The sequence below is a fragment of the Coturnix japonica genome, unplaced genomic scaffold (assembly GCF_054131305.1).
Source record: "Coturnix japonica strain WE unplaced genomic scaffold, WE-NBRP24 Scf040, whole genome shotgun sequence".
NCBI classification, from domain to species: domain Eukaryota; kingdom Metazoa; phylum Chordata; class Aves; order Galliformes; family Phasianidae; genus Coturnix; species Coturnix japonica.
In genome coordinates this window covers 766,198-838,286 of record NW_028188943.1, presented here as the reverse complement: position 1 = coordinate 838,286, position 72,089 = coordinate 766,198, and positions in this window count along the sequence as shown.

Below are 72,089 nucleotides of genomic sequence, written 5' to 3'. Positions count from 1 at the left end.
CAATGCTTAGCATCCTCAATGCTTAGCATCCTCAATACTTAGCATCCTCAATGCTTAGAATCCTCCATGCTTAGCTTAGAAACCTCAATGCTTAGAATCCTCAATGCTTAGAATCCTCAATGCTTAGAATCCTCAATGCTTAGAATCCTCAATGCTTAGCATCCTCAATGCTTAGCTTAGAAAACTCTATGATAACAATCCTCAATGCTTAACATCCTCAATGTTTAGAATCCTCAATGCTTAGCTTAGAATCCTCAATGCTTAGAATCCTCAATGCTTAGCATCCTCTATCCCTAGTATGCTCTATGCTTAGCTTAGAATCCTCAATGCTTAGAATCCTCAATGCTTACAAACCTCAATGCTGAGAAATTTTATTGTTTGAAACCTCATTGCTTAGCATCCCAAATGCTTACAAACCTCAATGCATAGAGGCCTTAATGCTTAGAAACCTCAAAGATTAGAAAACTCAATGCTTGGCTTAGAATCCTCTATGCTTAGAATCCTCAATGCTTAGAATCCTCCATGCTTAGCATCCTCACTGCTTAGCATCCTCAATGCTTAGCATCCTCAATGCTTAGAAACCTGAATGCTTTGCTTAGAAATCTCAATGCTTAGAATCCTCAATGCCTAGCTTAGAATCCTCAATACTTAGAATCCTCAATGCTTAGAATCCTCAATGCTTAGCATCCTCAATGCTTAGCATCCTCAATGCTTAGCATCCTCAATGCTTAGCTTCCTCAATGCTTAGCATCCTCAATACTTAGAATCCTCCATGCTCAGCTTAGAAACCTCAATGCTTAGAATCCTCAAGGCTTAGAATCCTGAATGCTTAGAATCCTCAATGCCTAGATTAGAATCCTAAATGCTTAGAATCCTCATTGCTTAGAATCTTCAATGCTTAGAATCCTCAATGCTTAGCATCCTCAATGCTTAGCTTAGAAATCTCAATGCTTAGAATCCTCAATGCTTAACATCCTCAATGTTTAGAATCCTCAATGCATAGCTTAGAATCCTCAATGCTTAGAATCCTCAATGCTTACAAACCTCAATGCTGAGAAATTTTATTGTTTGAAACCTCATTGCTTAGCATCCCAAATGCTTAGAAACCTCAATGCATAGAGGCCTTAATGCTTAGAAACCTCAAAGATTAGAAAATTCAATGCTTGGCTTAGAATCCTCATAGCTTAGAATCTTCAATGCTTAGAATCCTCCATGCTTAGAATCCTCCATGCTTAGCATCCTCAATGCTTAGCATCCTCAATGCTTAGAATCCTCCATGCTTAGCTTAGAAACCTCAATGCTTAGAATCCTCAATGCTTAGAATACTCAATGCCTAGCTTAGAATCCTCAATGCTTAGAATCCTCAATGCTTAGAATCCTCAATGCTTAGAATCCTCAATGCTTAGCATCCTCAATGCTTAGCATCCTCAATGCTTAGCATCCTCAATACTTAGCATCCTCAATGCTTAGAATCCTCCATGCTTAGCTTAGAAACCTCAATGCTTAGAATCCTCAATGCTTAGAATCCTCAATGCTTAGAATGCTCAGTGCTTAGAATCCTCAATGCCTAGATTAGAATCCTCAATGCTTAGAATCCTCAATGCTTAGAATCCTCAATGCTTAGAATCCTCAATGCTTAGAATCCTCAATGCATAGAAACCTCAATGCTGAGAAATTTTATTGTTTGAAACCTCATTGCTTAGCATCCCAAATGCTTGCAAACCTCAATGCATAGAGGCCTTAATGCTTAGAAACCTCAAAGATTAGAAAACTCAATGCTTGGCTTAGAATCCTCAATGCTTAGAATCCTCAATGCTTAGAATCCTCCATGCATAGCTTAGAATCCTCAATGCTTAGAATCCTCAATGCTTAGCATCCTCAATGCTTAGCATCCTCATTGCTTAGCATCCTCATTGCTTAGCATCCTCATTGCTTAGCTTATAATCCTCAAAGCTCAGAATCCTCACTGCTTAGGAACCTCAATGCTTAGCATCCTCCATGCATTGCTTAGAAACCCCAATGCGCAGAATCCTCATTGCTTAGAAATTTTATTGCTCTGAAACCACAATGCTTAGCATCCCTAATGCTTACAAACCTCATTGCATAGAGGTCTTAATGTTTAGAAACAACAAAGATTAGAAAACTCAATGCTTGGCTTACAATCCTCAATGCTTAGCATCCTCAATGCTTAGCATCCTCAATGCTTAGCATCTTCAATGCCTAGAATCCTCAATGCTTAGAATCCTCAATGCTTAGCATCCTCAATGCTTAGCATCCTCAATGCTTAGAAACCTCAATGCTTTGCTTAGAAACCTCAATGCTTAGAATCCTCAATTCTTAGAATCCTCAATACTTAGAATCCTCAATTCTAAGCATCCTCAATGCTTAGCATCCTCAATGCTTTGCATCCTCAATACTTAGCATCCTCAATGCTTAGCATCCTCAATGCTTAGCTTAGAAACCTCAATGCTTAGAATCCTCAATGCTTAACATCCTCAATGTTTAGAATCCTCAATGCATAGCTTAGAATCCTCAATGCTTAGAATCCTCAATGCTTAGCATCCTCAATCCCTAGTATGCTCTATGCTTAGCTTAGAATCCTCAATGCTTAGAATCCTCAATGCTTACAAACCTCAATGCTGAGAAATTTTATTGTTTGAAACCTCATTGCTTAGCATCCCAAATGCTTACAAACCTCAATACATAGAGGCCTTAATGCTTAGAAACCTCAAAGATTAGAAAACTCAATACTTGGCTTAGAATCCTCTATGCTTAGAATCCTCAATGCTTAGAATCTTACATGCATAGCTTAGAATCCTCAATGCTTAGCATCCTCCATGCATTGCTTAGAATCCTCAATAGTTAGAATCCTCAATGCCTCGCATCCTCAATGCTTAGCTTAGAAACCTCAATGCTTAGAATCCTCAATGCTTAGCATCCTCAATGCTTAGCATCCTCATTGCTTAGCATCCTCAATGCTTAGCATCCTCAATGCTTAGCATCCTCAATGCTTAGCATCCTCAATGCTTAGAAACCTGAATGCTTTGCTTAGAAACCTCAATGCTTAGAATCCTCAATGCCTAGCTTAGAATCCTCAATACTTAGAATCCTCAATGCTTAGAATCCTCAATGCTTAGAATCCTCAATGCTTAGCATCCTCAATGCTTAGCATCCTCAATGCTTAGCATCCTCAATACTTAGAATCCTCCATGCTCAGCTTAGAAACCTCAATGCTTAGAATCCTCAAGGCTTAGAATCCTAAACGCTTAGAATCCTCAATGCTTAGAATCCTCAATGCTTAGAATCCTCAATGCTTAGAATCCTCAATGCTTAGCATCCTCAATGCTTAGCTTAGAAAACTCAATGCTTAGAATCCTCAATGCTTAACATCCTCAATGTTTAGAATCATCAATGCATAGCTTAGAATCCTCAATGCTTAGAATCCTCAATGCTTTGCATCCTTAATCCTTAGTATGCTCTATGCTTAGCTTAGAATCCTCAATGCTTAGAATCCTCAATGCTTAGAATCCTCCATGCATAGCTTAGAATCCTCAATGCTTAGAATCCTTAATGCTTAGAATCTTCAATGCTTAGAATCCTCCTTGCATTGCTTAGAATCCTCAATAGTTAGAATCCTCAATGCTTAGAATCCTCCTTGCATTGCTTAGAATCCTCAATAGTTAGAATCCTCAATGCTTAGCATCCTCAATGCTTAGAATCCTCAATGCTTAGCATCCTCAAGTCTTAGAATCCTCAATGCTTAGCATCCTCAATGCTTAGCATCCTCAATGCTTAGCATCCTCAATGCTTAGTATGCTCTATGCTTAGAATCCTCAATGCTTACCATCCTCAATGCTTAGCATCCTCAATGCTTAGCATCCTCAATGCTTAGCATCCTCAATGCTTAGAATCCTCAATGCTTAGAATCCTCAATGCTTAGAATCCTCCATGCATTGCTTAGAATCCTCAATAGTTAGAATCCTCAATGCTTACCATCCTCAATGCTTAGCATAGAAACCTCAATACTTAGAATCCTCAATGCTTAGCATCCTCATTACACAGCTTAGAATCCTCAATGCTTAGAATCCTCAATGCTTAGCATCCTCAATGCTTAGCATCCTCAATGCTTAACATCCTCAAAGCTTAGAATACTCAATGCCTACCATCCTCAATGCTTAGCATCCTCAATGCTTAGCATCCTCAATGCTTAGAATCCTCAATGCTTAGCATCCTCAATGCTTAGCATCCTCAATGCTTAGCATCCTCAATGCTTAGAAACCTCAATGCTTTGCTTAGAAACCTCAATGCTTAGAATCCTCAATGCTTAGAATCCTCAATGCCTAGCTTAGAATCCTCAATGCTTAGAATCCTCAATGCTTAGAATCCTCAATGCTTAGCATCCTCAATGCTTAGCATCCTCAGTGCTTAGAATCCTCAATACTTAGCATCCTCAATGCTTAGAATCCTCCATGCTTAGCTTAGAAACCTCAATGCTTAGAATCCTCAATGCTCAGAATCCTCAATGCTTAGAATCCTCAGTGCTTAGAATCCTCAATGCCTAGATTAGAATCCTCAATGCTTAGAATCCTCAATGCTTAGAATCCTCAATGCTTAGAATCCTCAATGCATAGCTTAGAATCCTCAATGCTTAGAATCCGCAATGCTTAGCATCCTCAATCCTTAGTATGCTCTATGCTTAGCTTAGAATCCTCAATGCTTAGAATCCTCAATGCTTACAAACCTCAATGCTGAGAAATTTTATTGTTTGAAACCTCATTGCTTAGCATCCCAAATGCTTACAAACCTCAATGCATAGAGGCCTTAATGCTTAGAAACCTCAAAGATTAGAAAACTCAATGCTTGGCTTAGAATCCTCAATGCTTAGAATCCTCAATGCTTAGAATCCTCCATGCATAGCTTAGAATCCTCAATGCTTAGAATCCTCAATGCTTAGCATCCTCAATGCTTAGAATCCTCAATGCTTAGAATCCTCCATGCATAGCTTAGAATCCTCAATGCTTAGCATCCTCAATGCTTAGCATCCTCAATACTTAGCATCCTCAATGCTTAGAATCCTCCATGCTTAGCTTAGAAACCTCAATGCTTAGAATCCTCAATGCTTAGAATCCTCAATGCTTAGAATCCTCAGTGCTTAGAATCCTCAATGCCTAGATTAGAATCCTCAATGCTTAGAATCCTCAATGCTTAGAATCCTCAATGCTTAGAATCCTCAATGCCTAGATTAGAATCCTCAATGCTTAGAATCCTAAATGCATAGAATCCGCAATGCTTAGCATCCTCAATCCTTAGTATGCTCTTTGCTTAGCTTAGAATCCTCAATGCTTAGAATCCTCAATGCTTACAAACCTCAATGCTGAGAAATTTTATTGTTTGAAACCTCATTGCTTAGCATCCCAAATGCTTGCAAACCTCAATGCATAGAGGCCTTAATGCTTAGAAACCTCAAAGATTAGAAAACTCAATGCTAGGCTTAGAATCCTCAATGCTTAGAATCCTCAATGCTTAGAATCCTCCATGCATAGCTTAGAATCCTCAATGCTTAGAATCCTCAATGCTTAGAATCCTCCATGCATTGCTTAGAATCCTCAATATTTAGAATCCTCAATGCTTCGCATCCTCAATGCTTAGCTTAGAAACCTCAATGCTTAGAATCCTCAATGCTTAGCATCCTCAATGCTTAGCATCCTCATTGCTTAGCTTAGAATCCTCAAAGCTCAGAATCCTCACTGCTTAGGAACCTCAATGCTTAGCATCCTCCATGCATTGCTTAGAAACCTCAATGCGCAGAATCCTCATTGCTTAGAAATTTTATTGCTCTGAAACCTCAATGCTTAGCAACCCTAATGCTTACAAACCTCATTGCATAGAGGCCTTAATGTTTAGAAACAGCAAAGATTAGAAAACTCAATGCTTGGCTTAGAATCCTCCATGCATAGCTTAGAATCCTCAATGCTTAGAATCCTCAATGCCTAGCATCCTCCATGCATTGCTTAGAATCCTCAATAGTTAGAATCCTCAATGCTTAGAATCCTCAATGCTTAGCTTAGAAACCTCAATGCTTAGAATCCTCAATGCTTAGCATCCTCAATGCTTAGCATCCTCATTGCTTAGCATCCTCATTGCTTAGCATCCTCATTGCTTAGCTTAGAATCCTCAAAGCTCAGAATCCACACTGCTTAGGAACCTCAATGCTTAGCATCCTCCATGCATTGCTTAGAAACCTCAATGCGCAGAATCCTCATTGCTTAGAAATTTTATTGCTCTGAAACCTCAATGCTTAGCAACCCTAATGCTTACAGACCTCATTGCATAGAGGCCTTAATGTTTAGAAACAACAAAGATTAGAAAACTCAATGCTTGGCTTAGAATCCTCAATGCTTAGCATCCTCAATGCTTAGCATCCTCAATGCTTAGCATCTTCAATGCCTAGAATCCTCAATGCTTAGAATCCTCAATGCTTAGCATCCTCAATGCTTAGCATCCTCAATGCTTAGCATCCTCAATGCTTAGAAACCTCAATGCTTTGCTTAGAAACCTCAATGCTTAGAATCCCCAATGCTTAGAATCCTCAATGCTTAGAATCCTCAATGCTTAGCATCCTCAATGCTTAGCATCCTCAATACTTAGCATCCTCAATGCTTAGAATCCTCCATGCTTAGCTTAGAAACCTCAATGCTTAGAATCCTCAATGCTTAGAATCCTCAATGCTTAGAATCCTCAATGCTTAGAATCCTCAATGCCTAGATTAGAATCCTCAATGCTTAGAATCCTCAATGCTTAGAATCCTCAATGCTTAGAATCCTCAATGCTTAGCATCCTCAATGCTTAGCTTAGAAAACTCAATGCTTAGAATCCTCAATGCTTAACATCCTCAATGTTTAGAATCCTCAATGCATAGCTTAGAATCCTCAATGCTTAGAATCCTCAATGCTTAGAATCCTCAATGCTTAGCATCCTCATTTCTTAGCATCTTCAATGCTTAGCATCCTCAATGCTTAGCATCCTCAATGCTTAGCATCCTCAATGCTTAGAAACCTCAATGCTTAGAATCCTCAATGCCTAGCTTAGAATCGTCAATACTTAGAATCCTCAATGCTTAGAATCCTCAATGCTTAGCATCCTCAATGCTTAGCATCCTCAATGCTTAGCTTCCTCAATGCTTAGCATCCTCAATACTTAGAATCCTCCATGCTCAGCTTAGAAACCTCAATGCTTAGAATCCTCAAGGCTTAGAATCCTCAATTCTTAGAATCCTCAATGCCTAGATTAGAATCCTAAATGCTTAGAATCCTCAATGCTTAGAATCCTCAATGCTTAGCAACCTCATTTGTTAGCATCTTCAATGCTTAGCATCCTCAATGCTTAGCATCCTCAATGCTTAGCATCCTCAATGCTTAGAAACCTGAATGCTTTGCTTAGAAACCTCAATGCTTAGAATCCTCAATGCCTAGCTTAGAATCCTCAATACTTAGAATCCTCAATGCTTAGAATCCTCAATGCTTAGCATCCTCAATGCTTAGCATCCTCAATGCTTAGCTTCCTCAATGCTTAGCATCCTCAATACTTAGAATCCTCCATGCTCAGCTTAGAAACCTCAATGCTTAGAATCCTCAAGGCTTAGAATCCTCAATGCTTAGAATCCTCAATGCCTAGACTAGAATCCTAAATGCTTAGAATCCTCAATGCTTAGAATCCTCAATGCTTAAAATCCCCAATGCTTAGAATCCTCAATGCTTAGCATCCTCAATGCTTAGCTTAGAAAACTCAATGCTTAGAATCCTCAATGCTTAACATCCTCAATGTTTAGAATCCTCAATGCATAGCTTAGAGTCCTCAATGCTTAGAATCCTCAATGCTTAGCATCCTCAATGCTTAGTATGCTCTATGCTTAGCTTAGAATCCTCAATGCTTAGAATCCTCAATGCTTACAAACCTCAATGCTGAGAAATTTTATTGTTTGAAACCTCATTGCTTAGCATCCCAAATGCTTAGAAACCTCAATGCATAGAGGCCTTAATGCTTAGAAACCTCAAAGATTAGAAAATTCAATTCTTTGCTTAGAATCCTCATAGCTTAGAATCCTCAATGCTTAGAATCCTCAATGCTTAGCATCCTCAATGCTTAGCTTAGAAAACTCAATGCTTAGAATCCTCAATGCTTAGCATCCTCAATGCTTAGCATCCTCAATGCTTAGCATCCTCAATGCTTAGAAACCTGAATGCTTTGCTTAGAAACCTCAATGCTTAGAATCCTCAATGCCTAGCTTAGAATCCTCAATACTTAGAATCCTCAATGCTTAGAATCCTCAATGCTTAGCATCCTCAATGCTTAGCATCCTCAATGCTTAGCTTCCTCAATGCTTAGCATCCTCAATACTTAGAATCCTCCATGCTCAGCTTAGAAACCTCAATGCTTAGAATCCTCAAGGCTTAGAATCCTCAATGCTTAGAATCCTCAATGCCTAGACTAGAATCCTAAATGCTTAGAATCCTCAATGCTTAGAATCCTCAATGCTTAAAATCCCCAATGCTTAGAATCCTCAATGCTTAGCATCCTCAATGCTTAGCTTAGAAAACTCAATGCTTAGAATCCTCAATGCTTAACATCCTCAATGTTTAGAATCCTCAATGCATAGCTTAGAGTCCTCAATGCTTAGAATCCTCAATGCTTAGCATCCTCAATCCTTAGTATGCTCTATGCTTAGCTTAGAATCCTCAATGCTTAGAATCCTCAATGCTTAGAATCCTCAATGCTTAGCATCCTCAATGCTTAGAATCCTCAATGCTTAGCATCCTCAAATCTTAGAATCCTCAATGCTTAGCATCCTCAATGCTTACCATCCTCAATGCTTAGCATCCACAATGCTTAGCATCCTCAATGCTTAGTATGCTCTATGCTTAGAATCCTCAATGCTTAGCATCCTAAATGCTTACCATCCTCAATGCTTAGCATCCTCAATGCTTAGAATCCTCAATGCTTAGAATCCTCAATGCTTAGAATCCTCCATGCATTGCTTAGAATCCTCAATAGTTAGAATCCTCAATGCTTCGCATCCTCAATGCTTAGCATAGAAACCTCAATACTTAGAATCCTCAATGTTTAGCATCCTCATTACATAGCTTAGAATCCTCAATGCTTAGAATCCTCAATGCTTAGCATCCTGAATGCTTAGCATCCTCAAAGCTTAGAATCCTCAATGCTTACCATCCTCAAAGCTTAGCATCCTCAATGCTTAGCATCCTCAATGCTTAGAATCCTCAATGTTTAGCATCCTCAGTGCTTAGCATCCTCAATGCTTAGCATCCTCAATGCTTAGCATCCTCAATGCTTTGCTTAGAAACCTCAATGCTTAGAATCCACAATGCTTAGAATCCTCAATGCCTAGCTTAGAATCCTCAATGCTTAGAATCCTCAATGCTTAGAATCCTCAATGCTTAGCATCCTCAATGCTTAGCATCCTCAATGCTTAGCATCCTCAATACTTAGCATCCTCAATGCTTAGAATCCTCCATGCTTAGCTTAGAAACCACAATGCTTAGAATCCTCAATGCTTAGAATCCTCAATGCTTAGAATCCTCAATGCCTAGATTAGAATCCTCAATGCTTAGAATCCTCAATGCTTAGAATCCTCAATGCCTAGCTTAGAATCCTCAATGCTTAGAATCCTCAATGCTTAGAATCCTCAATGCTTAGCATCCTCAATGCTTAGCATCCTCAATGCTTAGCATCCTCAATACTTAGCATCCTCAATGCTTAGAATCCTCCATGCTTAGCTTAGAAACCACAATGCTTAGAATCCTCAATGCTTAGAATCCTCAATGCTTAGAATCCTCAATGCTTAGCATCCTCAATGCTTAGCATCCTCAATGCTTAGCTTAGAAAACTCAATGCTTAGAATCCTCAATGCTTAACATCCTCAATGTTTAGAATCATCAATGCATAGCTTTGAATCCTCAATGCTTAGAATCCTCAATTCTTAGCATCCTTAATCCTTAGTATGCTCTTTGCTTAGCTTAGAATCCTCAATGCTTAGAATCCTCAATGCTTACAGACCTCAATGCTGAGAAATTTTATTGTTTGAAACCTCATTGCTTAGCATCCCAAATGCTTACAAACCTCAATGCATAGAGGCCTTAATGCTTAGAAACCTCAAAGATTAGAAAACTCAATGCTTGGCTTAGAATCCTCAATGCTTAGAATCCTCAATGCTTAGAATCCTCCATGCATAGCTTAGAATCCTCAATGCTTAGAATCCTCAATGCTTAGAATCCTCAATACTTAGAATCCTCAATGCTTAGAATCCTCAATGCTTAGCATCCTCAATGCTTAGCATCCTCAATGATTAGCATCCACAATGCTTACCATCCTCAATGCTTAGAATCCTCAATGCTTACCATCCTCAATGCTTAGCATCCTAAATGCTTAGCATCCTCAGTGCTTTGCTTAAAAACCTCAATGCTTAGAATCCTCAATGCTTAGAATCCTCAATGCCTAGCTTAGAATCCTCAATACTTAGAATCCTCAATGCTTAGAATCCTCAATGCTTAGCATCCTCAATGCTTAGCATCCTCAATGCTTAGAATAATCCATGCTTAGCTTAGAAACCTCAATGCTTAGAATCCTCAATGCTTAGAATCCTCAATGCTTAGAATCCTCAATGCTTAGAATCCTCAATGCCTAGATTAGAATCCTCAATGCTTAGAATCCTCAATGCTTAGAATCCTCAGTGCCTAGAATCCTCAATGCTTAGAATCCTCAATGCTTAGCATCCTCAATGCATAGCATCCTCAATGCATAGCATCTTCAATGCATAGCTTAGAAAACTCAATGCTTAGAATCCTCAATGCTTAACATCCTCAATGTTTAGAATCCTCAATGCATAGCTTAGAATCCTCAATGCTTAGAATCCTCAATGCTTAGCATCCTCAATGCTTACAAACCTCAATGCTGAGAAATTTTATTGTTTGAAACCTCATTGTTTAGCATCCCAAATGCTTACAAACCTCAATGCATAAAGTCCTTAATGCTTAGAAACCTCAAAGATTAGAAAACTCAATGCTTGGCTTAGAATCCTCAATGCTTAGAATCCTCAATGCTTAGAATCCTCCATGCATAGCTTAGAATCCTCAATGCTTAGAATCCTCAATGCTTAGCATCCTCCATGCATTGCTTAGAATCCTCAATAGTTAGAATCCTCAATGCTTCGCATCCTCAGTGCTTAGATTAGAAACCTCAATGCTTAGAATCCTCAATGCTTAGCATCCTCAATGCTTAGCATCCTCATTGCTTAGCATCCTCATTGCTTAGCTTAGAATCCTCAAAGCTCAGAATCCTCACTGCTTAGGAACCTCAGTGCTTAGCATCCTCCATGCATTGCTTAGAAACCTCAATGCGCAGAATCCTCATTGCTTAGAAATTTTATTGCTCTGAAAACTCAATGCTTAGCAACCCTAATGCTTACAAATCACATTGCATAGAAGGCTTAATGTTTAGAAACAACAAAGATTAGAAAACTCAATGCTTGGCTTAGAATCCTCAATGCTTAGCATCCTCAATGCTTAGCATCCTCAATGCTTACCATCCTCAATGCTTAGCATCCTCAATGCGTAGAATCCTCAATGCTTAGAATCCTCAATGCTTTGCTTAGAAACCTCAATGCTTAAAATCCTCAATGCTTAGAATCCTCAATGCCTAGATTAGAATCCTCAATGCTTAGATTCCTCAATGCTTAGAATCCTCAATGCTTAGCATCCCCAATGCTTAGAATCCTCAATGCTTAGAATCCTCAATGCTTAGCATCCTCAATGCTTAGAATCCTCAATGCTTAGCATCCTCAATGCTTAGCTTAGAAAACTCAATACTTAGAATCCTCAATGCTTAACAGCCTCAGTGCTTAGCATCCTCAATGCATATCTTAGAATCCTCAAAGCTCAGGATTCTCAATGCTTAGAAACCTCAATGCACAGAGTCCTTAATGCTTAGAAACCTCAATACTTAGCATCCTCAGTGCTTTGCTTAGAATCCTCACTGCATAGAAACCTGAATGCTTAGAATCCTCAATGCTTAGAATCCTCAATGCTTAGCTTAGAAACCTCAATGCTTAGAATCCTCAATGCTTAGAATCCTCAATGCTTAGAATCATCAATGCTTAGCATCCTCAATGATTAGCATCCTCAATCCTTGGCATCCTCAATGCTTAGAATCCTCAATGCTTAGAATCCTCAATGCTTAGAATCCTCAATGCTTAGCATCCTCAATGCTTAGCTTAGAAACCTCAATGCACAGAGTCCTTAATGCTTAGAAACCTCAATGCACAGAGTCCTTAATGCTTAGAAACCTCAATACTTAGCATCCTCAGTGCTTAGCTTAGAATCCTCACTGCTTAGAAACCTGAATGCTTAGAATCCTCAATGCTTAGAATCCTCAATGCTTAGAATCCTCAGTGCATAGCATCCTCAATGCATAGCTTAGATTCCTCAAAGCTCAGGATCCTCAATGCTTAGAAACCTCAATGCACAGAGTCCTTAATGCTTAGAAACCTCAATACTTAGCATCCTCAGTGCTTAGCTTAGAATCCTTTGCTCAGAAACCTCAATGCTTAGAATCCTCAGTGCTTAGCATCCTCAACGCGTAGAATCCCCAATGCTCAGAAACCTCAATGCTTAGCATCCTCAATCCTTAGTATGCTCTATGCTTAGCTTAGAATCCTCAATGCTTAGAATCCTCAATGCATACAAACCTCAATGCTGAGAAATTTTATTATTTGAAACCTCATTGCTTAGCATTCCAAATGCTTACAAACCTAAATGCATAGATGTCTTAATGCTTAGAAACCTCAAAGATTAGAAAAATCAATGCTTGGCTTAGAATCCTCAATGCTTAGAATCCCCAATGCTTAGAATCCTCAATGCTTAGCATCCTCCATGCATTGCTTGGAATCCTCAATAGTTAGAATCCTCAATGCTTAGCATCCTCATTACATAGCTTAGAATCCTCAATGCTTAGCATCCTCAATGCTTAGAATCCTCAATTCTTAGAAACCTCAATGCTTAGAATCCTCTATGCTTAGAATCCTCAATGCTTAGAATCTTAAATGCTTAGAATCCTCAATGCTTAGAATCCTCAATGCTTAGCATCCTCAATGCTTAGAAACCTCAATGCTTAGAATCCACAATGCCTAGCTTAGAATCCTCAATGCTGAGAATCCTCAATGCTGAGAATCCTCAATGCTTAGAATCCTCAATGCTTAGAAACCTCAATGCACAGAGTCCTTAATGCTTAGAAACCTCAATACTTAGCAACCTCAGTGCTTAGCGTAGAATCCTCACTGCTTAGAAACCTGAATGCTTAGAATCCTCAATGCTTAGATTCCTCGATGCTTAGAATCCTCAATGCTTAGCTTAGAAACCTCAATGCTTAGAATCCTCAATGCTTAACATCCTCAATGCTTAGAATCCTCACTGCTTAGAATCCTCAATGCTTAGAATCCTCAATGCTTAGCATCCTCAATGCATAGCTTAGAATCTCCAAAACTCAGGATCCTCAATGCTTAGAAACCTCAATGCACAGAGTCCTTAATGCTTAGAAACCTCAATACTTAGCATGCTCAGTGCTTAGCTTAGAATCCTCAATGCTTAACATCCTCAATGTTTAGAATCCTCAATGCATAGCTTAGAATCCTCAATGCTTAGAATCCTCAATGCTTAGCATTCTCAATGCTTAGCATCCTCATTGCTTAGCAACCTCAATGCATATCTTAGAATCCTCAAAGTTCAGTATCCTCAATGCTTAGAAACCTCAATGCACAGAGTTCTTAATGCTTAGAAACCTCAATACTTAGCATCCTCATTGCTTAGCTTAGAATCCTCACTGCTTAGAAACCTCAATGCTTAGAATCCTCAGTGCTTAGCATCCTCAACGCGTAGAATCCTCAATGCTTAGCATCCTCCATGCATAGCTTAGAATCCTCAATGCTTAGAATCCTCAATGCTTAGCATCCTCAATGCTTAGAATCCTCAATGCTTAGCATCCTCCATGCATAGCTTAGAATCCTCAATGCTTAGAGTCCTCATTGCTTAGCATCCTCATTGCTTAGCATCCTCATTGCTGAGCTTCGAATCCTCAAAGCTCAGAATCCTCACTGCTTAGGAACCTCAATGCTTAGCATCCTCCATGCATTGTTTAGAAACCTCAATGCGTAGAATCCTCATTGCATAGAAATTTTATTGCTCTGAAACCTCAATTCTTAGCAACCGTAATGCTTACAAACCTCAGTGCATAGAGGCCTTAATGTTTAGAAACCTCAAAGATTAGAAAACTCAATGCTTGGCGTAGAATCCTCAATGCTTAGAATCCTCAATGCTTAGAATCCTCAATGCTTAACAGCCTCAATGCTTAGCATCCTCAATGCATATCTTAGAATCCTCAAAGCTCAGGATCCTCAATGCTTAGAAACCTCAATGCACAGAGTCCTTAATGCTTAGAAAACTCAATACTTAGCATCCTCAGTGCTTAGCTGAGAATCCTCACTGCTTAGAAACCTCAATGCTTAGAATCCTCAGTGCTTAGCATCCTCAATGCGTAGAATCCCCAATACTTAGAAACCTCAATCCTTAGTGTGCTCTATGCTTAGCTTAAAATCCTCAATGCTTAGAATCCTCAATGCTTAGCATCCTTAATGCTTAGCATCCTCAATGCTTAGCATCCTCAATGCTTAGCATCCTCAATGCTTAGAATCCTCAGTGCTTAGAATACTCAATGCCTAGATTAGAATCCTCAATGCTTAGAATCCTCAATGCTTAGAATCCTCAATGCTTAGAATCCTCAATGCATAGCTTAGAATCCTCACTGCTTAGAAACCTCAATGCTTAGCATCCTCAATCCTTAGTATGCTCTATGCTTAGCTTAGAATCCCCAATGCTTAGAATCCTCAATGCTTACAAACCTCAATGCTGAGAAATCTTATTGTTTGAAACCTCATTGCTTAGCATCCCAAATGCTTGAAAACCTCAATGCATAGAGGCCTTAATGCTTAGAAACCTCAAAGATTAGAAAACTCAATGCTTGGCTTAGAATCCTCAATGCTTAGAATCCTCAATGCTTAGAATCCTCAATGCTTAGAATCCTCCATGCATAGCTTAGAATCCTCAGTGCTTAGAATCCTCAATGCTTAGCATCCTCCACGCATTGCTTAGAATCCTCAATAGTTAGAATCCTCAATGCTTCGCATCCTCAATGCTTAGCTTAGAAACCTCAATGCTTAGAATCCTCAATGCTTAGCATCCTCAATGCTTAGCATCCTCATTGCTTAGCATCCTCATTGCTTAGCATCCTCATTGCTTAGCTTAGAATCCTCAAAGCTCAGAATCCTCAATGCTTAGGAACCTCAATGCTTAGCATCCTCCATGCATTGCTTAGAAACCTCAATGCGCAGAATCCTCATTGCTTAGAAATTTTATTGCTCTGAAACCTCAATGCTTAGCAACCCTAATGCTTACAAACCTCATTGCATAGAGGCCTTAATGTTTAGAAACAACAAAGATTAGAAAACTCAATGCTTGGCTTGGAATCCTCAATGCTTAGCATCCTCAATGCTTAGCATCTTCAATGCCTAGAATCCTCAATGCTTAGAATCCTCAATGCTTAGCATCCTCAATGCTTAGCATCCTCAATGCTTAGAAACCTTAATGCTTTGCTTAGAAACCTCAATGCTTAGAATCCTCAGTGCTTAGAATCCTCAATGCTTAGAATCCTCAATGCTTAGCATCCTCAATGCTTAGCATCCTCAATTCTTAGCATCCTCAATACTTAGCATCCTCAATGCTTAGAATCCTCCATGCTTAGCTTAGAAACCTCAATGCTTAGAATCCTCAATGCTTAGAATCCTCAATGCTTAGAATCCTCAATGCCTAGATTAGAATCCTCAATGCTTAGAATCCTCAATGCTTAGAATCCTCAATGCTTAGAATCCTCAATGCTTAGCATCCTCAATGCTTAGCTTAGAAAACTCAATGCTTAGAATCCTCAATGCTTAACATCCTCAATGTTTAGAATCCTCAATGCATAGCTTAGAAACCTCAATGCTTAGAATCCTCAATGCTTAGAATCCTCAATGCTTAGAATCCTCAGTGCCTAGATTAGAATCCTCAATGCTTAGAATCCTCAATGCTTAGAATCCTCAATGCTTAGAATCCTCAATGCTTAGCATCCTCAATGCTTAGCTTAGAAAACTCAATGCTTAGAATCCTCAATGCTTAACATACTCAATGTTTAGAATCCTCAATGCATAGTTTAGAATCCTCATTGCTTAGAATCCTCAATGCTTAGCATCCTCAATGCTTAGCTTAGAAAATTCAATGCTTAGAATCCTCAATGCTTAACATCCTCAATGTTTAGAATCCTCAATGCATAGCTTAGAATCCTCAATGCTTAGAATCCTCAATGCTTAGCATCCTCAATCCCTAGTATGCTCTATGCTTAGCTTAGAATCCTCAATGCTTAGAATCCTCAATGCTTACAAACCTCAATGCTGAGAAATTTTATTGTTTGAAACCTCATTGCTTAGCATCCCAAATGCTTACAAACCTCAATGCATAGAGGCCTTAATGCTTAGAAACCTCAAAGATTAGAAAACTCAATGCTTGGCTTAGAATCCTCTATGCTTAGAATCCTCAATGCTTAGAATCCTCCATGCATAGCTTAGAATCCTCAATGCTTAGAATCCTCAATGCTTAGCATCCTCAATGCTTAGCATCCTCATTGCTTAGCATCCTCAATGCTTAGCATCCTCAATGCTTAGCATCCTCAATGCTTAGCATCCTCAATGCTTAGAAACCTGAATGCTTTGCTTAGAAACCTCAATGCTTAGAATCCTCAATGCCTAGCTTAGAATCCTCAATACTTAGAATCCTCAATGCTTAGAATCCTCAATGCTTAGCATCCTCAATGCTTAGCATCCTCAATGCTTAGCATCCTCAATACTTAGAATCCTCCATGCTCAGCTTAGAAACCTCAATGCTTAGAATCCTCAAGGCTTAGAATCCTCAATGCTTAGAATCCTCAATGCCTAGATTAGAATCCTAAATGCTTAGAATCCTCAATGCTTAGAATCCTCAATGCTTCGAATCCTCAATGCTTAGCATCCTCTACGCTTAGCTTAGAAAACTCAATGCTTAGAATCCTCAATGCTTAACATCCTCAATGTTTAGAATCCTCAATGCATAGCTTAGAATCCTCAATGCTTAGAATCCTCAATGCTTAGCATCCTCAATCCTTAGTATGCTCTATGCTTAGCTTAGAATCCTCAATGCTTAGAATCCTCAATGCTTACAAACCTCAATGCTGAGAAATTTTATTGTTTGAAACCTCATTGCTTAGCATCGCAAATGCTTAGAAACCTCAATGCATAGAGGCCTTAATGCTTAGAAACCTCAAAGATTAGAAAACTCAATGCTTGGCTTAGAATCCTCATAGCTTAGAATCCTCAATGCTAAGAATCCTCCATGCTTAGAATCCTCAATGCTTAGCATCCTCAATGCTTAGCTTAGAAAACTCAATGCTTAGAATCCTCAATGCTTAGAAACCTCAATGCACAGAATCCTTAATGCTTAGAAACCTCAATACATAGCATCCTAAGTGCTTAGCTTAGAATCCTCACTGCTTAGAAACCTGAATGCTTAGAATCCTAAATGCTTAGAATCCTCAATGCTCAGCTTAGAAACCTCAATGCTTAGAATTCTCAATGCTTAACATCCTCAATGTTTAGAATCCTCAATGCATAGCTTAGAATCCTCAATGCTTAGAATCCTCAATGTTTAGAATCCTCAATGCTTAGCATCCTCAATGCTTAGAATCCTCAATGCTTAGCGTCCTCAAATCTTAGAATCCTCAATGCTTAGAATCCTCAATGCTTAGCATCCTCAATGCTTAGTATGCTCTATGCTTAGAATCCTCAATGCTTAGCATCCTCAATGCTTACCATCCTCAATGCTTAGCATCCTCAATGCTTAGCATCCTCAATGCTTAGAATCCTCAATGCTTAGAATCCTCCATGCATTGCTTAGAATCCTCAATAGTTAGAATCCTCAATGCTTCGCATCCTCAATGCTTAGCATAGAAACCTCAATACTTAGAATCCTCAATGCTTAGCATCCTCATTACATAGCTTAGAATCCTCAATGCTTAGATTCCTCAATGCTTAGCATCATCAATGCTTAGCATCCTCAATGCTTAGCATCCTGAATGCTTAGCATCCTCAATGCTTAGAATCCTCAATGCTTAGCATCCTCAATGCTTAGCATCCTCAATGCTTAGCATCCTCAATGCTTTGCTTAGAAACCTCAATGCTTAGAATCCACAATGCTTAGAATCCTCAATGCTTAGAATCCTCAATGCTTAGAATCCTCAATGCTTAGAATCCTCAATGCTTAGCATCCTCAATGCTTAGCATCCTCAATGCTTAGCATCCTCAATGCGTAGCATCCTCAATGCTTAGAATCCTCAATGCTTAGCATCCTCAATGCTTAGCATCCTCAATGCTTAGAAACCTCAATGCTTTGCTTAGAAACCTCAATGCTTAGAATCCTCAGTGCTTAGAATCCTCAATGCTTAGAATCCTCAATGCTTAGCATCCTCAATGCTTAGCATCCTCAATGCTTAGCATCCTCAATTCTTAGCATCCTCAATACTTAGCATCCTCAATGCTTAGAATCCTCCATGCTTAGCTTAGAAACCTCAATGCTTAGAATCCTCAATGCTTAGAATCCTCAATGCTTAGAATCCTCAATGCCTAGATTAGAATCCTCAATGCTTAGAATCCTCAATGCTTAGAATCCTCAATGCTTAGAATCCTCAATGCTTAGCATCCTCAATGCTTAGCTTAGAAAACTCAATGCTTAGAATCCTCAATGCTTAACATCCTCAATGTTTAGAATCCTCAATGCATAGCTTAGAAACCTCAATGCTTAGAATCCTCAATGCTTAGAATCCTCAATGCTTAGAATCCTCAATGCCTAGATTAGAATCCTCAATGCTTAGAATCCTCAATGCTTAGAATCCTCAATGCTTAGAATCCTCAATGCTTAGCATCCTCAATGCTTAGCTTAGAAAACTCAATGCTTAGAATCCTCAATGCTTAACATACTCAATGTTTAGAATCCTCAATGCATAGATTAGAATCCTCAATGCTTAGAATCCTCAATGCTTAGCATCCTCAATGCTTAGCTTAGAAAACTCAATGCTTAGAATCCTCAATGCTTAACATCCTCAATGTTTAGAATCCTCAATGCATAGCTTAGAATCCTCAATGCTTAGAATCCTCAATGCTTAGCATCCTCAATCCCTAGTATGCTCTATGCTTAGCTTAGAATCCTCAATGCTTAGAATCCTCAATGCTTACAAACCTCAATGCTGAGAAATTTTATTGTTTGAAACCTCATTGCTTAGCATCCCAAATGCTTACAAACCTCAATGCATAGAGGCCTTAATGCTTAGAAACCTCAAAGATTAGAAAACTCAATGTTTGGCTTAGAATCCTCTATGCTTAGAATCCTCAATGCTTAGAATCCTCCATGCATAGCTTAGAATCCTCAATGCTTAGCATCCTCAAAGCTTAGCATCCTCATTGCTTAGCATCCTCAATGCTTAGCATCCTCAATGCTTAGCATCCTCAATGCTTAGAAACCGGAATGCTTTGCTTAGAAACCTCAATGCTTAGAATCCTCAATGCCTAGCTTAGAATCCTCAATACTTAGAATCCTCAATGCTTAGCATCCTCAATGCTTAGCATCCTCAATGCTTAGCATCCTCAATGCTTAGCTTCCTCAATGCTTAGCATCCTCAATACTTAGAATCCTCCATGCTCAGCTTAGAAACCTCAATGCTTAGAATCCTCAATGCTTAGAATCCTCAATGCTTAGAATCCTCAATGCTTCGAATCCTCAATGCTTAGCATCCTCTACGCTTAGCTTAGAAAAATCAATGCTTAGAATCCTCAATGCTTAACATCCTCAATGTTTAGAATCCTCAATGCATAGCTTAGAATCCTCAATGCTTAGAATCCTCAATAGTTAGCATCCTCAATCCTTAGTATGCTCTATGCTTAGCTTAGAATCCTCAATGCTTAGAATCCTCAATGCTTACAAACATCAATGCTGAGAAATTTTATTGTTTGAAACCTCATTGCATAGCATCCCAAATGCTTAGAAACCTCAATGCATAGAGGCCTTAATGCTTAGAAACCTCAAAGATTAGAAAATTCAATGCTTGGCTTAGAATCCTCAATGCTTAGAATCCTCAATGCTTAGAATCCTCCATGCTTAGAATCCTCAATGCTTAGCATCCTCAATGCTTAGCTTAGAAAACTCAATGCTTAGAATCCTCAGTGCTTAGAAACCTCAATGCACAGAGTCCGTAATGCTTAGAAACCTCAATACATAGCATCCTAAGTGCTTAGCTTAGAATCCTCACTGCTTAGAAACCTGAATGCTTAGAATCCTCAATGCTTAGAATCCTCAATGCTTAGCTTAGAAACCTCAATGCTTAGAATTCTCAATGCTTAACATCCTCAATGTTTAGAATCCTCAATGCATAGCTTAGAATCCTCAATGCTTAGAATCCTCAATGTTTAGAATCCTCAATGCTTAGCATCCTCAATGCTTAGAATCCTCAATGCTTAGCGTCCTCAAATCTTAGAATCCTCAATGCTTAGCATCCTCAATGCTTAGCATCCTCAATGCTTAGCATCCTCAATGCTTAGTATGCTCTATGCTTAGAATCCTCAATGCTTAGCATCCTCAATGCTTACCATCCTCAATGCTTAGCATCCTCAATGCTTAGCATCCTCAATGCTTAGAATCCTCAATGCTTAGAATCCTCCATGCATTGCTTAGAATCCTCAATAGTTAGAATCCTCAATGCTTAGCATCCTCATTACATAGCTTAGAATCCTCAATGCTTAGATTCCTCAATGCTTAGCATCCTCAATGCTTAGCATCCTCAATGCTTAGCATCCTGAATGCTTAGACTCCTCAAAGCCTAGAATCCTCAATGCTTAGCATCCTCAATGCTTACCATCCTCAATGCTTAGAATCCTCAATGCTTAGCATCCTCAATGCTTAGCATCCTCAATGCTTAGCATCCTCAATGCTTTGCTTAGAAACCTCAATGCTTAGAATCCACAATGCTTAGAATCCTCAATGCCTAGCTTAGAATCCTCAATGCTTAGAATCCTCAATGCTTAGAATCCTCAATGCTTAGAATCCTCAATGCTTAGCATCCTCAATGCTTAGCATCCTCAATGCGTAGCATCCTCAATGCTTAGCATCCTCAATGCTTAGAATCCTCCATGCTTAGCTTAGAAACCACAATGCTTAGAATCCTCAATGCTTAGAATCCTCAATGCTTAGAATCCTCAATGCCTAGATTAGAATCCTCAATGCTTAGAATCCTCAATGCTTAGAATCCTCAATGCTTAGCATCCTCAATGCTTAGCTTAGAAAACTCAATGCTTAGAATCCTCAATGCTTAACATCCTCAATGTTTAGAATCCTCAATGCATAGCTTAGAATCCTCAATGCTTAGAATCCTCAATGCTTAGCATCCTCAATCCTTCGTATGCTCTATGCTTAGCTTAGAATCCTCAATGCTTAGAATCCTCAATGCTTACAAACCTCAATGCTGAGAAATTTTATTGTTTGAACCTGAATGCTTAGCATCCCAAATGCTTAGAAACCTCAATGCATAGAGGCCTTAATGCTTAGAAACCTCAAAGATTAGAAAATTCAATGCTTGGCTTAGAATCCTCATAGCTTAGAATCCTCAATGCTTAGAATCCTCCATGCTTAGAATCCTCAATGCTTAGCATCCTCAATGCTTAGCTTAGAAAACTCGATGCTTAGAATCCTCAATGCTTAGAAACCTCAATGCACAGAATCCTTAATGCTTAGAAACCTCAATACTTAGCATCCTAAGTGCTTAGCTTAGAATCCTCACTGCTTAGAAACCTGAATGCTTAGAATCCTCAATGCTTAGAATCCTCAATGCTTAGCATCCTCAATGCGTAGCATCCTCAATGCTTAGCATCCTCAATGCTTAGAATCCTCCATGCTTAGCTTAGAAACCACAATGCTTAGAATCCTCAATGCTTAGAATCCTCAATGCCTAGATTAGAATCCTCAATGCTTAGAATCCTCAATGCTTAGAATCCTCAATGCTTAGAATCCTCAAAGCTTAGCATCCTCAATGCTTAGCTTAGAAAACTCAATGCTTAGAATCCTCAATGCTTAACATCCTCAATGTTTAGAATCCTCAATGCATAGCTTAGAATCCTCAATGCTTAGAATCCTCAATGCTTAGCATCCTCAATCCTTAGTATGCTCTATGCTTAGCTTAGAATCCTCAATGCTTAGAATCCTCAATGCTTACAAACCTCAATGCTGAGAAATTTTATTGTTTGAAACCTGAATGCTTAGCATCCCAAATGGTTAGAAACCTCAATGCATAGAGGCCTTAATGCTTAGAAACCTCAAAGATTAGAAAATTCAATGCTTGGCTTAGAATCCTCAATGCTTAGAATCCTCAATGCTTAGCATCCTCAATGCTTAGCATCCTGAATGCTTAGCATCCTCAAAGCTTAGAATCCTCAATGCTTACCATCCTCAATGCTTAGCATCCTCAATGCTTAGCATCCTCAATGCTTAGAATCCTCAATGTTTAGCATCCTCAATGCTTAGCATACTCAATGCTTTGCTTAGAAACCTCAATGCTTAGAATCCACAATGCTTAGAATCCTCAATGCCTAGCTTAGAATCCTCAATGCTTAGAATCCTCAATGCTTAGAATCCTCAATGCTTAGAATCCTCAATGCTTACCATCCTCAATACTTAGCATCCTCAATACTTAGCATCCTCAATGCTTAGAATCCTCCATGCTTAGCTTAGAAACCACAATGCTTAGAATCCTCAATGCTTAGAATCCTCAATGCTTAGAATCCTCAATGCCTAGATTAGAATCCTCAATGCTTAGAATCCTCAATGCTTAGAATACTCAATGCTTAGAATCCTCAATGCTTAGCATCCTCAATGCTTAGCTTAGAAAACTCAATCCTTAGAATCCTCAATGCTTAACATCCTCAATGCTTAGCATCCTCTATGCTTAGCTTAGAATCCTCAATGCTTAGAATCCTCAATGCTTACAAACCTCAATGCTGAGAAATTTTATTGTTTGAAACGTCATTGCTTAGCATCCCAAATGCTTACAAACCTCAATACATAGAGGCCTTAATGCTTAGAAACCTCAAAGATTAAAAAACTCAATGCTTGGCTTAGAATCCTCTATGCATAGAATCCTCAATGCTTAGAATCTTCCATGCATAGCTTAGAATCCTCAATGCTTAGAATCCTCAATGCTTAGCATCCTCCATGCATTGCTTAGAATCCTCAATAGTTAGAATCCTCAATGCCTCGCATCCTCAATGCTTAGCTTAGAAACCTCAATGCTTAGAATCCTCAATGCTTAGCTTAGAAAACTCAATGCTTAGCATCCTCATTGCATAGTATCCTCAATGCTTAGAATCCTCAATGCTTAGCATCCTCAATGCTTAGCATCCTCAATGCTTAGAAACCTGAATGCTTTGCTTAGAAACCTCAATGCTTAGAATCCTCAATGCCTAGCTTAGAATCCTCAATACTTAGAATCCTCAATGCTTAGAATCCTCAATGCTTAGCATCCTCAATGCTTAGAATCCTCAATGCCTAGATTAGAATCCTAAATGCTTAGAATCCTCAATGCTTAGAATCCTCAATGCTTAGAATCCTCAATGCTTAGCATCCTTAATGCTTAGCATTCTCAATGCTTAGCTTAGAAAACTCAATGCTTAGAATCCTCAGTGCTTAACATCCTCAATGTTTAGAATCATCAATGCATAGCTTAGAATCCTCAATGCTTAGAATCCTCAATGCTTAGCATCCTTAATCCTTAGTATGCTCTTTGCTTAGCTTAGAATCCTCAATGCTTAGAATCCTCAATGCTTACAGACCTCAATGCTGAGAAATTTTATTGTTTGAAACCTCATTGCTTAGCATCCCAAATGCTTACAAACCTCAATTCATAGAGGCCTTAATGCTCAGAAACCTCAAAGATTAGAAAACTCAGTGCTTGGCTTAGAATACTCATGCTTAGAATCCTCAATGCTTAGAATCCTCCATGCATAGCTTAGAATCCTCAATGCTTAGAATTCTCAATGCTTAGAATCCTCAATGCTTTGCATCCTCCTTGCATTGCTTAGAATTTTCCATAGTTAGAATCCTCAATGCTTCGCATCCTCAATGCTTAGCATAGAAACCTCAATACTTAGAATCCTCAATGCTTAGCATCCTCAATGCTTAGAATCCTCAATGCTTAGCATCCTCAATGCTTAGCATCCTCAAATATTAGAATACTCAATGCTTAGCATCCTCAATGCTTACCATCCTCAATGCTTAGTATGCTCTATGCTTAGAATCCTCAATGCTTACCATCCTCAATGCTTAGCATCCTCAATGCTTACCATCCTCAATGCTTAGAATCCTCAATGCTTAGAATCCTCAATGCTTAGAATCCTCCATGCATTGCTTAGAATCCTCAATGCGTAGAATCCTCAATGCTTAGAATCCTCAATGCTTAGAATCCTCCATGCATTGCTTAGAATCCTCAATAGTTAGAATCCCCAATGCTTACCATCCTCAATGCTTAGCATAGAATCCTCAATTCTTAGCATCCTCAATGCTTAGCATCCTCAAAGCTTAGAATACTCAATGCTTACCATCCTCAATGCTTAGCATCCTCAATGCTTAGCATCCTCAATGCTTAGCATCCTCAATGCTTAGCATCCTCAATGCTTAGAAACCTCAATGCTTTGCTTAGAAACCTCAATGCTAAGAATCCTCAATGCTTAGAATCCTCAATGCCTAGCTTAGAATCCTCAATGCTTAGAATCCTCAATGCTTAGAATCCTCAATGCTTAGAATCCTCAATGCTTAGCATCCTCAATGCTTAGCATCCTCAATGCTTAGCATCCTCACTGCTTAGAATCCTCAATACTTAGCATCCTCAATGCTTAGAATCCTCCATGCTTAGCTTAGAAACCTCAATGCTTAGAATCCTCAATGCTTAGAATCCTCAATGCTTAGAATCCTCAGTGCTTAGAATCCTCAATGCCTAGATTAGTATCCTCAATGCTTAGAATCCTCAATGCTTAGCATCCTCAATGCTTAGAATCCTCAATGCTTAGAATCCTCAATGCTTAGAATCCTCAATGCCTAGCTTAGAATCCTCAATGCCTAGCTTAGAATCCTCAATGCTTAGAATCCTCAATGCTTAGAATCCTCAATGCTTAGAAACCTCAATGCATAGAGTCCTTAATGCTTAGAAACCTCAATACTTAGCATCCTCAGTGCTTAGCGTAGAATCCTCACTGCTTAGAAACCTGAATGCTTAGAATCCTCAATGCTTAGCTTAGAAACCTCAATGCTTAGAATCCTCAATGCTTAACATCCTCAATGCTTAGAATCCTCAATGCTTAGCATCCTCAATGCATATCTTAGAATCCTCAAAGCTCAGTATCCTCAATGCATAGAAACCTCAATGCACAGAGTTCTTAATCCTTAGAAACCTCAATACTTAGCATCCTCATTGCTTAGCTTAGAATCCTCACTGCTTAGAAACCTCAATGCATAGAATCCTCAGTGCTTAGCATCCTCAACGCGTAGAATCCTCAATGCTTAGCATCCTCCATGCATAGCTTAGAATCCTCAATGCTTAGAATCCTCAATGCTTAGCATCCTCAATGCTTAGAATCCTCAATGCTTAGCATCCTCCATGCATAGCTTAGAATCCTCAATGCTTAGAATCCTCAATGCTTAGCATCCTCAATGCTTAGCATCCTCAATGCTTAGAATCCTCAATGCTTACAATCCTCAATGCTTAGAATCCTCAATGCTTAGAATCCTCAATGCTTAGAATCCTCAATGCCTAGCTTAGAATCCTCAATGCCTAGCTTAGAATCCTCAATGCTTCGAATCCTCAATGCTTAGAATCCTCAATGCTTAGAAACCTCAATGCACAGAGTCCTTAATGCTTAGAAACCCCAATTCTTAGCATCCTCAGTGCTTAGCGTAGAATCCTCACTGCTTAGAAACCTGAATGCTTAGAATCCTCAATGCTTAGAATCCTCAATGCTTAACATCCTGAATGCTTAACATCCTCAATGCTTAGAATCCTCAATGCTTAGCATCCTCAATGCTTAGAATCCTCAATGCATAGCTTAGAATCCTCAAAGCTCAGGATCCTCAATGCTTAGAAACGTCAATGCACAGAGTCCTTAATGCTTAGAAACCTCAATACTTAGCATCCTCAGTGCTTAGCTTAGAATCCTCACTGCTTAGAAACCTGAATGCTTAGAATCCTCAATGCTTAGAATCCTCAATGCTTATCTTAGAAACCTGAATGCTTAGAATCCTCAATGCTTAGAATCCTCAATGCTTAGAATCCTCAATGCTTAGAATCCTCAATGCTTAGCATCCTCAATGCTTAGCTTAGAAACCTCAATGCACAGAGTCCTTAATGCTTAGAAACCTCAATACTTAGCATCCTCAGTGATTAGCTTAGAATCCTCACTGCTTAGAAACCTGAATGCTTAGAATCCTCAATGCTTAGAATCCTCAATGCTTAGAATCCTCAATGCTTAGGAACCTCAATGCACTGAGTCCTTAATGCTTAGAAACCTCAATACTTAGCATCCTCAGTGCTTAGCTTAGAATCCTCACTGCTTAGAAACCTGAATGCTTAGAATCCTCAATGCTTAGAATCCTCCATGAATTGCTTAGAATCCTCAATAGTTAGAATCCTCAATGCTTAGCATCCTCATTACATAGCTTAGAATCCTCAATGCTTAGCATCCTCAATGCTTAGAATCCTCAATGCTTAGAAACCTCAATGCTTAGAATCCTCTATGCTTAGAATCCTCAATGCTTAGAATCCTCAATGCTTAGAATCCTCAATGCTTATAATCCTCAATGCTTAGCATCCTCAATACTTAGAAACCTCAATGCTTAGAATCCACAATGCCTAGCTTAGAATCCTCAATGCTGAGAATCTTCAATGCTGAGAATCCTCAATGCTTAGAATCCTCAATGCTTAGAAACCTCAATGCACAGAGTCCTTAATGCTTAGAAACCTCAATACTTAGCAACCTCAGTGCTTAGCGTAGAATCCTCATTGCTTAGAAACCTGAATGGTTAGAATCCTCAATGCTTAGATTCCTCGATGCTTAGAATCCTAAATGCTTAGCTTCGAAACCTCAATGCTTAGAATCCTCAATGCTTAACATTCTCAATGCTTAGAATCCTCACTGCTTAGAATCCTCAATGCTTAGAATCCTCAATGCTTAGCATCCTCAATGCATAGCTTAGAATCTCCAAAGCTCAGGATCCTCAATGCTTAGAAACCTCAATGCACAGAGTCCTTAATGCTTAGAAACCTCAATACTTAGCATTCTCAGTGCTTAGCATAGAATCCTCACTGCTAAGAAACCTCAATGCTTATAATCCTCAGTGCTTAGCATCCTCAATGCGTAGAATCCCCAATGCTTAGAAACCTCAATGCTTAGCATCCTCAATCCTTAGTATGCTCTATGCTTTGTATCCCAATTACATAGCTTAGAATCCTCAATGCTTAGAATCCTCAATGCTTAGCATCCTCAATGCTTTGTATCCCAATTACATAGCTTAGAATCCTCAATGCTTAGCATCCTCAATGCTTAGCATCCTCATTGCTTAGCTTCGAATCCTCAAAGCTCAGAATCCTCACTGCTTAGGAACCTCAATGCTTAGCATCCTCCATGCATTGCTTAGAAACCTCAATGCGTAGAATCCACATTGCTTAGAAATTTTATTGCTCTGAAACCTCAATGCTTAGCATCCCTAATGCTTACAAACCTCAGTGCATAGAGGCCTTAATGTTTAGAAACAGCAAAGATTAGAAAACTCAATGCTTGGCTTAGAATCCTCAATGTTTAGAATCCTCAATGCATAGAATCCTCAATGCTTAGCATCCTCAATGCTTAGCATCCTCATTACATAGCATAGAATCCTCAATGCTTAGAATCCTCAATGCTTAGCATCCTCAATGCTTAGAATCCTCAATGCTTAGATTCCTCAATGCTTAGAATCCTCAATGCTTAGCATCCTCAATGCACAGAGTCCTTAATGCTTAGAAACCTCAATACTTAGCATCCTCAGTGCTTAGCTTAGAATCCTCACTGCTTAGAAACCTGAATGCTTAGAATCCTCAATGCTTAGAATCCTCAATGCACAGAGTCCTTAATGCTTAGCATCCTCCATGCTTCGCTTAGAATCCTCAAAGCTCAGGATCCTCAATGCTTAGAAACCTCAATGCACAGAGTCCTTAAGGCTTAGAAAACTCAATACTTAGCATCCTCAGTGCTTAGCTTAGAATCCTCACTGCTTAGAAACCTCAATGCTTAGAATCCTCAGTGCATAGCATCCTCAATGCGTAGAATCCCCAATGCTTAGAAACCTCAATGCTTAGCATCCTCAATGCGTAGAATCCCCAATACGTAGAAACCTCAATCCTTAGTATGCTCTATGCTTAGCTTAAAATCCTCAATGCTTAGAATCCTCAATGCTTAGCATCCTTAATGCTTAGCATCCTCAATGCTAAGCATCCTCAATGCTTAGCATCCTCAATGCTTAGCATCCACAATGCCTAGCTCAGAATCCTCAATGCTTAGCTTAGAAACCTCAATGCTTAGAATCCTCAATGCTTAACATCCTCAATGCTTAGAATCCTCATTGCTTAGCATCCTCAATGCATAGCATAGAATCTCCAAAGCTCAGGATCCTCAATGCTTAGAAACCTCAATGCACAGAGTCCGTAATGCTTAGAAACCTCAATACTTAGCATTCTCAGTGCTTAGCATAGAATCCTCACTGCTTAGAAACCTCAATGCTTATAATCCTCAGTGCTTAGCATCCTCAATGCGTAGAATCCCCAATGCTTAGAAACCTCAATGCTTAGCATCCTCAATCCTTAGTATGCTCTATGCTTAGATTAGAATCCTCAATGCTTAGAATCCTCAATGCTTAGCATCCTCAATGCTTTGTATCTCCATTACATAGCTTAGAATCCTCAATGCTTAGCATCCTCAATGCTTAGCATCCTCATTGCTTAGCATCCTCAATGCTTAGCATCCTCATTGTTTAGCTTCGAATCCTCAAAGCTCAGAATCCTCACTGCTTAGGAACCTCAATGCTTAGCATCCTCCATGCATTGCTTAGAAACCTCAATGCGTAGAATCCTCATTGCTTAGAAATTTTATTGCTCTGAAACCTCAATGCTTAGCATCCCTAATGCTTACAAACCTCAGTGCATAGAGGCCTTAATGTTTAGAAACAGCAAAGATTAGAAAACTCAATGCTTGGCTTGGAATCCTCAATGTTTAGAATCCTCAATGCAAAGAATCCTCAATGCTTAGCATCCTCAATGCTTAGCATCCTCATTACATAGCTTAGAATCCTCAATGCTTAGAATCCTCAATGCTTAGCATCCTCAATGCTTGGAATCCTCAATGCTTAGAATCCTCAATGCTTAGTATCCTCAATGCTTAGAAACCTCAATGCTTAGCATCCTCATTGCTTAGTTTAGAATCCTCACTGCTTAGAAACCTCAATGCTTAGAATCCTCAGTGCTTAGCATCCTCAACGCGTAGAATCCTCAATGCTTAGCATCCTCATTGCTTAGCATCCTCATTGCTTAGCATCCTCATTGCTGAGCTTCGAATCCTCAAAGCTCAGAATCCTCACTGCTGAGGATCCTCAATGCTTAGCATCCTCCATGCATTGTTTAGAAACCTCAATGCGCAGAATCCTCATTGCTTAGAAATTTTATTGCTCTGAAACCTCAATTCTTAGCATCCCTAATGCTTACAAACCTCAGTGCATAGAGGCCTTAATGTTTAGATACCTCAAAGATTAGAAAACTCAATGCTTGGCGTAGAATCCTCAATGCTTAGAATCCTCAATGCTTAGAATCCTCAATGCTGAGAATCCTCAATGCTTAGAATCCTCAATGCTTAGATTCCTCGATGCTTAGAATCCTCAATGCTTAGCTTAGAAACCTCAGTGCTTAGAATCCTCAATGCTTAGAATCCTCAATGCTTAGAATCCTCAATGCTTAGAAATCTCAATGCACAGAGTCCTTAATGCTTAGAAACCTCAATACTTAGCATCCTCAGTGCTTAGCTTAGAATCCTCACTACTTAGAAACCTGAGTGCTTAGTATACTCAATGCTTAGAATCCTCAATGCTTAGAATCCTCAATGCTTAGCATCCTCAATGCTTAGCATCCTCAATGCTTAGCATCCTCAATGCACAGAGTCCTTAATGCTTAGAAACCTCAATACTTAGCATCCTCAGTGCTTAGCTGAGAATCCTCACTGCTTAGAAACCTCAATGCTTAGAATCCTCAGTGCTTAGCATCCTCAATGCGTAGAATCCCCAATACTTAGAAACCTCAATCCTTAGTGTGCTCTATGCTTAGCTTAAAATCCTCAATGCTTAGAATCCTCAATGCTTAGCATCCTTAATGCTTAGAATCCTCAATGCTTAGCATCCTCAATGCTTAGCATCCTCAATGCTTAGCATCCACAATGCCTAGCTTAGAATCCTCAATGCTTAGAATCCTCAATGCTTAGAATCCTCAATGCTTAGAATCCTCAATGCTTAGGAACCTAAATGCACAGAGTCCTTAAGGCTTAGAAAACTCAATACTTAGCATCCTCAGTGCTTAGCTTAGAATCCTCCCTGCTTAGAACCTTCAATGCTTAGAATCCTCACTGCTTAGAATCCTCAATGCTTATAATCCTCAGTGCTTAGCATCCTCATTGCTTAGAATCCTCATTGCTTAGCTTCGAATCCCCAAAGCTCAGAATCCTCACTGCTTAGGAACCTCAATGCTTGTCATCCTCAATGCATTGCTTAGAAACCTCAATGCGTAGAATCCTCATTGCTTAGAAATTTTATTGCTCTGTAACCTCAATGCTTAGCATCCCTAATGCTTACAAACCTCAGAGCATAGAGGCCTTAATGTTTAGAAACCTCAAAGATAAGAAAACTCAATGCTTGGCTTAGAATCCTCAATGCTTAGAAACCTGAATGCTTAGAATCCTCAATGCTAAGCTTAGAAACCTCAATGCTTAGCATCCTCAATGCTTAGCATCCTCAATCCTTAGCATCCTCAATGCATGTCTTAGAATCCTCAAAGCTCAGGATCCTCAAAGCTTAGAAACCTCAATGCACAGAGTCCTTAATGCTTAGAAACCTCAATACTTAGAATCCTCAGTGCTTAGCATCCTCAACGCGTAGAATCCCCAATGCTTAGAAACCTCAATGCTTAGCATCCTCAATCCTTAGTATGCTCTATGCTTAGCTTAGAATCCTCAATGCTTAGAATCCTCAATGCTTACAAACCTCAATGCTGAGAAATTTTATTCTTTGAAACCTCATTGCTTAGCATCCCAAATGCTTACAAACCTCAATGCATAGAGGCCTTAATGCTTAGAAACCTCAAAGATTAGAAAACTCAATGCTTGGCTTAGAATCCTCAATGCTTAGAATCCTCAATGCTTAGAATCTTCAATGCTTCGCATCCTCAATGCTTAGCTTAGAAACCTCAATGCTTAGAATCCTCAATGCTTAGAATCCTCAATGCTTACCTTAGAAACCTCAATGCTCAGAATCCTCACTGCTTAGAATCCTCAATGCTTAGAATCCTCAATGCTTAGAATCCTCAATGCACAGAGTCCTTAATGCTTAGAAACCTCAATACTTAGCATCCTCAGTGCTTAGCTTAGAATCCTCACTGCTTAGAAACCTAAATGCTTAGAATCCTCAATGCTTAGAATCCTCAATGCTTAGATTCCTCAATGCTTAGAATCCTCAATGCTTAGCTTAGAAACCTCAATGCTTAGAATCCTCAATGCTTAGAATCCTCAATGCTTAGAATCCTCAATGCTTAGCTTAGAATCCTCAAAGCTACATATCCCCAATGCTTAGAAACCTCAATGCACAGAGTCCTTAATGCTTAGAAACCTCAATACTTAGCATCCTCAGTTCTTAGCTTAGAATCCTCACTGCTTAGAAACCTCAATGCTTAGAATCCTCAGTGCTTAGCATCCTCAACGCGTAGAATCCCCAGTGCTTAGAAACCTCAATGCTTAGCATCCTCAATCCTTAGTATGCTCTTTGCTTAGCTTAGAATCCTCAATGCTTAGAATCCTCAATGGTTACAAACGTCAATGCTGAGAAATTTTATTGTTTGAAACCTCATTGCTTAGCATCCCAAATGCTTACAAACCTCAATACATAGAGGCCTTAATGCTTAGAAACCTCAAAGATTAGAAAACTCAATGCTTGGCTTAGAATACTCAATGCTTAGAATCCTCAATGCTTAGAATCCTCCATGTATCGTTTGAATCCTCAATGCTTAGAATCCTCAATAGTTAGAATCCTCAATGCTTTGCATCCTCAATGCTTAGCATCCTCAATGCTTAGCATCCTCAATGCCTAGAATCCTCAATGCTTAGAATCCTCAATGCTTTGCATCCTCAATGCTTAGCATCCTCAATGCTTAGCATCCTCAATGCTTAGAAACCTCAATGCTTTGCTTAGAAACCTCAATGCTTAGAATCCTCAATGCTTAGAATCCTCAATGCTTAGAATCCCCAATGCTTAGAATCCTCAATGCTTAGCATCCTCAATGCTTAGCATCCTCAATGCTTAGCATCCTCAATACTTAGCATCCTCAATGAGTAGAATCCTCCATGCTTAGCTTAGAAACCTCAATGCTTAGAATCCTCAATGCTTAGAATCCTCAATGCGTAGAATCCTCAATGCCTAGATTAGAATCCTCAATGCTTAGCATCCTCAATGCTTAGAATCCTCAATGCTTAGAATCCTCAATGCTTAGCATCCTCAATGCTTAGCTTAGAAAACTCAATGCTTAGAATCCTCAATGCTTAACATCCTCAATGTTTAGAATCCTCAATGCATAGCTTAGAATCCTCAATGCTTAGAATCCTCAATGCTTAGCATCCTCAATCCTTAGTATGCTCTATGCTTAGCTTAGAATCCTCAATGCTTAGAATCCTCAATGCTTACAAACCTCAATGCTGAGAAAATTTATTGTTTGAAACCTCATTGCTTAGCATCCCAAATGCTTACAAACCTCAATGCATAGAGACCTTAATGCTTAGAAACCTCAAAGATTAGAAAACTCAATGCTTGGCTTAGAATCCTCTATGCTTAGAATCCTCAATGCTTAGAATCCTCAATGCTTAGGAACCTCAATGCACAGAGTCCTTAATGCTTAGAAACCTCAATACTTAGCATCCTCAGTGCTTAGAATAGAATCCTCACTGCGTAGAAACTTCAATACTTAGAATCCTCACTGCTTAGAAACCTCAATGCTTATAATCCTCAGTGCTTAGCATCCTCAATGCGTAGAATCCCCAATGCTTAGAAACCTCAATGCTTAGCATCCTCAATCCTTAGTATGCTCTATGCTTAGCTTAGAATCCTCAATGCTTAGAATCCTCAATGCTTAGCATCCTCAATGCTTTGTATCCCCATTACATAGCTTAGAATCCTCAATGCTTAGCATCCTCAATGCTTAGCATCCTCATTGCTTAGCTTCGAATTCTCAAAGCTCAGAATCCTTACTGCTTAGGAACCTCAATGCTTAGCATCCTCCATGCATTGCTTAGAAACCTCAATGCGTAGAATCCTCATTGCTTAGAAATTTTATTGCTCTGAAACCTCAATGCTTAGCATCCCTAATGCTTACAAACCTCAGTGCATAGAGGCCTTAATGTTTAGAAACATCAAAGATAAGAAAACTCAATGCTTGGCTTAGAATCCTCAATTCTTAGAAACCTGAATGCTTAGAATCCTCAATGCTAAGCTTAGAAACCTCAATGCTTAGCATCCTCAATGCTTAGAATCCTCAATGCTTAGAATCCTCAATGCTTAGGAACCTCAATGCACAGAGTCCTTAATGCTTAGAAACCTCAATACTTAGCATCCTCAGTGCTTAGAATAGAATCCTCACTGCTTAGAAACCTCAATGCTTATAATCCTCAGTGCTTAGCATCCTCAATGCGTACAATCCCCAATGCTTAGAAACCTCAATGCTTAGCATCCTCAACCCTTAGTATGCTCTATGCTTAGCTTAGAATCGTCAATGCTTAGAATCCTCAATGCTTAGCATCCTCAATGCTTTGTATCCCCATTACATAGCTTAGAATCCTCAATGCTTAGCATCCTCAATGCTTTGCATCCTCAATGCTTAGCATCCTCAATGCTTAGAAACCTCAATACTTTGCTTAGAAACCTCAATGCTTAGAATCCTCAATGCTTAGAATCATCAATGCCTAGCTTAGAATCCTCAATGCTTAGAATCCTCAATGCTTAGAATCCTCAATGCTTAGAATCCTCAATGCTTAGCATCCTCAATACTTAGCATCCTCAATGCTTAGAATCCTCCATGCTTAGCTTAGAAACCTCAATGCTTAGAATCCTCAATGCTTAGAATCCTCAATGCTTAGAATCCTCAATGCCTAGATTAGAATCCTCAATGCTTTGAATCCTCAATGCTTAGAATCCTCAATGCTTAGCATCCTCAATGCTTAGCTTAGAAAACTCAATGCTTAGAATCCTCAATGCTTAACATCCTCAATGTTTAGAATCCTCAATGCATAGCTTAGAATCCTCAATGCTTAGAATCCTCAATGCTTAGCATCCTCAATCCTTAGTATGCTCTATGCTTAGCTTAGAATCCTCAATGCTTAGAATCCTCAATGCTTACAAACCTCAATGCTGAGAAATTTTATTGTTTGAAACCTCATTGCTTAGCATCCGAAATGCTTACAAACCTCAATGCAAAGAGGCCTTAATGCTTAGAAACCTCAAAGATTAGAAAACTCAATGCTTGGCTTAGAATCCTCTATGCTTAGAATCCTCAATGCTTAGAATCCTCAATGCTTTGAATCCTCAATGCTTAGGAACCTCAATGCACAGAGTCCTTAATGCTTAGAAACCTCAATACTTAGCATCCTCAGTGCATAGAATAGAATCCTCACTGCTTAGAATCCTCAATGCTTAGAATCCTCAATGCTTAGAATCCTCAATGCTTAGAATCCTCAATGCACAGAGTCCTTAATGCTTAGAAACCTCAATACTTAGCATCCTCAGTGCTTATCTTGGAAACCTCACTGCTTAGAAACCAGAATGCTTAGAATCCTCAATGATTAGAATCCTCAATGCTAAGCTTAGAAACCTCAATGCTTAGAATCCTCAATGCTTAGCATCCTCAAATCTTAGAATCCTCAATGCTTAGCATCCTCAATGCTTAGCATCCTCAATACTTAGCATCCTCAATGCTTAGCATCCTCAATGCTTAGAATCCTCAAAGCTTAGCATCCTCAACGCTTAGAATCCTCAATGCTTAGAATCCACAATGCCTAGCTTAGAATCCTCAGTGCTGAGAATCCTCAATGCTTAGAATGCTCAATGTTTAGAATCCTCAATGCTTAGAATCCTCAATGCTTAGAATCCTCAGTGCTTAGAATCCTCAATGCTTAGAATCCTCAGTGCTTAGAATCCTCAATGCCTAGATTAGAATCCTCAATGCTTAGAATCCTCAATGCTTAGAATCCTCAATGCTTAGAAACCTCAATGCTTTGCTTAGAAACCTCAATGCTTAGAATCCTCAATGCTTAGAATCCTCAATGCCTAGCTTAGAATCCTCAATGCTTAGAATCCTCAATGCTTAGAATCCTCAATGCTTAGAATCCTCAATGCATAGCTTAGAATCCTCAATGCTTAGAATCCGCAATGCTTAGCATCCTCAATCCCTAGTATGCTCTATGCTTAGCTTAGAATCCTCAATGCTTAGAATCCTCAATGCTTACAAACCTCAATGCTGAGAAATTTTATTGTTTGAAACCTCATTGCTTAGCAGCCCAAATGCTTAGAAACCTAAATGCATAAAGGCCTTAATGCTTAGAAACCTCAAAGATTAGAAAATTCAATGCTTGGCTTAGAATCCTCATAGCTTAGAATCCTCAATGCTTAGAATCCTCCATGCTTAGAATCCTCAATGCTTAGCATCCTCAATGCTTAGCTTAGAAAACTCAATGCTTAGAATCCTCAATGCTTAGAAACCTCAATGCACAGAATCCTTAATGCTTAGAAACCTCAATACATAGCATCCTAAGTGCTTAGCTTTGAATCCTCACTGCTTAGAAACCTGAATGCTTAGAATCCTCAATGCTTAGAATCCTCAATGCTTAGCTTAGAAACCTCAATGCTTAGAATTCTCAATGCTTAACATCCTCAATGTTTAGAATCCTTAATGCATAGCTTAGAATCCTCAATGCTTAGAATCCTCAATGCTTAGAAACTTAAATGCTTAGCATACTCAATGCTTAGCATCCCCAATGCTTAGCATCCTCAATGCTTAGCATCCTCAATGCTTAGTATGCTCTATGCTTAGAATCCTCAGTGCTTAGCATCCTCAATGCTTACCATCCTCAATGCTTAGCGTCCTCAATGCTTAGAATCCTCAATGCTTAGAATCCTCAATGCCTAGAATCCTCAATGCTTAGAATCCTCCATGCATTGCTTAGAATCCTCAATAGTTAGAATCCTCAATGCTTCGCATCCTCAATGCTTAGCATAGAAACCTCAATACTTAGAATCCTCAATGCTTAGCATCCTCATTACATAGCTTAGAATCCTCAATGCTTAGAATCCTCAATGCTTAGCATCCTCAATGCTTATCATCCTCAATGCTTAGCATCCTCAATGCTTAGAATCCTCAATGCTTAGCATCCTCAATGCTTAGCATCCTCAATGCTTTGCTTAGAAACCTCAATGCTTAGAATCCACAATGCTTAGAATCCTCAATGCCTAGCTTAGAATCCTCAATGCTTAGAATCCTCAATGCTTAGAATCCTCAATGCTTAGAATCCTCAATGCTTAGAATACTCAATGCTTAGCATCCTCAATGCTTAGCATCCTCAATGCTTAGCATCCTCAATGCTTAGAATCCTCAATGCTTAGAATCCTCCATGCTTAGCTTAGAAACCACAATGCTTAGAATCCTCAATGCATAGAATCCTCAATGCTTAGAATCCTCAATGCCTAGATTAGAATCATCATTGCTTAGAATCCTCAATGCTTAGAATCCTCAATGCTTAGAATCCTCAATGCTTAGAATCCTCAATGGTTAGCATCCTCAATGCTTAGCTTAGAAAACTCAATGCTTAGAATCCTCAATGCTTAACATCCTCAATGTTTAGAATCCTCAATGCTTAGCATCCTCAATGCTTAGCATCCTCAATACTTAGAATCCTCCATGCTCAGCTTAGAAACCTCAATGCTTAGAATCCTCAAGGCTTAGAATCCTCAATGCTTAGAATCCTGAATGCCTAGATTAGAATCCTCATTGCTTAGAATCCTCAATGCTTAGAATCCTCAATGCTTAGAATCCTCAATGCTTAGAATCCTCAATGCTTAGCATCCTCAATGCTTAGCTTAGAAAACTCAATGCTTAGAATCCTCAATGCTTAACATCCTCAATGTTTAGAATCCTCAATGCATAGCTTAGAATCCTCAATGCTTAGAATCCTCAATGCTTAGCATCCTCAATCCTTAGTATGCTCTATGCTTAGCTTAGAATCCTCAATGCTTAGAATCCTCAATGCATACAAACCTCAATGCTGAGAAATTTTATTGTTTGAAACCTCATTGCTTAGCATCCCAAATGCTTGCAAACCTCAATGCATAGAGGCCTTAATGCTTAGAAACCTCAAAGATTAGAAAACTCAAGGCTTGGCTTAGAATCCTCAATGCTTAGAATCCTCAATGCTTAGAATCCTCCATGCATAGCTTAGAATCCTCAATGCTTAGAATCCTCAATGCTTAGCATCCTCCATGCATTGCTTAGAATCCTCAATAGTTAGAATCCTCAATGCTTAGCTTAGAAACCTCAATGCTTAGAATCCTCAATGCTTAGCATCCTCATTGCTTAGAATCCTCATTGCTTAGCATCCTCATTGCTTAGCTTAGAATCCTCAAAGCTCAGAATCCTCACTGCTTAGGAACCTCAATGCTTAGCATCCTCCATGCATTGCTTAGAAACCTCAATGCTTAGCATCCCTAATGCTTACAAACCTCATTGCATAGAGGCCTTAATGTTTAGAAACAACAAAGATTAGAAAACTCAATGCTTGGCTTAGAATCCTCCATGCATAGCTTAGAATCCTCAATGCTTAGAATCCTCAATGCTTCGCATCCTCAATGCTTAGCTTAGAAACCTCAATGCTTAGAATCCTCAATGCTTAGAATCCTCAATGCTTAGAATCCTCAATGCTTAGAATCCTCAATGCTTAGAATCCTCCATGCATTGCTTAGAATCCTCAATAGTTAGAATCCTCAATGCTTCGCATCCTCAATGCTTAGCATAGAAACCTCAATACTTAGAATCCTCAATGCTTAGCATCCTCATTACATAGCTTAGAATCCTCAATGCTTAGAATCCTCAATGCTTAGCATCCTCAAAGCTTAGAATCCTCAATGCTTACCATCCTCAATGCTTAGCATCCTCAATGCTTAGCATCCTCAATGCTTAGAATCCTCAATGTTTAGCATCCTCAATGCTTAGCATCCTCAATGCTTAGCATCCTCAATGCTTTGCTTAGAAACCTCAATGCTTAGAATCCACAATGCTTAGAATCCTCAATGCCTAGCTTAGAATCCTCAATGCTTAGAATCCTCAATGCTTAGAATCCTCAATGCTTAGAATCCTCAATGCTTAGCATCCTCAATGCTTAGCATCCTCAATACTTAGCATCCTCAATGCTTAGAATCCTCCATGCTTAGCTTAGAAACCACAATGCTTAGAATCCTCAATGCTTAGAATCCTCAATGCTTAGAATCCTCAATGCCTAGATTAGAATCCTCAATGCTTAGAATCCTCAATGCTTAGAATCCTCAATGCTTAGAATCCTCAATGCTTAGCATCCTCAATGCTTAGCTTAGAAAACTCAATGCTTAGAATCCTCAATGCTTAACATCCTCAATGTTTAGAATCCTCAATGCATAGCTTAGAATCCTCAATGCTTAGAATCCTCAATGCTTAGCATCCTCAATGCTTAGCATCCTCAATGCTTAGTATCCTCAATGCTTAGAAACCTCAATGCTTTGCTTAGAAACCTCAATGCTTAGAATCCTCAATGCTTAGAATCCTCAATGCTTAGAATCCTCAATGCTTAGCATCCTCAATGCTTAGCATCCTCAATGCTTAGCATCCTCAATGCTTAGCTTAGAAAACTCTATGATAACAATCTTCAATGCTTAACATCCTCAATGTTTAGAATCCTCAATGCATAGCTTAGAATCCTCAATGCTTAGAATCCTCAATGCTTAGCATCCTCAATCCCTAGTATGCTCTCTGCTTAGCTTAGAATCCTCAATGCTTAGAATCCTCAATGCTTACAAACCTCAATGCTGAGAAATTTTATTGTTTGAAACCTCATTGCTTAGCATCCCAAATGCTTACAAACCTCAATGCATAGAGGCCTTAATGCTTAGAAACCTCAAAGATTAGAAAACTCAATGCTTGGCTTAGAATCCTCTATGCTTAGAATCCTCAATGCTTAGAATCCTCCATGCATAGCTTAGAATCCTCAATGCTTAGAATCCTCAATGCTTAGCATCCTCAATGATTAGAAACCTGAATGCTTTGCTTAGAAACCTCAATGCTTAGAATCCTCAATGCCTAGCTTAGAATCCTCAATACTTAGAATCCTCAATGCTTAGAATCCTCAATGCTTAGCATCCTCAATGCTTAGCATCCTCAATGCTTAGCATCCTCAATCCTTAGCTTCCTCAATGCTTAGCATCCTCAATGATTAGAAACCTGAATGCTTTGCTTAGAAACCTCAATGCTTAGAATCCTCAATGCCTAGATTAGAATCCTAAATGCTTAGAATCCTCATTGCTTAGAATCCTCAATGCTTAGAATCCTCAATGCTTAGCATCCTCAATGCTTAGCTTAGAAATCTCAATGCTTAGAATCCTCAATGCTTAACATCCTCAATGTTTAGAATCCTCAATGCATAGCTTAGAATCCTCAATGCTTAGAATCCTCAATGCTTAGCATCCTCAATCCTTAGTATGCTCTATGCTTAGCTTAGAATCCTCAATGCTTAGAATCCTCAATGCTTACAAACCTCAATGCTGAGAAATTTTATTGTTTGAAACCTCATTGCTTAGCATCCCAAATGCTTACAAACCTCAATGCATAGAGGCCTTAATGCTTAGAAACCTCAAAGATTAGAAAATTCAATGCTTGGCTTAGAATCCTCATAGCTTAGAATCCTCAATGCTTAGAATCCTCCATGCTTAGAATCCTCCATGCTTAGCATCCTCAATGCTTAGCATCCTCAATGCTTAGAATCCTCCATGCTTAGCTTAGAAACCTCAATGCTTAGAATCCTCAATGCTTAGAATCCTCAATGCCTAGCTTAGAATCCTCAATGCTTAGAATCCTCAATGCTTAGAATCCTCAATGCTTAGAATCCTCAATGCTTAGCATCCTCAATGCTTAGCATCCTCAATGCTTCGCATCCTCAATGCTTAGCATCCTCAATACTTAGCATCCTCAATGCTTAGAATCCTCCATGCTTAGCTTAGAAACCTCAATGCTTAGAATCCTCAATGCTTAGAATCCTCAATGCTTAGAATCCTCAGTGCTTAGAATCCTCAATGCCTAGATTAGAATCCTCAATGCTTAGAATCCTCAATGCTTAGAATCCTCAATGCTTAGAATCCTCAATGCCTAGATTAGAATCCTCAATGCTTAGAATCCTCAATGCTTAGAATCCTCAATGCATACAAACCTCAATGCTGAGAAATTTTATTGTTTGAAACCTCATTGCTTAGCATCCCAAATGCTTGCAAACCTCAATGCATAGAGGCCTTAATGCTTAGAAATCTCAAAGTTTAGAAAACTCAATGCTTGGCTTAGAATCCTCAATGCTTAGAATCCTCAATGCTTAGAATCCTCCATGCATAGCTTAGAATCCTCAATGCTTAGAATCCTCAATGCTTAGCATCCTCAATGCTTAGCATCCTCATTGCTTAGCATCCTCATTGCTTAGCATCCTCATTGCTTAGCTTAGAATCCTCAAAGCTCAGAATCCTCACTGCTTAGGAACCTCAATGCTTAGCATCCTCCATGCATTGCTTAGAAACCTCAATGCGCAGAATCCTCATTGCTTAGAAATTTTATTGCTCTGAAACCTCAATGCTTAGCATCCCTAATGCTTACAAACCTCATTGCATAGAGGTCTTAATGTTTAGAAACAACAAAGATTAGAAAACTCAATGCTTGGCTTACAATCCTCAATGCTTAGCATCCTCAATGCTTAGCATCCTCAATGCTTAGCATCTTCAATGCCTAGAATCCTCAATGCTTAGAATCCTCAATGCTTAGCATCCTCAATGCTTAGCATCCTCAATGCTTAGAAACCTCAATGCTTTGCTTAGAAACCTCAATGCTTAGAATCCTCAATGCTTAGAATCCTCAATACTTAGAATCCTCAATTCTAAGCATCCTCACTGCTTAGCATCCTCAATGCTTTGCATCCTCAATACTTAGCATCCTCAATGCTTAGCATCTTCAATGCTTAGCTTAGAAACCTCAATGCTTAGAATCCTCAATGCTTAACATCCTCAATGTTTAGAATCCTCAATGCATAGCTTAGAATCCTCAATGCTTAGAATCCTCAATGCTTAGCATCCTCAATCCCTAGTATACTCTATGCTTAGCTTAGAATCCTCAATGCTTAGAATCCTCAATGCTTACAAACCTCAATGCTGAGAAATTTTATTGTTTGAAACCTCATTGCTTAGCATCCCAAATGCTTACAAACCTCAATGCATAGAGGCCTTAATGCTTAGAAACCTCAAAGATGAGAAAACTCAATGCTTGGCTTAGAATCCTCTATGCTTAGAATCCTCAATGCTTAGAATCCTCCATGCATAGCTTAGAATCCTCAATGCTTAGAATCCTCAATGCTTAGAATCCTCAATGCTTAGCATCCTCATTTCTTAGCATCCTCAATGCTTAGCATCCTCAATGCTTAGCATCCTCAATGCTTAGCTTAGAATCCTCAAAGCTCAGAATCCTCACTGCTTAGGAACCTCAATGCTTAGCATCCTCCATGCATTGCTTAGAATCCTCAATAGTTAGAATCCTCAATGCCTTGCATCCTCAATGCTTCGCTTAGAAACCTCAATGCTTAGCATCCTCATTTCTTAGCATCCTCAATGCTTAGCATCCTCAATGCTTAGCATCCTCAATGCTTAGCATCCTCAATGCTTAGAAACCTGAATGCTTTGCTTAGAAACCTCAATGCTTAGAATCCTCAATGCCTAGCTTATAATCCTCAATACTTAGAAACCTCAATGCTTAGAATCCTCAATGCTTAGAATCCTCAATGCTTAGAATCCTCAGTGCTTAGAATCATCATTGCCTAGATTAGAATCCTCAATGCTTAGAATCCTCAATGCTTAGAACCCTCAATGCATAGCTTAGAATCCTCAATGCTTAGAATACGCAATGCTTAGCATCCTCAATCCTTAGTATGCTCTATGCTTAGCTTAGAATCCTCAATGCTTAGAATCCTCAATGCTTACAAACCTCAATGCTGAGAAATTTTATTGTTTGAAACCTCATTGCTTAGCATCCCAAATGCTTACAAACCTCAATGCATAGAGGCCTTAATGCTTAGAAACCTCAAAGATTAGAAAATTCAATGCTTGGCTTAGAATCCTCATAGCTAAGAATCCTCAATGCTTAGAATCCTCCATGCTTAGAATCCTCCATGCTTAGCATCCTCAATGCTTAGCATCCTCAATACTTAGCATCCTCAATGCTTAGAATCCTCCATGCTTAGCTTAGAAACCTCAATGCTTAGAATCCTCAATGCTTAGAATCCTCAATGCCTAGCTTAGAATCCTCAATGCTTAGAATCCTCAATGCTTAGAATCCTCAATGCTTAGAATCCTCAATGCTTAGCATCCTCAATGCTTAGCATCCTCAATGCATAGCTTAGAATACTCAATGCTTAGCATCCTCAATACTTAGCATCCTCAATGCTTAGAATCCTCCATGCTTAGCTTAGAAACCTCAATGCTTAGAATCCTCAATGCTTAGAATCCTCAATGCTTAGAATCCTCAGTGCTTAGAATCCTCAATGCCTAGATTAGAATCCTCAATGCTTAGAATCCTCAATGCTTAGAATCCTCAATGCTTAGAATCCTCAATGCATACAAACCTCAATGCTGAGAAATTTTATTGTTTGAAACCTCATTGCTTAGCATCCCAAATGCTTGCAAACCTCAATGCATAGAGGCCTTAATGCTTAGAAATCTCAAAGATTAGAAAACTCAATGCTTGGCTTAGAATCCTCAATGCTTAGAATCCTCAATGCTTAGAATCCTCCATGCATAGCTGAGAATCCTCAATGCTTAGCATCCTCAATGCTTAGCATCCTCATTGCTTAGCATCCTCATTGCTTAGCATCCTCATTGCTTAGCTTAGAATCCTCAAAGCTCAGAATCCTCACTGCTTAGGAACCTCAATGCTTAGCATCCTCCATGCATTGCTTAGAAACCTCAATGCGCAGAATCCTCATTGCTTAGAAATTTTATTGCTCTGAAACCTCAATGCTTAGCATCCCTAATGCTTACAAACCTCATTGCATAGAGGTCTTAATGTTTAGAAACAACAAAGATTAGAAAACTCAATGCTTGGCTTACAATCCTCAATGCTTAGCATCCTCAATGCTTAGCATCCTCAATGCTTAGCATCTTCAATGCCTAGAATCCTCAATGCTTAGAATCCTCAATGCTTAGCATCCTCAATGCTTAGCATCCTCAATGCTTAGAAACCTCAATGCTTTGCTTAGAAACCTCAATGCTTAGAATCCTCAATGCTTAGAATCCTCAATACTTAGAATCCTCAATTCTAAGCATCCTCATTGCTTAGCATCCTCAATGCTTTGCATCCTCAATACTTAGCATCCTCAATGCTTAGCATCCTCAATGCTTAGCTTAGAAACCTCAATGCTTAGAATCCTCAATGCTTAACATCCTCAATGTTTAGAATCCTCAATGCATAGCTTAGAATTCTCAATGCTTAGAATCCTCAATGCTTAGCATCCTCAATCCCTAGTATGCTCTATGCTTAGCTTAGAATCCTCAATGCTTAGAATCCTCAATGCTTACAAACCTCAATGCTGAGAAATTTTATTGTTTGAAACCTCATTGCTTAGCATCCCAAATGCTTACAAACCTCAATGCATAGAGGCCTTAATGCTTAGAAACCTCAAAGATGAGAAAACTCAATGCTTGGCTTAGAATCCTCTATGCTTAGAATCCTCAATGCTTAGAATCCTCCATGCATAGCTTAGAATCCTCAATGCTTAGAATCCTCAATGCTTAGAATCCTCAATGCTTAGCATCCTCATTTCTTAGCATCCTCAATGCTTAGCATCCTCAATGCTTAGCATCCTCAATGCTTAGCATCCTCAATGCTTAGAAACCTGAATGCTTTGCTTAGAAACCTCAATGCTTAGAATCCTCAAGGCTTAGAATCCTCAATGCTTAGAATCCTCAATGCCTAGATTAGAACCCTAAATGCTTAGAATCCTCCATGCTTGGAATCCTCAATGGTTAAAATCCTCAATGCTTAGAATCCTCAATGCTTAGCATCCTCAATGCTTAGCTTAGAAAACTCAATGCTTAGAATCCTCAATGCTTAACATCCTCAATGTTTAGAATCCTCAATGCATAGCATCCTCAATCCTTAGTATGCTCTATGCTTAGCTTAGAATCCTCAATGCTTAGCATCCTCAATGCTTAGTATCCTCAATGCTTAGCATCCTCAAACCTTAGCTTCCTCAATGCTTAGCATCCTCAATACTTAGAATCCTCCATGCTCAGCTTAGAAACCTCAATGCTTAGAATCCTCAATGCTTAGAATCCTCAATGCCTAGATTAGAATCCTAAATGCTTAGAATCCTCATTGCTTAGAATCCTCAATGCTTAGAATCCTCAATGCTTAGCATCCTCAATGCTTAGCTTAGAAATCTCAATGCTTAGAATCCTCAATGCTTAACATCCTCAATGTTTAGAATCCTCAATGCATAGCTTAGAATCCTCAATGCTTAGAATCCTCAATGCTTAGCATCCTCAATCCTTAGTATGCTCTATGCTTAGCTTAGAATCCTCAATGCTTAGAATCCTCAATGCTTACAAACCTCAATGCTGAGAAATTTTATTGTTTGAAACCTCATTGCTTAGCATCCCAAATGCTTACAAACCTCAATGCATAGAGGCCTTAATGCTTAGAAACCTCAAAGATTAGAAAATTCAATGCTTGGCTTAGAATCCTCATAGCTTAGAATCCTCAATGCTTAGAATCCTCAATGCATAGCTTAGAATCCTCAATGCTTAGAATCCTCAATGCTTAGCATCCTCAATGCTTAGCATCCTCAATGCTTAGTATCCTCAATGCTTAGAAACCTCAATGCTTTGCTTAGAAACCTCAATGCTTAGAATCCTCAATGCTTAGAATCCTCAATGCTTAGAATCCTCAATGCTTAGAATCCTCAATGCTTAGCATCCTCAATGCTTAGCATCCTCAATACTTAGCATCCTCAATGCTTAGAATCCTCCATGCTTAGCTTAGAAACCTCAATGCTTAGAATCCTCAATGCTTAGAATCCTCAATGCTTAGAATCCTCAATGCTTAGCATCCTCAATGCTTAGCTTAGAAAACTCTATGATAACAATCTTCAATGCTTAACATCCTCAATGTTTAGAATCCTCAATGCATAGCTTAGAATCCTCAATGCTTAGAATCCTCAATGCTTAGCATCCTCAATCCCTAGTATGCTCTCTGCTTAGCTTAGAATCCTCAATGCTTAGAATCCTCAATGCTTACAAACCTCAATTCTGAGAAATTTTATTGTTTGAAACCTCATTGCTTAGCATGCCAAATGCTTACAAACCTCAGTGCATAGAGGCCTTAATGCTTAGAAACCTCAAAGATTAGAAAACTCAATGCTTGGCTTAGAATCCTCTATGCTTAGAATCCTCAATGCTTAGAATCCTCCATGCATAGCTTAGAATCCTCAATGCTTAGAATCCTCAATGCTTAGCATCCTCAATGATTAGAAACCTGAATGCTTTGCTTAGAAAACTCAATGCTTAGAATCCTCAATGCCTAGCTTAGAATCCTCAATACTTAGAATCCTCAATGCTTAGAATCCTCAATGCTTAGCATCCTCAATGCTTAGCATCCTCAATGCTTAGCATCCTCAATCCTTAGCTTCCTCAATGCTTAGCATCCTCAATACTTAGAATCCTCCATGCTCAGCTTAGAAACCTCAATGCTTAGAATCCTCAATGCTTAGAATCCTCAATGCCTAGATTAGAATCCTAAATGCTTAGAATCCTCATTGCTTAGAATCCTCAATGCTTAGAATCCTCAATGCTTAGCATCCTCAATGCTTAGCTTAGAAATCTCAATGCTTAGAATCCTCAATGCTTAACATCCTCAATGTTTAGAATCCTCAATGCATAGCTTAGAATCCTCAATGCTTAGAATCCTCAATGCTTAGCATCCTCAATGCTTAGCATCCTCAATGCTTAGCTTAGAATCCTCAATGCTTAGAATCATCAATGCTTACAAACCTCAATGCTGAGAAATTTTATTGTTTGAAACCTCATTGCTTAGCATCCCAAATGCTTACAAACCTCAATGCATAGAGGCCTTAATGCTTAGAAACCTCAAAGATTAGAAAATTCAATGCTTGGCTTAGAATCCTCATAGCTTAGAATCCTCAATGCTTAGAATCCTCCATGCTTAGAATCCTCCATGCTTAGCATCCTCAATGCTTAGCATCCTCAATACTTAGCATCCTCAATGCTTAGAATCCTCCATGCTTAGCTTAGAAACCTCAATGCTTAGAATCCTCAATGCTTAGAATACTCAATGCCTAGCTTAGAATCCTCAATGCTTAGAATCCTCAATGCTTAGCATCCTCAATGCTTAGCATCCTCAATGCTTCGCATCCTCAATGCTTAGCATCCTCAATACTTAGCATCCTCAATGCTTAGAATCCTCCATGCTTAGCTTAGAAACCTCAATGCTTAGAATCCTCAATGCTTAGAATCCTCAATGCTTAGAATCCTCAGTGCTTAGAATCCTCAATGCCTAGATTAGAATCCTCAATGCTTAGAATCCTCAATGCTTAGAATCCTCAATGCTTAGAATCCTCAATGCTTAGCATCCTCAATGCTTAGCATCCTCAATGCTTAGCATCTTCAATGCCTAGAATCCTCAATGCTTAGAATCCTCAATGCTTAGCATCCTCAATGCTTAGCATCCTCAATGCTTAGAAACCTCAATGCTTTGCTTAGAAACCTCAATGCTTAGAATCCTCAATGCTTAGAATCCTCAATACTTAGAATCCTCAATTCTAAGCATCCTCAATGCTTAGCATCCTCAATGCTTTGCATCCTCAATACTTAGCATCCTCAATGCTTAGCATCCTCAATGCTTAGCTTAGAAACCTCAATGCTTAGAATCCTCAATGCTTAACATCCTCAATGTTTAGAATCCTCAATGCATAGCTTAGAATCCTCAATGCTTAGAATCCTCAATGCTTAGCATCCTCAATGCTTAGCATCCTCAATGCTTAGCATCTTCAATGCCTAGAATCCTCAATACTTAGAATCCTCAATGCTTAGCATCCTCAATGCTTAGCATCCTCAATGCTTAGCATCCTCAATGCTTAGAAACCTCAATGCTTTGCTTAGAAACCTCAATGCTTAGAATCCTCAATGCTTAGAATCCTCAATGCTTAGAATCCTCAATGCTTAGCATCCTAAATGCTTTGCATCCTCAATACTTAGCATCCTCAATGCTTAGAATCCTCCATGCTTAGCTTAGAAACCTCAATGCTTAGAATCCTCAAAGCTTAGAATCCTCAATGCTTAGAATCCTCAATGCTTAGAATCCTCAATGCTTAGAATCCTCAATGCTTAGCTTAGAAAACTCAATGCTTAGAATCCTCAATGCTTAACATCCTCAATGTTTAGAATCCTCAATGCATAGCTTAGAATCCTCAATGCTTAGAATCCTCAATGCTTAGCATCCTCAATCCCTAGTATGCTCTATGCTTAGCTTAGAATCCTCAATGCTTAGAATCATCAATGCTTACAAACCTCAATGCTGAGAAATTTTATTGTTTGAAACCTCATTGCTTAGCATCCCAAATGCTTACAAACCTCAATGCATAGAGGCCTTAATGCTTAGAAACCTCAAAGATTAGAAAACTCAATGCTTGGCTTAGAATCCTCTATGCTTAGAATCCTCAATGCTTAGAATCCTCCATGCATAGCTTAGAATCCTCAATGCTTAGAATCCTCAATGCTTAGAATCCTCAATGCTTAGCTTAGAAAACTCAATGCTTAGAATCCTCAAACTTAGAAACCTCAATGCACAGAATCCTTAATGCTTAGAAACCTCAATACTTAGCATCCTAAGTGCTTAGCTTAGAATCCTCACTGCTTAGAAACCTGAATGCTTAGAATCCTCAATGCTTAGAATCCTCAATGCTTAGCTTAGCATCCTCAATGCTTAGAATTCTCAATGCTTAACATCCTCAATGTTTAGAATCCTCAATGCATAGCTTAGAATCCTCAATGCTTAGAATCCTCAATGCTTAGAATCCTCAATGCTTAGCATCCTCAATGCTTAGAATCCTCAATGCTTAGCATCCTCAAATCTTAGAATCCTCAATGCTTAGCATCCTAAATGCTTACCATCCTCAATGCTTAGCATCCTCAATGCTTAGAATCCTCAATGCTTAGAATCCTCAATGCTTAGAATCCTCAATGCTTAGAATCCTCCATGCATTGCTTAGAATCCTCAATAGTTAGAATCCTCAATGCTTCGCATCCTCAATGCTTAGCATAGAAACCTCAATACTTAGAATCCTCAATGTTTAGCATCCTCATTACATAGCTTAGAATCCTCAATGCTTAGAATCCTCAATGCTTAGCATCCTGAATGCTTAGCATCCTCAAAGCTTAGAATCCTCAATGCTTACCATCCTCAATGCTTAGCATCCTCAATGCTTAGCATCCTCAATGCTTAGCATCCTCAATACTTAGCATCCTCAATGCTTAGAATCCTCCATGCTTAGGTTCGAAACCACAATGCTTAGAATCCTCAATGCTTAGAATCCTCAATGCTAAGAATCCTCAATGCCTAGATTAGAATCCTCAATGCTTAGAATCCTCAATGCTTAGAATCCTCAATGCTTAGAATCCTCAATGCTTAGCATCCACAATGCTTAGCTTAGAAAACTCAATGCTTAGAATCCTCAATGCTTAACATCCTCAATGTTTAGAATCCTCAATGCATAGCTTAGAATCCTCAATGCTTAGAATCCTCAATGCTTAGCATCCTCCAAGCATTGCTTAGAATCCTCAATAGTTAGAATCCTCAATGCCTCGCATCCTCAATGCTTAGCTTAGAAACCGCCATGCTTAGAATCCTCAATGCTTAGCATCCTCAATGCTTAGCATCCTCAATGCTTAGCATCCTCAATGCTTAGCATCCTCAATGCTTAGAAACCTGAATGCTTTGCTTAGAAACCTCAGTGCTTAGAATCCTCAATGCCTAGCTTAGAATCCTCAATACTTAGAATCCTCAATGCTTAGAATCCTCAATGCTTAGCATCCTCAATGCTTAGCATCCTCAATGCTTAGCATCCTCAATACTTAGAATCCTCCATGCTCAGCTTGGAAACCTCAATGCTTAGAATCCTCAAGGCTTAGAATCCTCAATGCTTAGAATCCTCAATGCCTAGATTAGAATCCTAAATGCTTAGAATCCTCAATGCTTAGAATCCTCAATGCTTAGAAACCTCAATGCTTAGAATCCTCAATTCTTAGCATCCTTAATCCTTAGTATGCTCTTTGCTTAGCTTAGAATCCTCAATGCTTAGAATCCTCAATGCTTACAGACCTCAATGCTGAGAAATTTTATTGTGTGAAACCTCATTGCTTAGCATCCCAAATGCTTACAAACCTCAATGCATAGAGGCCTTAATGCTTAGAAACCTCAAAGATTAGAAAACTCAATGCTTGGCTTAGAATCCTCAATGCTTAGAATCCTCAATGCTTAGAATCCTCCATGCATAGCTTAGAATCCTCAATGCATAGAATCCTCAATGCTTAGAATCCTCAATGCTTAGAATCCTCAATAGTTGGAATCCTCAATGCTTAGCATCCTCAAATCTTAGAATCCTCAATGCTTAGCATCCTCAATGCTTAGCATCCTCAATGCTTAGCATCCTCAATGCTTAGAATCCTCAATGCTTAGAATCCTCCATGCATTGCTTAGAATCCTCAATATTTAGAATCCTCAATGCTTGGCATCCTCATTACATAGCTTAGAATCCTCAATGCTTAGAATCCTCAATGCTTAGCATCCTCAATGCTTAGCATCCTCAATGCTTAGCAACCTCAGTGCTTAGAATCCTCAATGCTTAGCATCCTCAATGCTTAGCATCCTCAATGCTTAGCATCCTCAATGCTTAGAAACCTCAATGCTTTGCTTAGAAACCTCAATGCTTAGAATCCTCAATGCTTAGAATCCTCAATGCCTAGCTTAGAATCCTCAATGCTTAGAATCCTCAATGCTTAGAATCCTCAATGCTTAGAATCCTCAATGCTTAGCATCCTCAATGCTTAGCATCCTCAATGCTTAGCATCCTCAATGCTTAGAATCCTCAATACTTAGCATCCTCAATGCTTAGAATCCTCCATGCTTAGCTTAGAAACCTCAATGCTTAGAATCCTCAATGCTTAGAATCCTCAATGCTTAGAATCCTCAGTGCTTAGAATCCTCAATGCCTAGATTAGAATCCTCAATGCTTAGAATCCTCAATGCTTAGAATCCTCTATGCTTAGAATCCTCAATGCAGAGCTTAGAATCCTCAATGCTTAGAATCCTCAATGCTTACAAACCTCAATGCTGAGAAATTTTATTGTTTGAAACCTCATTGCTTAGCATCCCAAATGCTTGCAAACCTCAATGCATAGAGGCCTTAATGCTTAGAAACCTCAAAGATTAGAAAACTCAATGCTTGGCTTAGAATCCTCAATGCTTAGAATCCTCAATGCTTAGAATCCTCAATGCATAGCTTAGAATCCTCAATGCTTATAATCCTCAATGCTTAGCATCCTCCATGCATTGCTTAGAATCCTCAATAGTTAGAATCCTCAATGCTTCGCATCCTCAATGCTTAGCTTAGAAACCTCAATGCTTAGAATCCTCAATGCTTTGCATCCTCAATGCTTAGCATCCTCATTGCTTAGCATCCTCATTGCTTAGCATCCTCATTGCTTAGCTTAGAATCCTCAAAGCTCAGAATCCTCACTGCTTTGGAACCTCAATGCTTAGCATCATCCATGCATTGCTTAGAAACCTCAATGCGCAGAATCCTCATTGCTTAGAAATTTTATTGCTCTGGAACCTCAATGCATAGCAACCCTAATGCTTACAAACCTCATTGCATAGAGGCCTTAATGTTTAGAAACAACAAAGATTAGAAAACTCAATGCTTGGCTTAGAATCCTCATTGCTTAGCATCCTCAATGCTTAGCATCTTCAATGCCTAGAATCCTCAATGCTTAGAATCCTCAATGCTTAGCATCCTCAATGCTTAGCATCCTCAATGCTTAGAATCCTCAATGCTTAGCATCCTCAATGCTTAGCATCCTCAATGCTTAGCATCCTCAATGCTTAGCATCCTCAATGCTTAGCATCCTCAATGCTTACAAACCTCAATGCTGAGAAATTTTATTGTTTGAAACCTCATTGCTTAGCATCCCAAATGCTTACAAACCTCAATGCATAGAGGCCTTAATGCTTAGAAACCTCAAAGATTAGAAAACTCAATGCTTGGCTTAGAATCCTCTATGCTTAGAATCCTCAATGCTTAGAATCCTCCATGCATAGCTTAGAATCCTCAATGCTTAGAATCCTCAGTGCTTAGCATCCTCATTGCTTAGCATCCTCAATGCTTAGCATCCTCAATTCTTAGCATCCTCAATGCTTAGCATCCTCAATGCTTAGAAACCTGAATGCTTTGCTTAGAAACCTCAATGCTTAGAATCCTCAATGCCTAGCTTAGAATCCTCAATACTTAGAATCCTCAATGCTTAGCATCCTCAATGCTTAGCATCCTCAATGCTTAGCATCCTCAATGCTTAGCTTCCTCAATGCTTAGCATCCTCAATACTTAGAATCCTCAATGCCTAGATTAGAATCCTAAATGCTTAGAATCCTCAATGCTTAGAATCCTCAATGCTTAGAATCCTCAATGCTTAGCATCCTCAATGCTTAGCTTAGAAAACTCAATGCTTAGAATCCTCAATGCTTAACATCCTCAATGTTTAGAATCCTCAATGCATAGCTTAGAATCCTCAATGCTTAGAATCCTCAATGCTTAGCATCCTCAATCCTTAGTATGCTCTATGCTTAGCTTAGAATCCTCAATGCTTAGAATCCTCAGTGCTTACAAACCTCAATGCTGAGAAATTTTATTGTTTGAAACCTCATTGCTTAGCATCCCAAATGCTTGCAAACCTCAATGCATAGAGGCCTTAATGCTTAGAAACCTCAAAGATTAGAAAACTCAATGCTTGGCTTAGAATCCTCTATGCTAAGAATCCTCAATGCTTAGAATCTTCCATGCATAGCTTAGAATCCTCAATGCTTAGAATCCTCAATGCTTAGAATCCTCCATGCATAGCTTAGAATCCTCAATAGTTCGAATCCTCAATGCTTCGCATCCTCAATGCTTAGCTTAGAAACCTCAATGCTTAGCATCCTCAATGCTTAGCATCCTCATTGCTTAGCTTAGAATCCTCAAAGCTCAGAATCCTCACTGCATAGGAACCTCAATGCTTAGCATCCTCCATGCATTGCTTAGAAACCTCAATGCGCAGAATCCTCATTGATTAGAAATTTTATTGCTCTGAAACCTCAATGCTTAGCAACCCTAATGCTTACAAACCTCATTGCAAAGAGGCCTTAATGTTTAGAAACAACAAAGATTAGAAAACTCAATGCTTGGTTTAGAATCCTCAATGCTTAGCATCCTCAATGCTTAGCATCCTCAATGCCTAGAAGCCTCAATGCTTAGAATCCTCAATGCTTAGCATCCTCAATGCTTAGCATCCTCAATGCTTAGAATCCTCAATGCTTTGCTTAGAAAACTCAATGCTTAGAATCCTCAATGCTTAGAATCCTCAATGCCCAGATTAGAATCCTCAATGCTTAGAATCCTCAATGCTTAGCATCCACAATGCTTAGAATCCTCAATGCTTAGAATCCTCAATGCTTAGCATCCTCAATGCTTAGCATCCTCAATGCTTAGAATCCTCAATGCTTAGAATCCTCAAAGCTTTGCTTAGAAACCTCAATGCTTAGAATCCTCAATGCTTAGAATCCTCAATGCCTAGCTTACAATCCTCAATGCTTAGAATCCTCAATGCCTAGATTAGAATCCTCAATGCTTAGAATCCTCAATGCTTAGAATCCTCAATGCTTAGAATCCTCAATGCTTAGAATCCTCAATGTCTAGCTTAGAATCCTCAATGCTTAGAATCCTCAATGCCTAGAATCCTCAATGCTTAGAAACCTCAATGCTTAGAAACCTCAATGCACAGAGTCCTTAATGCTTAGAAACCTCAATACTTAGCATCCTCAGTGCTTAGCTTAGAATCCTCACTGCTTAAAAACCTCAATGCTTATAATCCTCAATGCTTAGAATCCTCAATGCTTAGAATCCTCAATGTCTGGCTTAGAATCCTCAATGCTTAGAATCCTCAATGCCTAGAATCCTCAATGCCTAGAATCCTCAATGCTTAGAAACCTCAATGCACACAGTCCTTAATGCTTAGAAACCTCAATACTTAGCATCCTCAGTGCTTAGCTTAGAATCCTCACTGCTTAAAAACCTCAATGCTTATAATCCTCAGTGCTTAGCATCCTCAATGCGTAGAATCCCCAATACTTAGAAACCTCAATGCTTAGCATCCTCAATCCTTAGTATGCTCTATGCTTAGCTTAGAATCCTCAATGCTTAGAATCCTCAATGCTTAGAATCCTCAATGCTTAGCATCCTCATTGCTTAGCATCCTCAATGCTTAGCATCCTCATTGCTTAGCTTAGAATACTCAAAGCTCAGAATCCTCACTGCTTAGGAACCTCAATGCTTAGCATCCTCCATGCATTGCTTAGAAACCTCAATGCGCAGAATCCTCATTGCTTAGAAATTTTATTGCTCTGAAACCTCAATGCTTAGCATCCCTAATGCTTACAAACCTCAGTGCATAGAGGCCTTAATGTTTAGAAACCTCAAAGATTAGGAAACTCAATGCTTGGCTTAGAATCTTCAATGCTTAGAATCCTCAATGCTTAGAATCCTCAATGCTTAGCATCCTCAATGCCTAGCTTAGAATCCTCAATGCTTAGAATCCTCAATGCTTAGAATCCTCAATGCTTAGAATCCTCAATGCTTAGAATCCTCAATGCATAGCTTAGAAACCTGAATGCTTAGAATTTTCAATGCTTAACATCCTCAATGTTTAGAATCCTCAATGCATAGCTTACAATCCTCAATGCTTAGAATACTCAATGCTTAGCGTCCTCAATGCTTAGCATCCTCAATGCTTAGCTTAGAATCCTCAATGCTCAGGATCCTCAATGCTTAGAAACCTCAATGCACAGAGTCCTTAATGCTTAGAAACCTCAATACTTAGCATCCTCAGTGCTTAGCTTAGAATCCTCACTGCTTAGAAACCTCAATGCTTAGAATCCTCAGTGCTTAGCATCCTCAATGCGTAGAATTCCCAATTCTTAGAAACCTCAATGCTTAGCATCCTCAATCCTTAGTATGCTCTATGCTTAGCTTAGAATCCTCAATGCTTAGAATCCTCAGTGCTTAGCATCCTCCATGCATTGCTTAGAAATCTCAATGCGTAGAATCCTCATACCTTAGAATCCTCTACGCTGAGAAATTTTATTGCTTGGAAACCTCAATGCTTAGCATCCCTAATGCTTACAAACCTCAATGCGTACAGTCCTTAATGCTTAGAAACCTCAATGCATAGCATCCTCAATTCATACTGTAGAATCCTCAATGCATAGAATCCTCAATGCTTAGAATCCTTAATCTTCGAATCCTCAATGCTTAGAATCCTCAACGCTTAGCATCCTCAATGCTCAACTTAGAACCTTCAATGCCTAGAATCCTCAATGCTTAGTATCCCCCCAATGATTAGAGCCCTTAAAGCTTAGAAACCTCAATACTTAGCATCGTCACTGCATAGCTTAGAATCCTCAATGCTTAGAAACCGTAATGCTTAGCATCCTCAATCCTTAGTATGCTCTATGCTTAGCTTAGAATACTCAATGATTAGAAACCTCATTGCTTAGCATCCTCCATTCTTTGCTTTGAAACCTCATTCCATAGAATCCTCAATGCGTAGAATCCTCAACGCTGAGAAAACTTATTGCTTTGAAACCTCAATGCTTAGCATCCCTAATGCTTAGAAACCTCAGTGCATAGCTTAGAATCCTCAATGCTTAGAATCCTCAATGCACAGCATCCTCAATGCTTAGCTTATAAACCTCAATGCATAGAATTCTCAATGCGTAGAATCCACATTCCTTAGAATCCTCAACGCTGAGAAACTTTCTTGTATTGAAACCTCAATCCTTAGCATCCTTAATGCTATGAAACCTCACTGCATAGCGTCCTTAATGCTTAGAATCCTCAATGCTTAGAAAGCTCAGTACTTAGACTTCTTAAGGCTTAGAAACCTCAAAGCTTAGAATCCTCATTGCTTAGCATCCTCATTGCTCAGCACCCTCAATGCTTTGAAACCTCAATGCATTGAGTCGTTAATGCTTAGAATCCTCAATACTTGGAATCCACAATGCTATGCTCAGAATCCTCAATGCCTAAAATCCTCAATGCTTAGAATCCCCAAAGATTAGAGTCCTTAATGCTTAGAAACCTCAATGCTTAGAATCCTCAGTGCTTAGCATTCTCAAACCTTGCAATCCTCAATGCATAGAATCTTTATGTCTTAGAATCCGTAATGCTTAGCATCCTCAATGCTTAGCATCCTTAATGATTAGAAACCTCAATGCACAGAGTCCTTAATGCTTGAAACATTTATGCTTAGAAACCTCAATTCATAGAACCCACAATGCTTAACCTAGTATCCTCAGTGCTTAGAATCGTCAATGCTTAGAACCCTCAATGTTTACCTTAGAATCCTCAATGCTTAGCATCTTGAATGCTTAGTATCCTCAATGCATAGAATCCCCAATGCTTAGAATCCTCAATGAAAAGAGTCCTTAATGCTTAGAAAGCTCAATGCTTAGAAACGTCAATGCATAGAGTCCTCAATGCTTAGAACCCTCAATGCTTAGAACCCTCAATGCTTAGAATCATCAATGCTTAGAAAACTCAATGCTTAGAAACTTCAATGCATAGAGTCCTCAGTGCTTAGCTTAGAATCCTCAATGTGTACCATCCTCAATGCTTACAAACCTCAAAGCTTAGAAACCTCAATGCTTAGAAACCTCATTGCTTAGAATCCTCAACAATGAGAAACCTTATTGCATAGAAACCACAAAGCTTAGAAACCACAATGCATAGAGTCCTTAATGCTTAGCAACCTCAATGCATAGAAAACTTAAAGCATAGAAACGTCAATGTTTAGAATCCTCAATGCTTAGAAACCTCACTGCTTAGAAAGCTCAATGCATAGAGTCGTTAATGCATAGAAACCTCAATGCTTAGAATCCTCAATGCTCAGCTTAGAAACCTCAATGCTTAGAAACCTCATGGCATAGCATGCTCAATGCATAGCATAGAATCATCAATGCTTAGAACCCTAAATGCTTAGAATCTTCATTGCTTTCCATTCTCAAAGCTCAGCAGCCTCAATACTTAGCATCCTCAATGCTTAGAATCCGCAATGCTTAGCATCCTCAATGCTTAGCATCCACAATGCTTAGATTAGAATCCTCAATGCTTAGAAACCTCAATGCTTAGAATCCTTAATCCTTAGCATCCTCAATGTTTAGCATCCTCAATGCTTTGGGTAGAATCCTCAATGCTTAGAAACCTTAAAGCTTTGAATCCTCAATGCTTTGCTTACAATCCTCAATGCTTAAACAACTCAATCCTTAGCATCCTCAATGCTTAGCATCCTCAATGCTTAGCTTAGAATACTCAATGCTTAGAATCCTCGGTGCTTAGCAACCTCAATGCACAGAGTCCTTAAAACTTAGAAACCTCAAAACTTAGCATCCTCAATGCTTAGATTAGAATCATCAATGCTTAGAATCCTCATGGCTTAGATACCTCAATGCTTAGTATCCTTAATGATTGGAAACGTCAATGCTTAGAGTCCTCAATGCTTAGCGTAGAATCCTCAAGGCGTAGAATCCTCAGGGCGTAGAATCCTCAGGGCGTAGAATCCCCAAGGCGTAGAATCCCCAAGGCGTAGAATCCTCAAGGCGTAGAATCCCCAAGGCGTAGAATCTCCAAGGCGTAGAATCCCCAAGGCGTAGAATCCTCAAGGCGTAGAATCCTCAAGGCGTAGAATCCTCAGGGCGTAGAATCCTCAAGGCGTAGAATCCCCAAGGCGTAGAGCCCTTAAAGCATAGAAACCTCAATGCTTATAGTCCTTTATTTTTAGAAACCTCAATGCTTAGAAACCTGAACGCTTAGAATCCTCAATGCATAGAGTCCTTATTGCTTATCATCCTCAATGCTTAGCATCCTCAATGCTTAGATTAGAATCATCAATGCTTAGAATCCTCATGGCTTAGATACCTCAATGCTTAGTATCCTTAATGATTGGAAACGTCAATGCTTAGAGTCCTCAATGCTTAGCGTAGAATCCTCAAGGCGTAGAATCCTCAGGGCGTAGAATCCTCAGGGCGTAGAATCCCCAAGGCGTAGAATCCTCAGGGCGTAGAATCCTCAAGGCGTAGAATCCCCAAGGCGTAGAATCCTCAGGGCGTAGAATCCTCAAGGCGTAGAGCCCTTAAAGCATAGAAACCTCAATGCTTATAGTCCTTTATTTTTAGAAACCTCAATGCTTAGAAACCTGAACGCTTAGAATCCTCAATGCATAGAGTCCTTATTGCTTATCATCCTCAATGCTTAGAATCCTCAATGCTTAGCATCCTCAATGCTTAGAAACATCAATGCTTAGAAACCTTTGATGATTAGAATCCTCAATGCTTAGCGTCCTTAATGTTTAGAAATCTCAATGCATAAAGTCCTTAAAGCTTAGAAACCTCAATGCTTAGAAACCTGAATGCTTAGATTCCTCAATGCTTAGAAACCTCAATGCCTAGAATCGTCATTGCTTAGCTCAGAATCCACAATGCTCAGATTCCTCCATGCTTAGAAATCTCCTTGCTTACTCAGTGCTTAGAATCCTCAATGCTTAGCATACTCAAAGTTTAGAAACCTCAATGCTTAACATCCTCAATGCTTAGCTTAGAATCCTCAATGCTTAGAATCCTTAATGCTTAGAAAGCTCAATGCTTAGCATCCTGTTTTCTTAGCTAAAAAACCTCAATGCTTAGAAACTTCCCTGCTTAGAAACCGCAATGCTTTGCATCCTCAATGATTTGCATCCTCAATGCTTACAAACATTAATGCTTAGCATCCTCCTTGCTTAGAAACCTTAATTCTTAGAAACCTCAATGCTTAGAATCCTCATTGCTTAGAAACCTCAATGCTTAAAATCTTCAATGCTTTGCTTAGAATTCTCAATGCTTAGGAACCTCATTGCTTAGAAACCTATGTGGTTAAAATCCTCAATGGTTAGAAACCTTAATGATTAGAATACAGAATACTTAGAATCCTCAATGCTTAGCTTAGAATCTTCAGTGCTTTGCATCCTCAATGCTTAGCATCCTCAATGCTTAGCTTCAAATCCTCAATGCTTAGAAACCTCAACGCTTAGCATTCTCTATGCTTAGCTTAGAATCCTCAATGTTTAGAATCCTTAATGATTAGAATACTCAGTACTTAGATTCCTCAATGTTTAGCTTAGAATACTCAACACTTAGAAACCTCAATACTTAGAATCCTCAATGCTTAGCATACTCAATGCTCAGCATACTCAATGCTTAACTTAGAATCCTCAATGCTTAGAAACCACAATGCGTAGAATCCTCAATGCTTAGCTTAGAATCCTCATTGGTTAGAAACCTCAATGCTTAGGAACCTCATTGCTGAGAAACCACAGTGCTTAAAGTCCTCAATGCTTTGAATACTGTTTAAGTTTTTAACTAACATCTCCATCTAAGCAGTTGCATCTGCATTAGTATAGCATGATATTACAACCACTGCATTTTGAACCAGATATGCAACTCAACATTCATTGGCATTCTTTATCTCACTCTGCCAGTCCTCTGAGCTATGCATATACAACTGAGTTTCAAAATTTAAACTGCATACCTATTATATTGCTGCTAATGTTAGCTTCACAGGTACTCATCACAAACTAACCTTGCATTTACTGTAGCGTAAGAACGTTCCCATCCACGATTGTATGCCACACATTCTCAGTCTAGCCTGGCGGCAATATCCAGAGACAGAGTATTGAGACAAATTCCATCGGAATCAAATTAAGACGGAGGACAGCTGGCTAGCAAGGATTACTGCCAAAAACAACTGGGGATTATACTGGATGAGCTGATGATGTAAATAAATTCCCAAAAATGACATTTCTCCTTCTGGGACACACTAACATCAATGTCTCAGCTAACACAAGTAATGCTGTTCTATTGGTCTTTTTTTCCCCACCTTGTTCAACCCAATGAACAAAAACAACTTGCTTAAGTATGGTGTCTACTGCTGGCCACCAAAGTTTAAAAATTTAAACTGGTGAAAAAGCCATTAAGGAACGATAACATGTTTGGTGTTAACAATGTATTAAGAAAATTAGGGAAAATGGATTTTAAGCTAGAAAAGGAAAGATGAACAGAGAAGAAACAACAGTGTTATTGTCTATCTGCTAAACCTATCTACAGTAACTTGACTGCATTCATGTGTGCCTCCATATTTACACTACCCTCCCGCTAGTCTTTGTCTATAAAAGTTCTGTATGAAGATACTCCACCACGGAGCTCAGAGTAGAATCAGTCCTAAGTCTATTATCACATAGGTCATCCTAGCTACAGGTTTAGAAATTAGGTCCAAGAATGCCCTCTATACCACTGAAACCAACTCTTGGATCCTGAGATTGGCTTGAGATTATTTTTTTTCCTGCAGCACCAGGTAATTTCAGGTATCCAAGTATTTCCTACTAGCATGTATTTTCTACTACTAATCATCAGTCCATATGTTTTTCAGTCTATGTGAGAAAAACATAGATTGCCTTGTAGAAACAGTAGAAGATGCAGTCAGCAGATGCAGAAGACACTGGAGATCCATAAAACAGACTGCAACAATATGCTCATTCAGGATGAGCAAAGCAGTGGAACCATTGCCCTAAACTGTCCCATACGTAAAATGAAGTATAGGCAGGACACGAGAGCAGCAGAGACCTGCAGGATAAGTGCTGCAAAGGCAAAGCAAAGAAATCCACAGAGCTATGAAATCCACTGGCTATTTTCTGAGAGAAGGATTTCATCTGAAATGAAATCAGGCAGGAGAAGCAGACTGAGAAAGTTTCCATTGTCATAAAAATATCTCCCTGGGTAATCCACGCTGATGGGAAAAGGAAACTCTGATAATTTATGTGACAGTTTAATGGGATTTTGGTGACACATGATACTTTAGAAAGAATTTGCCCAAATCGGACAGACAGGACTTTAATAAGGTTTCAGCCTCAAAACAGCAATATTTTCACCCTTTATTTTGCATTTTATCCTACACATACACTGCTCACTCATAGCCCATCTATCTCATTTGCAGGGCATATTTCTATATTGTGAGAACAACAACTCCTCTGCACTTTCTGGTGACATTCTCAGCTAGAGAAACCTCTGCCTATCTGAGATCCCTAAAGGGATCAAGCTGACTTTGCATCTTCAGGGCAGAGCAGCAGAGCTTTGAATTCTGAGCCATAAGCTGCCCATGGGCCACATCCCCAGCTCTGTGGATGTCATTAATAGCTTCTCTGTAGAAATCAAGGGTAGCAGATGGACAGTCTGCAGTAGCGATCACAAACAATAGGATGCACCCAGGGCACACTCCAGGAGTAAACGTCTCTCACGCTGACTTACACCTCAACCCATTTCTTCTCCTTATGAGAGACAGCCTTCACCCCAGTGCAGCATTCCCCTGCCCTTCATTGCCATCACTCAGAGAACAGGCACAGTACCAAAAGTAGTTGCTTAGAACACTCAACTATGGCGAAGCCAGGGTTAACAGGACGAAACTTTGCAGAAGTTGAATATCAGTGAATTATATGGAAGAGTTTCCCCCGTGGAGAAGTAGAAGTTAACATTAAATATACATTGCCCTGAGCACTAGAAGCCATTCTGTACATAACAGCCTCACAGAGGCTGGAGACAGAGATAACCCGACAGGCATTTGTTTTCTTACTCATTCCTATGGATCTACCCCTGAAGCCCTTATTTTTTTCTGGAAAAGCACCTTGTGGGAATCTGGGCAGGTGAGGAACGGTGTGCAAATGATTCAATGTTTTGCCCAGTGTTTCTTTACTCCATGAAGCTAAGATCAGCGTGGGACATGAAATGATACCTGTTGGCCCTACGATGGGCGTGGAAAACAGAGCACCTGTCACTATTTCTTTCACCATTGGGACTACCAGCCAAATTTAACAGGGAAACAAGCTGTGTTGTGTAGTCCCTCGAGCTCTTCTGCTCTACGTGAGACACATTCTGTAGTAAAGAGAAGAATTTAAACCCACCTAATCCCACCAGCAGCATAAAGCAGTGCTCATTCTTAAACATGGGTTGTGTCTTTAAGAGGTACAGATCCATCTCTGCCTCTGACTTGAGGTCTTCCTCAGGGAATGGCTCATAAGAAATGAGATATATTAAAAGGAAGTGAAATCAGAGCCTCCCATTATCAAAGGGATAAAATATCAATTTTTTGTCAAGATAAAAAGCATCGTAGATTGGCTCAGATGGGAAAAATTAAATTCTTGGTCTTCAGTTGATTTGATATTTATCACTCCACCGCTCTAGAAATATTCTGACAGGGAATGTTTCTTAAAATATTATCCTGCATTTCTCCTCAGTTAGCAAGCTGGGAGAGTATGAACTTGTGTGTCTTGTTACACCTAAAAAACTCATAGGAAAAGAGAAAAAGGAAAGAAAACAAAGTCTAGAAAATACACCTTCTAACACTTCATTTCACCAAGAGTTTCTCAATAAAGGACCTCAATTGGGGAATCACTGCTGTCCAAGTCTACCTACCCCATATTGTAGAATATCCCAAAAGCAATTCTCTCTTCCCATATAAAGAGACTAATAAGCAAGAACTGTCTCCCAGTTCATAACAATTAATCTTATCTTGACAGCAAGAGCTCAGATGAACTCAGAGAATTGAGTAAGAAATTGAAAGTAGGGGAATAACGTAGAAGGTCTTTCAGGGAGTCCTGCTGCCCACCCTCCAATGGTGAGGACTGATGTATCCTTCAGCCTGGACAAGCTTACTTCTAGATATACAGTGTTGTCTTGATAAAGAATTAAGTGCAATGAGCCAGTGTTTGTGTCTAAAACATGATTAATGGAACTTGATCACGCACGTAAAAAAAAAAGTGTTTAGGAGAACTGTCAATTCAATGTTAGTGGCTGCTCCTAATCTGTATTCCCCTGGCTAAAGAGCGACTTGGAAACACTGCAGTGTTTTAACAGCTTGTGTTCAAACCCTCAAATCAAAGGCTCCTCAGTAGCTGTTTAGATCATGGACAGAACATCAGTTTTCCAAGAGAACACGGATGAACCTTGGAGCTCACAGGCAAGCTCAGAACTAAGCAATACTTACATATCATCAAGATGATCAGGCAACTGAGATCCTATGGCATAATCAGAATCTCAGCATACTTGGCAGAAAGATAGATAAAGCAAGATTCGCCATTGCAATAAAGTAGATAGCATGAGGAAATTTCAACCAGTGTGTGTATGCCAAGACACTGTGCAGCCACCATGAGATCAGGAAGATCTTCCATTCAGTGAAGAGATTTCTGATGAATCACACCTTTCTACATCAATCACTATTGGGAGTGGAACATCAAGCCAGGAAGACTACTGGGCAGAGGAAAACTGTCTCCTCTTAGGTCTACTAGTAGGAAGGTTGGACAAATGAAATATATATATATATATATAATTTTTTGCCCCAGAAGTTGCTACAAAGCATGGAATAAAGGTATACCTGAATAAAGGAGTCAGGTTGTGAAACAGTCTTATCAGCTCCAGAAGGAAAACTAACAGAAGTGAACACAATGTCCAGCACCCAATTGCTTTTCCTTAATAACACGCTATGTATCATTAAAGTGGGAGTTTTCACACAAGAGATCAGTTTGTTCTTTAATTCCTATCTTCATAAGTGATATTCTGTTTTGAATACAATCTCCAGAAGGTTCTTTTTTGTCAAATAATTTAACAGCATGAATGATGGCTGCTGATCAGTTTGAATTTCTGATGCCTACTACAAACAATGCAGACTTACACTATATGTTTGTGAAGCTGATACTGCCTGATATGTTTCTCCAATTCTGGTGCCTCCTTGTATATTCAACCCACCATTTTCCTAGCAGAACTCTTCCAATTTATGTTGCCAAGGAATCCTTCCACTGCAGCTCAGCCATTCTTCACAGTCTGAACAAATCCTTACTTGAAATGAAGCACTTGCAATGAAACAGTTCTATTTCAGAGCATTCGCTGCCACTTCATCTTCCGCTCTGTAAACTATCGGAATGCTTTTAAAGGAAACACTTATTTAAATAAAAGAAAATCCCTGTAAATCACAGTCGTGACAAGCTAACAGCAAGCACTGCAAAGATGATTTATCTTCCTGCTACATCTAACAAAGCTTCGCACATCAACACATTGTTTGTAAAGACTTCTAACTCACGATTTCTAACTACAAGAATATACTAGTAACAAAAACCTTCTTATATCAGTAATCTCTCCCTGTCATCTAATATCCCATCAACCTCAAAATCTGAGAGTCTCCTTCAATTATTTCTGTTTACTGTCTTATCCAGCATGCCTTCTTCATGGATGAAGAAACCAACTATTTAGTCTCACTGCCTGCTTGTAATCCAAATTCATTTCAGAGCTTGCATGCATTAGCTGCATGCTTTAATTTGATTTATTTTATTTGACTTCTATTAAATTACATTTGAGACAGGTTAGCAGATGGCCTCATGGGGAGCATCTCGCCAGCATCACCCCCTGTGCAAACAGCAATTATTGTATCTTAGCTGAGCCCAATTTCAAGTTATATCTTGACAAGCTAACAAATAAGGTCACAGTATCTGCATTGCAAGTAATATCCCAACTGGTGGGAAAGACACTTGACAAGCTTGAAGGTGGGCCCAGAGAGCGTTCTGATTGCAAGGGGAAGATGTAAAGGAAATTAAGCAGCAAGTCACCACTTAAGAGCAGGGATGCTGTTTCAAGTCTATCCACATTCTGCATTGCTTGCAGGCCCACCACCTATGTTAGTACAGAGACTCCACGTCACTACGTGGATTGCTCATTCACAGTCTGTTAGTGCTAAACACGGGAGATGATGGATAGTGAGGGCACCACAGCCACCGAGGCCCCCTCTTTCTTCATATTTCTCACTCTTCTTTTGCCCCTGGCCAGTCGCTCTTTGTGAAAAACAATTCCTGCACGTTGCATTACCCTCCACGGTGACCCTCGAGCTGTTTTTTTTTTTTTTGCCCTTTCAAAACACTTGACAAAGCTGTCACAGAAGGAGTTCGGCATCTGGAAGCTGTGACAGACACGATATGACCTGATTCATAAAACATAACTAAACAGCTTGGGCTGCCAGAGGCCAGGATTTACAGGACTGCGTTTCAAGAACGGCCTTCAACGCCTGCTCTACCAAACACACTCCTACTCTGCCGCAATACAAATTCCCCAGCTCCGATGGGGTGACCTGCAACACTACAAAATGACAGAGCAGCTGAGACACTAATCTTGTTACAGTCTACCCTGTCTCCTGCTGGTCAAGAAGGGGAAGGGATGACCTTGGTGTTGGCTGCACCTTTTACACCAGGCTACAAGGGAAGGGAATGCTATAAAAATAAAAGACATCATTTTTTTTTTTTCAGAAATGACTCCAGCACAGCAAGTACAAAGGAAACAAATCAAGGCACTGATAGTTTCTGTTATATTATCCCTACAGCCTCACTTTTACAATAAAAGCCTCTCTGCATTTTTATTTCCTGAAGGTGCAACCTGACCGACAGTGTATTTAAGGACTTTCTGCCATCCTATCCATCAACCATTTTCCTTCATTTTCCCTTCAATCACTAGTTATAGTCTGTTAGGTGATTGCCATGGTACCAAAAGGCAAACATCATTAACAATTACACTTTCTTATACCATCAAAACAGTTTGTCAAACAGTACAGTTCTTCAGTTCACATAAACTCCCTTAATACAGTCTGTATTCTTCAGTTATAAACACTGTGCCACAGAACCAGCACTGATTGAACCACCTCCCTCACACACTTCCTCACAAGCAGTACATAGTATTACATAAATGGGTTGACACTCATTGGTCGGGTGGAATGTACACCTCTCCTCAGGACAATCTTACTAATCTACAGAGTACAAACTCCTGTCTTCTTACATACAAGCAGAAAGTACATATGAGTGGACAGAAAACACAGTCTTTCACTTTGTCCGTGTCTGGCCATTTCCCTCACAGGAGGAAGGAAACATGGATCGGGACTCGGCACTCACCCTGCAGCTGTTCTGTGTCTCACTCACACCACACTCACTCTGACATTTAGATCAAAAACCATGGTTTATTCATACTACACAATGCTGACAACGTTTTCTAGCTGGAATCTTAATAACACTCATACTCTGGTCGACCAGTTGCAAACGTTAATGTTTTTCCCAGAGTTGGCTTGACACACGGTACCAAACACTTAAAGCAGATGATAATATTGAACATACAACCTATAAGCCCCGTGATTACAACTTGGAGAACCCAGGCTACCATTTGACAGGCTATCCACTATATCCCATACCTGTAGGAGAGACCAACCTAGGCCCCTCCTATTGTCAACTACCTGGGAGAGAGTATTTGTTCTTGTTTCCATTCATATGACATACAGTTCCCTTTCATAGGAACTCACCCAAGGAGTCTTCCTACCCCAGCTGGCAACCAAAGCCATGAGCTCACCTCCCTGGGAGCAGCACGTATGGCTGTAAACTGTGTAGGATGTCTCCTCAAGACATATGGGCTCCACTTACCATACACATACCTGGTCCACCTATGGGTGGTCCTTGTCTGTCCCTGCAGTGATCAGGTGAGGAAGGGAGTCCTTCAGAGAAATCTCAGGGTGCGCCAAAAGTGTCTCCCTCTCAGCTGGTCCTGCAGCGAACAGAGCTGGTCCCACCTGGGCCGCCAAATTGACTACAGGAATTGAACTCTATAACCTCTATAACTGATACAGTCTCCCATGACATACTTATACCAAAGTTGAGGAAGTATGGGATAGGTGAGTGGACAGTGAAGTGGGTCGAGAATTGGCTGACTGGCAGAGTGCAGAGGGTTGTCGTTGGCGGTGCAGTGTCTGGCTGCAGGGCTGTAACTAGCGGCGTCCCCCAAGGGTCTGTGCTGGGTCCGGTCTTGTTCAACATCTTCATCAATGACCACCCTCAGCAAGTTTGCTGATGACACGAAGTTGGGAGGATTGGCTGACACGCCTGAAGGCTGTGCTGCCATTCAGCGAGACCTGGACAGGCTGGAGAGCTGGGCAGTAAGAAACCGGATGAGGTTTAACAAAAGCAAGTGTAGAGTCTTGCACCTGGGTAGAAATAATTGCATGCACCAGTACAGGCTGGGGGAAGAGCTGCTGGAGAGGAGCTCTGCTGAGAGGGACCTGGGCGTCCTGGTGGACGACAGATTGACCATGAGCCAGCAGTGTGCCCTTGTAGCCAAAAAAGCCAATGGCATCCTGGGGTGCATTAAAAAGAGCGTGTCCAGCAGGTCGAAGGAGGTGATCCTCCCCCTCTACTCTGCCCTGGTGAGGCCTCATCTGGAATATTGTGTCCAGTTCTGGGCTCCCCAGTACAAAAAAGACAGGGATCTCTTGGAAAGAGTCTAGCGGAGGGCCACAAAGATGGTGAAGGGCCTGGAGCATCTCCCCAATGAGGAGAGACTGAGGGAACTGGGTCTGTTTAGCCTTGAGAAAAGAAGGCTGAGAGGGGACAGGATCCAGGTCTATAAATATTTGAGGTGTGAGGGGCAAAGTGGTGAGGCCAGACTCTTGTCAGCAGTGTGTGGAGGAGTGACAAGGGGAAACAGACAGAAACTGGACCATAGGAAATTCTGCACTAATGTGTGCAATAACTTCTTTATGGTGAGAGTGACAGAGCACTGGAACAGGCTGCCCAGGGTGGTTGTGGAATCTCCTTCTCTGGAGATATTCAAGACCTGCCTGGATGCCGAGCTGTGCGACGTGGTGTAGGGAACCTGCTTTGGCAGGGGGGTTGGACTCAATGGTCTCTGGAGGTCCCTTCCAACCCCTACAATTCTGTGATTCTGTGAATATCATGGAGTTGTTTGGATGGGGAAAGACTACCCCTTTGAATGACCTTTTGTCAGGGCATGTCCTGGGATTCCTAGGATCCTCAAAATGCAGCACTGCTTCTGTCACTGAAAAATGGGGCCCTGTGTGGGACGGAGGGAGGGTCCATGAGTCCCTGGCCCACCTGACTGAGTATTTCCATGGTCTTAGCAAAGACATACGTACAACTTGAGAATGACAGTTAGCTGCGTTCATGGTGGCATGGCCACTGCTGATGGCCTTGAACTGTCTGAACATAACTGAAGAGGCTCAGGCTGATGCAAATCAGCTATTGAATGACAGTGTTGAAAAACTGGAAAGACAGGTGGCAGTTTTGATGGGGAAAAAACCTAATTCAATCATTCTCCTATGGAAGATCTGGAACATCTTTTTGGAAGACCATGGGGAACCTGTACAAGGGAATCTGTATAAAATGGACTCTGTAAATGAAGGCACTAAAAGGTCAGATTTTGAGGTTCCATTTGGACTAGATCTATTTGAGATCTGACTGATTGTAACCCTAAAATGAAAAAAAAAAAATGCAGGATAGGCTGGTGGGAGTGCCCTGACCAGTGTCCAACCCCCCAAACCCTGCTGCCCATAATACAGCAGCTGAACTGATGGATATAGTACAGTGGTTTAGACAGAAACCAAGAGAGCATGCCAGCATAGCTGCTCTGGTTATGGGACATGGAGGCAGAAAGCGCTGTGGTGAATGGACTGGAAATTTCAAAACTGACATCCATTACTACTCACCCTGCCCTCAGGCAAAGACTGTATGCTCTGTCCAACATAATGAGGATAGCCATTTGATCAGTGAATGATTTATGGCTGTGTGTCATATAACATGGCCAAATAAGAATGACATACCATTAAATATCAGCCTGTGGTCCTCTATGGAGGACTAACAAAATTATATTAGAGAATTAGGCATGAAAGAGGCAATCTATGAAGATGATTTTGAGAGCCCAGTCAATAAATGTTTCATCAGGAACGAGGGATCTCATCCTACAGCCATCACCTTTACATCAGGATGGGTCTATGTTATCCATACTGAACCCCCCAGTGGCCCTCAGGTGCTGTAATACAACAGGCTGCCCAATTGATGGGGAGACAAGAGTGCCTACGGCCAGATGCAGGCTCTGAATGGTGGTGGAAAGGTCAGAGAACCATCTGCTGCCATGACTTAGGCGTCCAGCCCCTAAGGTAATCCAGTCTGGACCCATTAGGGTCTTGAGACAACCAATGTTTAAAGACCAGATTAGAGCAGGAGTTCAGTTTAAAAAGATCGATGAACAGCATAATCAGGAAAAAATATCTGTTAAACAGGCCCAAGCACTGAGTATTTATAGTCCAACCTTTTCAGCCAAACTAGATATGAATGTAACTCAAGAAGGGTCTGGATGGGGGCTCTGGCAGAGCCAGAGTTCTTTGTGAACCCCTATGAGGTTTTGGTCACAGGTTTGGCATGGAGCAGAATAAAGATACATCACAGTTGAAAAGCATTTATTGGCTGCCTATTCTACACTACAGGTGGTAGAACCAGTAACTCAGATTTCAGAGGTTATCATTAAACAACAAGGCCAGTCCAGGGGTGGGTAAAAGATCTAACACACATCTCTATGATGGGGGTGGCCCAATCACAAGCAGTGGTGCGCTCAGTTGTTCTGCTTGCCTGCTCCTCACGGAGTTTGGAGAAATCTATGCCTGTTGCATGTTCGAGTGCATGCGCAATGCCATGTGGAGGGCTTATCACAATAAAGATTGGCGGATTTGCTGCGTAGACCGGTCAGAACTCAGATCTGCGTTGTGCTTCCTGCGGCACCAAACGTCCAACAGTGGCAGTTCCGTGTATTGGCCAGCAGGTGGCAGCAGAGACCACGGAAAGAACGTCTGCGGGACAGACCCTGGGGATCCGTTCTCTTTTGATTATAGGGGAAGAACACAAAGATGGAAGAGGAGGGAAGGGGGAAAAAAAAAAGATAAAAGAAAAAATCAAACCACAGCAAACAAATTAAAACTTCTCCAAATGTAGCAAACGTGAATCTCTGTCAATAAATAAATGAGTAATTGAATTGATTTCTGTTTCCACTCTCCCCCGCCCCCCCCAACTTCCGAGATGAAGAAACACCTGGTATCAATTGGACAGATGCACACAGTGAAGCCAGGGATGGTCTGAAACGCAAAGCAGCTGAGCAGCTTTTAGAAGAAAACAGAGTAGTAACAACTTCTGTACCTACATTCACCACTCTGAGATCCTGTCTGGGTCACCCAAGGCTTGTAAATAACCACTGGGTCGGTTCTGATGTCGCGTGATTTGTTGTCAGTTCTCTCATGGTTCTCCGGTCAGTTCTCCGGTGCCAGGATCTGCCACAGGGCATTCTGACCACGGGCATCATGTTTCTACGCTGCCGCCTGCATTTAACAGGCAATGGGACTGCCCAGCATGTGCAAGGCAGCACCTCTTTCACACCACCAGAATGTTTAAGGCTGTTGGGATTGTTGTTAGCGTCCCATTAACACTGAGGCTAGAGATACCCTTAGGATTGACATTACTATTAGCATTACTTTAATGGTGCCCTATCTGGGTCATTTCCAGGGGATGTCAGGAGTAAGGCACAGTGTCAGGAGAAAAAGAACAGACTCTGTTACTTTATAAAAGTGATAATAGAGAGAGTTCATTGGAAAAAATACAACTCTTAAATAATACAAAGCATGCTTCTGATTGGATGCAGGCATCATCTGGGCTCTGATTAATATTACTTTTAAGGTAAAGATTATTGTTACCTTAATGATTGTTTTTTGGATTATGATCAGGGTTAAGGTTCCTTTTGCTACAAACTTCTAGCATCATTTTTGTTGTTACATTTGGAGTTAGAGACGATTTTAGAATCAGGGTAAGGGTTAGGATTAGAGTTACATTGCGGATTAATGCTGTTATCTTTACAGCTCCTGTGAGGGTTGGGGTCTGGGTCAGGTGTTTAAAAAATGAAATGAGAAAAGAATAAAAAAAATATATTGAAAGCTTCAGATTTCCTTAATCTTTGTGGGAATCATATAATGTGCAACTCAGATCTACCTCTTTGTGCAGTGAGTGCCTGTAAATTTGCTAGAGCCTAATATAATATGGCCTTGTGCTTTCCACTAACTCACCTTCATTTCATTTCCATTACATTTGCTTGGTAGTCAGATTTTGGTGTGTGGATATTTTAAAACAATCTAACTGACATTGGCAAAAAATTAAAAATAAATTAAAAAATGCACGACAGCATCGTATCAATTTTTATAGATAAGATACAGAAGAGCAGTTTCCCTTAGTTTTCTGTGCCTCTTTACTTTCTTACCCTCTCCCCTTGTGTGAGAAACTCTCAAAGTCAAAGATTTCTAGTTAGGCAAAGATGGCAGCGATAGCAGCAGTGCTTATTCATTATTGCAATACTGCGCGCACATCCCCTATTGGCAAGGGAGAAACTGCACACCAGTCAGTGAAATCAATTCTGTTCTATGCCCTAAACCCAATGCAGGTGATGCTCTCATGGCTCTCATTGGTTGAGCATCTCAGGCTCACAGACTCCTCCAGACTGTTGCTAGGTTTCATTTCCATATAAGGTCAATTACCAACCTCTTGTTTTTAGGTCTGCCTTGTACTTTTCTGCAGAGAGAGAAGGGCAATGTTTCCAAAAGTCAGTACATTCATTCTGTCCTGTGCTGGGCTCTACCCACCCTGTGTATTTATCTTGTGCTTGTCTCAATTCTCCCCATGTCAGAATGCCCCCAGTCTGAACTTAACTCTGTTCAGCAACTTTCTTGGTGGAAAAACTACTTATACAGCTGTTTTACAAGAGGGTAATACATTCAGTTAGGGCCTACACTATGTACTGAAAATACTGGAAACTTCCACTGCAAAAACACAATCTACCTCTCCCATCTGTGCAGCCTTGCAGACCCAGAGCATGCCAGGTTATTTCTGCTTTCATAGCATTTGCATGCTGTAGGGTGAGCAAAAGGTTCT